We start from the raw sequence: 60,000 nt of genomic DNA, 5'->3' as shown, positions 1-60,000 counted from the left end.
GTCTGCTGCTATTGCATATACTCAGTGTTGGTCCATACTCTTACTGAAGCTTTTACATCAGCATACCCAACACAAGACTTTACTAAGAATGTATTTGATGTAACTTAAAATGATCTATTACCTTTTCTAAACTGAAAATAAAAACAGAATATGTGACTCTCCATCATTTGTTCTGGCTAAAATATGATGCAGTCTAATAACAATTGTTATTAACAACATATATTGTATATAACAACACAACTAGTTGCATTAACTGTAATTGTAAACTCAATTAAAAATAAAGGTGGTACAAATGTTTTTTTGAGTGATGTCATAGAAAAACCCATTTTAGTTCAATAAAGAACCATGTTTGTAAAAAAGATGTAAAGTACCTTTAAAATACCCACCAAAAATATTTTAATGCAAATCTTTTAATCACATCTCTATTACAAAAATGGTTCTTTATGGAACCAAAGGCAGTTCTACTATGGCATCACTCAAATAAACTTTTCCTAGCAGCTATATTTTTTAGAGTGTACTGCATTACCTGGAATTGTAAACAGAATTCTTGAACTTTTTTCCAAATGCAGAGGTGTGTGTGTGTGTGTCTGTTTGTATGAGTCAATTTATTTCAGAGGCTCTTGGAAGAATCAGTGTTATTTTCCTGCTTGAATGCACCTACTAAAGTTCATCACTACGTGTCAGGCTAGGTCAAATGTGTCCAAACAAGCATTATTTGTCTTTCTGAGTAGGTAGGAAGGCCTTCCATCACCCCAATAACTCAGCACAATAATAGCCAACATGGGCACCTGTTGGCTGATGTAGAATTGGCATTTAGTGTTCTCCTCCAAGTGTGTTGAGCTGTCTGATGACATTGTGTTAGCAGCAGGTCGAAAATATGTGGTGGCTGGTCTAGATGTGACTTGCAGAGAGTATACGTTAGCCTTTACCCTTCCAACACAGGTAGTCTCATGTGTGATAGAGGGAGATCTAACTAGTGGGTGGACTTGGCTGTGCATTTTGCACAGTCCATCATTCTCATATCCAACAGCACAAAAGACTCACAAACTTCACTGAGCACTATCTGAACACTACCTCCAAGCAACACCTCATTTTTTCTTGTCCTTGTCTTTTTTCTCACTCTCTACCTTCTCTTTCTCTGTTTTGTTCTTCTCTTTCTTCTTCTTTTCTTTGGTCTCCTTGTATTTCCACTTGGGTGGCTCCAAGTAGCCCTTGTGGATTTTGGGCTTTTTCTGTTTCTTGGGCGTGGGCTCTGTTGACTTGGTCACTCTGATCTGAGGGACACATCCTGAGGGGAATATGCTGTTCCTCCGTGAGGCTACACTGCGGGGGATAAAAGTTTTGAGGCTGGACTGAGCTGTGGACAGCACGCTACCCCTTCGCTCTGTGTCCGCACAGCAGGCTGCTGGCATACACTCGGCTGAGTGGACCGAGGGGACAGCAGAGGATATGGAACCATTACGGTGGCAAACTGAAATCTCCTCCAACTCCTGGGCCGAATGCTTCAGGATGAGCTCTGGAACAGTCAGTCGCCGCTTCCCCACTTCTGGGGGGCTACTTGGGCAGAGCGGCCGTGTTGCTGTGGCAACAAGCGGGCTGCACAGGCCGGTGGTCATTCGCACCACGTGATCCATGACCCCATTGTCTTGCGGATCCCGCGGGAAGCTAAATCCAAAAGTGTTTTTCAGACGGTGGGCCATCTTCTGCCCTGCGCTCCTATTGGCTGTTGCCTTGGCGACTCGGACTTTGAGGTCCGGCCATTCTGGTAGGTAGCTGAGGCAGAACTGTTCGGCTGTGGGGCGGAGCACGAGGCGGCGCAGACGGTACAAAGTGTCAAAACGGCCTGTTTTTAGAGCCCAGTCCCGTGCGCATTTTCCACGGTACGAATCTACTATGTTTAGGTCTGCACCTAGGAGACACACAGACAAGAAAACACAGCAAGAGTTTTTAACTGTACAGATCATTACTGTTAAAAGCCTTATAATTGTGTAACCATGTGATATTTAAAAACATCAGCTTCTTTTTCTATTATGTGAAAATTACATGATATATAGACTGATTGCAGTGTTTTTTACTAAACAGCAGATGTCCCAACACTTTTGTCAATTTAGTGTACTTGGAATAAAATTCCTGGTTACTGAACTTTAGGTTTCCATTTATAAATGTACAACATGAAATAACAAAACAATAAAAAAACTGGCCCATATTAAGTAAGAATGCTAATCTGGGATCAGTTAATGGCTTTTTAATGATTGTAAGAAAGGCAGACTGACCCAAAGGAGGTGAAGTTCTCCTACTCTACTATTTCACATCTAATCCAGCCTAATCTGATCACATATTAAAGTGGCTACTTGTTTAATATAATAAAGCACTTTCTGTGATATTTTAATGTGGTCTGTGGCTTTACTGGTTGGTACATGCAGATCTGATTACAGTGTGTGTATTTATTTTAGTCCACTAACCATGCATTACAAGGGCTGCCACTACATCACTCCTGCCCTGCATCGCAGCTTTGATGAGGGCAGTGAATCCTCTGCTGTCTCGCATCTCTATGTCCACTCCAGGGAAGTAGTTCAGGAGGTAGTTACATATGGAGACATGACCTGTGCACAGAATAATCCCAGGACAATGGCTTAGCTGAATGCTTCGTTAAAGACTTAAATACTCAAAGGTATTTAGTAAGTAGGAGAGAAACTCATGATATTTACATTAGTGTAGCACTCTATATGCACACTAATCGACGAGTTCTAACATTTAGATGGACTCAAATTCAAAGAATTTCAAATGACAGCAACTTGCCTCAGAATAAGTTTGAATGACTGACCTGCTTGTGCGGCAATCATAAGGGCAGTGTTCCCATCATTGTCTTGGTGGTTAATATCCAGGTGATGACAATTATGCAGTCCATAGACAATCGGCAGGTAGCCTTTATATGAGGCCACCATCAAACCATTCTAACCGTAAAAAAAATACATGCATTAGAAAAAATCAATAACACCTATAATATTCAGCTGGATACAAATGTTTTGCATTAGATAACCTGAACATGATGACAAGAAACATCCTAAAATGTGGTTAGCATGGTGCTAACACAACATTTGTGAAACTGGGCTCTACAAAGTAAACAGCTAAACTTCATAAAAAAGTCAACTTGAAATCCACCTCCATTCTTGACCATATAAGAAATTCACCTGGTTTTGATTGATGCTTTCCCTTATAGCTAAAATGTGCATAAAATTGACAATAATGAAACCTTTACAGTGACAACCTACTTAGTTGGCAACTAATTTAATAGTAGATTCATTGGTGACATCATCACACTTATTTTTTGGTTTGGGACGCATGCCAAAGTTCAACCATAACAGTTTTACTGTCGCTTTTTTTTTTACAGTAATAATTTCCTCAATGGACACAGAGCTGCAGGCAACACGTACAGACTGAGCAGCTGTCTGTCTGACACGTGAACTGAGCGTGTGGATAAAACCATTATGGAACCCTAAGGCAACACGGCCACACATCTGCAGCAACCTGCAGAAGTGCTTGATTGACTGAATGGGGTGTGTTAAATTTGAGTTGTAGTTAAAACCATTGATATGGGCAGTAAGTGTGTTATGCTTGTAAAAAGTGTACCAATAGAATAAATACAAAAGAACATACATTTAATGAAACAAAAAAAAAGAAGTAAGAATTGACCAGTTAAGGTGATCATATGCTCTCTCACCCAGCCATTTATGTCAACCTCCATCACTTCATCACATGTCACTCCTCTCTCTAAGATCCTCTTCAGTGCCGGGGCGTTGTTCTGACAGCAAGCTTCATAAAGGGTGTTAGCGATTTGGGTGCTGTTTTCTTCTCCCTCATAATCTGGCAGCACAGAATCGTCTGACAGAAGACTCCCACAATCTGAGTCACTTTGAAACTCACAGATCTCATCTTCCTCCTTTGGACCAGACCCCAAGTTTGCATCCTCAGAATCCTGCAACTCTGCCATGTCTAAAGTATTAAGTAATTCCACCTACATCACAGTTAGGTCCTGAGGAGCTACTAAAGACCTAGAATCAGAAAACAGTAAGTAAATTCACACAGTGTAATTCATATTGTAACTGGAAATATCAGGCACATTTGTCATTCTACCAATCTACAGAGATTAAAGACACTAATTTGCATGAAAATAAGCTTGTTTGTTGTTTAGAGTAAAATGAGAAGATCAGACGTGCCATTGGTTTAAATCAGTTTTCTCTTATTATTGTTATTTAACAAATGCAAGTAACTGAGTCAGTTGTGCCATATATTGATGACACACAGCGAGTTGGCAGATTTATGTGATAAGTGTTTGTTGGGACAAATCTGTTGGGTAAAGCTCCACGTCTTTCTCAACACCTACTAACATCCTCTATTTACATATGTTTTTACTTGTTTTATTTATTTTCTTCATATTGCTGTTTCTCTGTATGCATCTTCCTCATGCTCTTTGGTGAACTACTTAGCCTTGTTGTTGCAGGCTGTGAAATTGAGTTTCCACATTCTCTGCTGTTTACAATGATTGGGCAGAACACTAGCAACTTAATGAAATGTTGAAGAAAAAGCAAATTTGCTAACTTGTGTTGCTTCTTTTACTTTCATTAGTTGTATGTATCCAACTCAAATCGCTTAAATCAGTTGTAAGTAAATGTGTGTTTTAAGTGTATTGGACATTGAAAATGAAAAAAATTGATTCTGCAGATTGATATACATTCAAATCAACATAAAGGGCAGTGTCTTTTTAGAGCATGTCCACTGATCTAGGATGACTGGGCTGGTCTAAATGATTAGGCAGGATTACCTTTTGTCCACGTGAGAGCTGCAATGACCCAACAAGCCTTTTCAGATGTGAAACAGCTTTGAATATATTAAATGTTTTAGCCTATAGAAGCTTGTGCTTTAATTGTCAGTACTAAATCTAGTCTACTTAGGCTAAGAATACACACATGCACATGTCCAGGCTAACTATAATTATGTGTTATGCAACCAGAAAGCACTACTATAACATTTACTGACTAAAAGCTTTGCTTGTGGACTTCACTCACTGATATTAACTATCATTATCATTATCATTTATTGTCATAAACTGTCACTGTGTTCATGTAGGAGAAATTATTGGAAAAAAAAGTCACAGAACATTCATTATAGATTGTGATCAGTGTGATCTGTTATTAACATAAAGCCAGACATAAACAACCAGGGAAACAATTTACTTATTTATTTTTTTACTTATTGTTTTTAATCACTTTAAGCCACTTCTAGCCACAAGGACTCAGTGATAAATGTAACAATAATTATAAATAAAGAGCATAAAGTAGATAAATAAAAAAAATTCTAAAAAGTCTCACCTCAGTCCACACTGGCCCATAAAAACACAAGGTCCACTTGAAGAGTTTTTATATCATCACACAGAAGGAATTTTCTGACTGATCCACTTGCTTATTCTCAACGGTTACCTCCCAGTCTGCCTCCACCTCGCTGTGTGAGTGTGTATATGTGTGTGTTTTTGTAAACACACATACGCAACGCCCCGTAGCACCTTGAGCCATCAGACTGACTTAAACTTCCAGCCTCAGAGACTTTGGGACTTGGAAAGTGCATTCATGTAAACACATACAGGCGCGCGCGCACACACACACACACACACGCGCGCGTCTCATCCCTATTAGCAGGATTATATGTCAAGTGAAGTCAGGCCTGTGTAACTTCTGAGTGAGGGCAAGCCTCTAGTCACACTGACCAACAGTACAGACAATCCTTCTGCTATATATGGCACATCACACACTAATAAGAGTAATGAATTTAATTTACTTGATTTAAATGTCTAAATTATTTCCATTGCCAGAAGTAAGCAAACTACAATGCAAATTTAAGCACTATTATACTATACTAATATATATTTAAAGGATTTTCCCAACTAAAGAAATGCAGACCTTGTTTCTGACCATTAAGAAGTAAAAGGTCTTTACATTGCATTTATGTATAACTGTGGCCTATATAAAAGAAGAGGGTTACCTGTTTTTAAGACCCTTCCTGTCAGACACATTTTCCTTTGCGCAGTTTTTGAGTGAGAAGTTATAGATAACGACTGGACTCAGAGTCAGATTTGGGAGGATCCTTATTGAGTTGGATTTATTGGAAGTCCCACCTACATTTGAGTGACGTCACAGTGATGTTACATCAAAGTCTGTCCACTCAGTGGTCATTTTAAGCAGATATTTCCAGTCAGAAAAGATCAGGCTTTAATCTGCTTTTGTGAGTTACAATTAAATAAAAATAAAATAATTGTACAACACGTACAATACTGTGTATCTATATAAATCTTAATTTAAATGCAGAAGTCAGCCTGTCCAACCTCATGATCAGTAAATGCTTGAGGAAAGGTCATTACATGGAAGTGACTGTGAATCTCAAACATTGTTGTCTGGTCCTTTACATGAATATAACCAAAACACAGCTGTAAAACGGCAGGAAAACCACCCAAAACTGTGTCAACATTCACATGCACCCAGCCCACTAGCAAACCTTTCTTAAGGGTTAACACAGTGGCCACTTTAGGAAAAGCAAAAAAAAAAAAAGCTAACACTATAGTAGACCAACCGGAGAGGGGCCAACCAAAAAATGGGCAGACCAGAAAAAGTGCCGCCTGTGGGTATCTGCATCAAAAGGAAACTGGGGATACGATTAAAAAGGCTAAAGGATAACGCAAGACTGACTAGAGAAGATGAGCTAGTAGCACTCTGCGCATACAGGACACCAAGCAACGCCATCCAGCAAGACTCCAGCAGGCCAAACAATAATAATAAAAAAAAAGGATTTGGTCTTGTTACAGCGCTAAGCTTTGTTAGGATAGTCCAGGTTATGCTAAGCTAAGCTATTTTATGTGGCTACTGTGATCTACTAAATCTTTTAATTTACTGAATCCATTTTAAAGAAAAAAATAAAAGCTAAAATTGTAACTGTAATAACTGTAAAATTGTACAAAAAAAAATGCATGTAAAACTGCATCTGAGCATTAATGCATTAGCTATATGGCATCTTAAACCTATGAAAAGATACATAAGCTATTTATAGCTAACATTTCTCTAGCCCTTAAACTTTGAAATGTGTAACGTGCCACACAAGGTCAGACGCTTTTAGACATGAACTGAAAGAGAAGTTTTAAAGAAAAGCGAGTCAAAAACGCAGGCGAAAAAGAAACAGGCAACAGAGTCCAAAAAAAACAAGACACAGGCAGAAAGACAAGGTCGAAAAACCAAAAGTCATGCGCAAGAAACAGCGCTCAGTACATCATCAAAACATGGATACAATACTTCGCAACTAACTAGCTGTAAAGCCCAGGCTTATATACTACCCTAATTATCAATACAACCGTGGGTAATAATCAGAACGAGGAGGAGCGAGGAGGAGGGCTGGCTGGTTGAAGTCACATGATCACTCGTAGTATGTTCCTTTGGATTCTGGGAAATGGAGTGCGGTGTCGTGACACATCCTATCCCCATTTAGGACCCAATACAGTGAGCAACGACCCAAAGCAACTGCTTACTAGAACATATTTAATCCTGTATTTTCTTAAGCTCTAACATATTAAGAGTACAACGAGTATTGTACCAATTCACTCGGGGAGTATCAGCGCAAATCGCTAGAGGTTACACAGCCGAGCTCATTGCCCTCGACTGTATTAGCTATCATGCTACTGGTTAGCCAGCCGAGCTGCCCCCTCCTTCACAGTGTGTTCTAGTGGTAGTTGTTTTTTTTATCGCTTTATTATTTTATTTGGATCTTAATTATCTGCTGATCTTGCACAGGTCCACAGAAATAGTCATTTGAAAAAAAGTAAACAGCAACACCGTTAAGAAAAGAACACGGTATTAAAAAATATATTTCCATTTATTTAAATCGTGAATGGGCAATTAACCACGTGGACAGTTTCACCCAATGGAACAATCGAGAGAGATGACTGTTGCTAATATTTGTTAGCGAGCTAACACACGCTAAAGGAACTAGCTAGATAGCTCGAGAGCGGATAGCAAGTGCACCATAGCTAGCTTTACCTGTTGGAATCAGCTTTATGTGCCAGCGTAGCAACAACAATATTGTATCGTTGAATTTGCTAATATGTGATTCACATTAAGTGATAATAAATAAAGGTAAATAGCAACAATAGATCAATTTAAATCTGGCATATAAGTATAACAGCCGCAAGAAGAAGGGCAATTAATCACGTGCGTGATTTTAACCATTGGAACGGTCGAGGGGATGGGATGTGTCACGACACCGGAACCGCCGAGGTACATGTATTAAATGTACTAAATGTATTATACAGTTCTTTGCTAATATTGCTACTGAACCTAAAGATGTTACCGTACGATTTCCGTTCAGTACATTATGTACTAATTTAACTAAATTAACATTGTATTCTTTAAAAATAATGCTGAGGTAAACTGAGTGTACTTTAATTCTTAATAAATGCTGAATGTGATTAACTTAGACAGCAGAACTAGCTAATTATGTTCACTTGCTCTGAGAACAAAAAATAACAACAAAATAATAATAATAATAATAATAATAATAATAATTACAAGCTTTAGGTCCTGTTTTAAAGAAAAAGGTCCATGTGAAACCACAGTTAGTGACATGCACTGTGTTTATATCATATCATATCATATCATACTTAGGATGTGTATTTCAAAAACACTATGACACAAACATATCTGTTGGAGGGATATGGTTTCTTATACAGGATTATGGCTAAATTAGCTATAATAAGCAACATAACCTAGGGGTCATGTTAGCAAAACTGTATATGTATATGGTTTGTTGGCGGGTAACAGCAGTTCTCTTCCTTGAGCAAATCCATTCGCAAACTTATGCAACATGATTCAAATGTTAGTTGTCCTGGATAAGACCATCAGCCAAATGCCGTAAATGTGTAAATCCAGGGATTTTCTTTTGCGTTAGTCAGCATTTCATATTTCTCTCTGAATACATAATCTAATCTTATGAGAAATGTGATGTGTGGTTACATTCATATGCAGTAGAGTATTATTACCACCCTCTCCCAAAGACTAAATAAAATAAACGAATAAATAAATAGAAGGAAATATCTGCTACCAAAGTTTATACTCAGAGGCCTGAGAATATTACATGCTAGTAGAGTCATTAGGTCCAACATAATAATACACAGTTACGCAGTTCTCAAAAGTGGGCAGATGAGCATTAAAGAATGTGTTGTGTGTTGTGAGAAACAACAGTAAAGAAAAGGGAGGGGGCGAAGGGAGGAAAAGGAGGATAGACTCCAGCAATGGTGCAACTCCACCCCCTTTCCTCTCTACTCCACACACACTCTTGGCCTCTCTTTTGCTTTCTCTAACTGGTGGTTTGGTGTGAAAGAAACAGAAGAGGGACTTTCATCACCTGCAAAGTGTCCCTGTTTTCCCTCTTTTGATCTTTTGACCTAATGGAACATCAGGCCAGAGGTTCTGGCTGGTTTTCTGTCTGTCTGGACGCAGTATAATGGATTGGAGATTATGCTGATGTTGAGTGTGGCTTCATGACTGAGGGATTATCTCTGAAGTGTGTGTATGTGTGTTTGTGCGCGCACACACGTACACAGACCCTAAGCTGAAGTCTAAGTTGATGCAGTGTGTTACTGAGTGGGCATGGAGGAGCGTCGTGCTCTGGGGGGGTGTGGCTGTACGAACCTCTTTCAGAAAGTTTTGACCACAAGTGAGTGCTACTCCATCAGAGATCAAGGTAAGAGGAGATTTTTTCAGTTTCATTTCTGTATTTTCATATCTCACATAAGGCTATAAACTTCATGTGGTAACCAGCAGTTTAAGTATTTATTTTAGGTCAAAAGGTTTTGTTGAATAAAACTAAGTAATATATATATATATATATATATATATATATATATATATATATTTTTTTTTTTTTTTTTTTTTTTTTTTTTTTTTTTTTTGTATGAACAACTGCAATTTTGTCATCAATCCATTAAACATACACTTTGAACCGTCTCATGTTCCACAGTGCAATGTCTGCCTGTAACGTACAGTAATCTTGTGACCTACCTAACCAGCCTAAAAACAGTGATTGCAGTATATCAGTTTATATGGTGTCTTCCCTAATTACTGCATCAGGCTTAAAATATGAGTGACATGGAAGAGATACTGTATGTCAAGAGTTTGGGGACACCCAGTACCAACCTGTACTTTATTTTACTAGAATTTAAATGAATAATTACCACAACCATAATAACAACAACCAAAAAAAAAAGGAAGAAGAAAAGGAAGAAAGAGAAGAATAGAAACATATGATAATATGATCTAGCAATTTTGGTGCTTGGAGCCCTAAGTAAAAACAACTCCATTGCTCACATTTTCCTTACATGAACAGACAGGAATACTTGGAAAAATCAATGATAATGGGTGTTTTACCCTGTTCTTCAATAGTCCACAGACCACAGGACCACCACAGAGCAGGTCTTTTCTAGCACTGCAGTGGAAATGTCTTCACTCTGCAGTTATAAACCATCTCTCCAATCTTGTCTGTGTCACACTTTGCCTGTTTAAATATGCATGGGTCCATTCAAATGCATTTATTAATACTGATAATAAAGCAAAAAGCTATTCCAGCCTTCACTCTCTACATTTGCAGCATTTCTATGGTTAGTTACCAGATGAAATCATATGATTACATTTGACATCCAATTGCCCAAAAATCTGAGTGGTCTGTGTGTGTGTTGGTTTTGTAGGTTAGTGAAGGATTATGATTTTGTGTCCTTTACAGTTGGCTAATCCACGTCCTGTACAGAGAGCCGATCACTGCTCCTGTTTCTGCCCCTGTGTTTCACCCCCACCCTTCGCAATGATGTCAACTGCTGCTGTTCATGGGCTTATAAGGCAGAATCTGCTCGTGTAGCCTGCAGATATATTTATAATGTAATATTGAATACGTTTGTGGCGGGATCTGCAGAAATAGCAACATGAGGAATGTTTGTGGTGATGCTGGAAAACGTTCACGCTGAAAATCTGAATCAACCTCATCTGGGAACAGGGGCCCCCAGGAGTTGAAGAGTTGCACAACAGTGGAGTGGTTTGCAGCATGCAGGCACGTTCCTCTGATGATGAGTGTTTTCTCCCATTGCCGTTCCACAGGAAGTTTGAAACATCTCAGCCAGGCTCAAATATCCTACATTGCAGAGCAATGACCTGCAGTAAGGCATGTTCTGAACTGCAGTATATCAACTATATTAATGCCCGCTGAAGCACACGCTCGAAAAAACATCTACACACACAGATGTGCACACATTTCTGCGCACACAGCTACATCTGGTTACAAAGCACTCTGCAAAACAAAATAATTTTTCAAACGTAAGAATAAGGAGAACAGTCATCAGAAGCGAGCCTGGACACTGTTAGCATCTCAGTGGAGCGGTAGAAGCTAAAAACTGCACATCACTGGACTGGAGCTTGTATACATGTTTGCCTAAAATGTGAACATCTGGATTGTATTCCTTAAAATAAATCTGTGACTTTAATAAATGAACATGTCAGGTATGTGCTCTTAACAGTGAATATGCAAACTGCAGGCCCACATGGGGGTCCTTTCAGTAACCCAGTCTCAGTTATTTGAAGTTTATTTAATAATAAAAGGTTATAATACCTTTCCAAAAAGCATCTTGAGTGAGTATAATAGTATAAAAGGATCACTATCACTACTATTATCAAAGGATCTAAAGTTACTCTTGGCCTAAAGTAAAATGGCATACCTTAAAAGTTGGAGGTATGATTAAACAAATGTGATGTAATAAAACAGCAAAATAATTAGTAGTTGTAACTAAATGAAATAGCTAAAATGCAACTGAATGAAAGTAGATTTCCTTGAGCACAAATATACTAAAAGTATAATCGTTTAAAATAAGGTTATTTTGAATGAGCTTATTAATGTAATCTAATGACGAACATGAAAACAGAACAATGTAAACAGCAATAAAAAATAAAAAAGAATGCTTTTAAAAATACAATGAAAAATAAATACTACTAAAGAGGATAAAAATACTACTAAAAATAATTTTTGTGCTTGAAGGATGTTTAGGAAGTGGATTGGATGTAGTATTAAATGCGCAGAAGATGGAGGTGTCTTTGGCAATATCTTTGTGCAGCCTAGTTGAGCACAGTCTACTGTTGTGCTAATTTAGCTATGTGAAACTCACCAGAAGGAATAAGAGTCATACTGGTGAACCCCAGTTTCTGTCATAGCACTAAAAGCAAAACACTGTGTCCAAAACTGTGCCCTATTCACTATTCAGAGCACAACTGTGGTGTCCGAAAACAGTGCAGAATTTCCCATGCTCTATTACAATCCCACAATGCACCACAACCAGTAGTGTACAAACAATGTACCCTATCAGACATGGAATACCCATCATTTATTACATTGTTTGTGGCGCAATCTGCTGTCGCACAGCAGTGAGCTCACACACATAACGTTTGATTCACTACCTCGTTCACTACCTTATCAAATTCTGTTCCCTATAACAGTGCTCTTTATAGTGATCTGGATTTTCACATGTAGCGGATAGTGAATAGGGCACAGTTTTAAACATAGCTAATATTGATAAACAAAACAAAGCAAAAAATGTTTTTAATTATTAAAGAATGCAGCACTATTAAAATACTGATTTTATAAGTATATGTAGTTTAGTTAGTGCAGGAAAGATGACAGAGAAAGACGCTACCAAGATAAGTATAATTTCTTCTTCACTCTCTCTCACGCTCTCTCTCTCCTTTCCAGAGTCTTTCTCAGGACTTACTGATGTCACTCCAGACTCCTCCACCAGTTATGTTTCCCCCGACGACCACTCCCTCATCTCTCCCGTTTCTCACTGGCCGGCCACCCCCAGCACCCAAATCCCTTCATCTCCCCAGCGCTCTTTGAAAGCACTAAGGCAGTGGCTGAGCAACCCTTTCTGCAGGCTCAGTCTGGGACAAGGGGGCAGAGGCCAGAGGTCAGGTGCAAGAAATAACCCAGATGGACGGGCCTTCACGTTTATGCCGCTTTCACACAGCTACAGCTCAGGGAGCACAGCATCGGGGTTCAGTTGCCAGTCCCCCACAGATGGACCAGCGGTGTGTTTTGCTTTTTTAAATGTGCGTCTTTTCTTTTATTTATTTATTTATTTATTATTATTTATTTTGTCTTTATACAATTATATCACTTATCTTAGTGCAGTTGATCAGTTGAGACAGGTTCTGGTTCTTTAGTTTAGATTTGTTTGTAAAACTATAGCTTTAAGGAGACTTACATCAGAGTGTTCCACTTTGATGTAAGTGACCATTACAGTAATCATCACTTCTCTCCTGTTTGTAGGAACAGAAGAGGATTTCAGAAGTCAGTTCAACTAACAATACAAATTACCCCAGCCAAGTAACTGATGTCTCAGAGGTAATTGCTTAGAGGTTATTGAGAGATTGTGAGTTGGATATCTGGTGATGCCAGGAGAGCATGATTGACTCTTTCTGGGTGGGCAAGATGTTTTTTCCTCTCTCATTACACAACATGATACTTGATAAGTTGGATGCTTTGCATCCCAGCCTAACACATGCTAGCCTTCACCGTCCCATTGCTGGTAGTGAATAATGGGAGTGGAACTAGGCTGGGCTAAATTCAGTAGAACATTGGGAGGGAAATATTTGGCATATAGATGGGATTTGCAGGTGCTACAGTTCGTTTAGCTTTAGTGTTTGTATAATTCACCAGTGACTTTTCTAAACTTTTCTATTTTCAGAACACTCATCCCAGTCACTCGCTCCCTGGTGAAGGGGGTCCGTCTGTGACTAATGAGAAATGCGACCAATCAGTGATCCTTGAACACAATGAAGAAGAAAGAAAAAGTGCCTTGGAAAAAAGCATGTGAGATGTGACATTTATGATTTAAAGGACTCATTTGCTCTCATGAGAAATGATTTGGGTTTTAATCTCTCTCTCTCTGATAGATACGTGCTGACTGAGCTGGTAGAGACAGAGAAGTTATATGTGGAAGATCTAGGCCTTATAGTGAAGGTAAATCCTACCCTTTCTGTAAAATATGCATTGTGTAACGGCAGTTGAGTTGAGTTTGTAAAGTTATGGACCGAAACTCATCTGTTGCTGCACAATTTGCATTGGTGATCCTCTAGTCATTCATCAGTGCTCACATGACACTGCCTACAAGATGCTGTTGGTTGGATATTACTGATTGGTGGACTATTCTCAGTCAAGCATTGTTGCTGGGGTGTTTAAAAACTTCAGCAGCACTGCTGTGTCTGATCCACTCACACCAGCACAACAACACACACTAACACTCCACCAGTGGTGGTCCTGTGGGGTCCTGACCATTGGAGGACAGGGTAAAAGAAGGCTAACAATGTATACAAAGAAACAGATGTCTGTAATTATAGAGCTATAACGTGCTCCTATATAGTAAGTGGAGCTGATATGTATATGTATATTCTTCTTTATATTGCATCCATTTTTCATGATGAATGGACCAATAGAAATACTCCAAACTGATTTGGAATAGAATCATTTTATACTGACTTCCAGTTGAAAGTTAGGAAGGCTTTTTCCTTCTCCTGTAAAATTGTCATTTTGGAGACACAAGTTTTTTTTCCCTTTTTGGAACCACAGCGACCCTGACCTTCTCTCTATCTCCCTCTCCCTCTCTCAGGGCTACATGACCACTATGAATAACTTTGGAGTGCCGGAGTGTATGAAGGGGAAAGATAAAATAGTGTTTGGAAATGTTCACCAAATCTACGACTGGCATAAGGAGTAGGTATACACTCCTCACTCCTCTTGTGATGAGAATGTATATATCTGTGTGTGTGTGTGTGTGTATTTGTAGTGGATGAATAGGGAACACTGTAAGTGTGTGTATGTGTTTATTTGTGTTAACATAAACACCTGTTCCTGGGCCACATAACGTCTGTGAAGTTATGGGAACAACCGTAGTGGAGTTTAACAGTGAGAATATATGTGTGTAAGTGCCTGAGTATGTGTGTTAAAACATAAACACCTGTTCCTAATTGGTCCATGTAATTATGAGGACAGCTGTGCAAAATGGCACGTATGTGTGGAAGTGTGTTTGAGGAAAACTGCAGATTTATTTTCCGGTGGCACTGACCATGCTTATTTTACTGTCCAACCAGCTGTTTCTGATGTATCTATGTCTATGTGTGTGTGCGTTTGCACATAAAGTCCATGTTTTATTATCTTATAGCTACTTCCTTGGTGAACTGAAGAAGTGTGTGTCTAATCCAGAGCAGCTGGGAAAGCTCTTCATCAAACATGTAAGTGTATTGTTTGGCCAGAAATTCTGGTAAGTCTGTCGTTAAACCAGCAATAATGATTGGGAATGGAAATGTTCTACTTTCATCTTTGTCTTCTTCTCCTTCTTGTTCATCCTCCTCTCTCTCTCCTTTTTTTTTCTGTATGTTTTTTTCTTCTTCTTCTTCTTCTCTTTCTTCTTTTCCTCCTTTTGTCATATTAAAAAAGTTCCCAGCTAACTAGCTGTGTGGTTAGCCCAACTGGGAACCAGAAAGTTTTGTCCTCAGTTTCCACGTTGGCCCCACATATGGATGCCCACAAGGGTCAGTGATGGGACCAGTAGGGGTTAAACATGGGTCCCACCTGGTTTGTGCACTGCATACAAGGCCTAGATGGGACCCATCTGAGATTAAGGTGGGCTTTTATCCATTTGGGAAGCCCAGTAAAACTGGGCTCCTGTAAAAACGAATGTACAAACCCACTCAGAACCCATGCCCACCTGGAACCTGCCTAGCCCCACAAGAGCATGTTGACTGGGTTAGGGCATAAGGTCATTTAAACTCAGTATGACATGCTTTAGTCAAGTAAAATAGACTGTGTACCCCACATTGCCCATGTTTGAGTGCTATTTATGAGTTCTGTTCAAGTTTCTGTTTAAGGATGTTTGTAACTAACATGTTTTATGTTTATCCAGTTTTTCCTCTGTGAATATCTGCTTATTGAGACAACAATAAGTGACATGTGATAATTACATATAATTATATCACTATATATGGAACAGCAATGGACAAGATCATTGAAGAAAGCATAAAATATGAAGATCAAAAGCAAAACAATTAAAGTTTAAAGACTAAAGTATAGACAAGAGAGAACTTTATTCCCTTTTCTGTTTTCACAACCTGAATTGGATTCCCCAGTTTTCATTCAAATGTTCTCATGGCAAATAATGTACTTTACTTTCTGCATGTGTGTGTGTGTGTGTGTGTGTGTGTGTGTGTGTGTGTGTGTGTGTGTGTATGTGCGCATGCGCATTTATGTATTTTTGCAGGAGCGGCGTCTGCAAATGTATGTAGTGTACTGTCAGAACAAGCCCAAGTCAGAGTGCATTGTTTCTGAATACATAGACACCTACTTTGAGGTAACCCATGCTGCCAATAGTGTGTGTGTGAGAGAGAAAAAGAGAGAGAGAGAGAGAGAGAGAGAGAGAGAGAGAGAAAGAATGAAATAGAGACTTTGACTTTAAAAATCAACCAAAAGTCAAAATGTACCTTTTTGATCTTGTCATTTTAAATCCTGGTTGTATTAAACACTGTTTTAAAAAACTTAGTTATGTTTGCATAATCATACATTTAAATGACTTCTGCTGCCTCTAAAGACTTTTCTCATGTTTGATTACATCACCACACACCAGTGGGAGGTGCAAAATAAACCAATATTATCATGTTGCATCCCTCCTCTCTCTCACCACCCCACTTATCATCATGCAAAAATACTCAGGCACACTCTTGGACACAGTGTTTCACTTAGGATTTAATTTTCAGGTTGACTTTAAAATCTTTTAATTTAATTGTTCTCACTAAGTCTTGGTTTTATAAAGGAAATAAGGCAGCAGTTGGGCCACAGACTGCAGCTGAACGACCTGCTGATTAAACCTGTTCAGAGGATCATGAAGTACCAGCTCCTGCTGAAGGTAAGTGTAAGAGCGAGCCTTTTATTTTGACTTATGTCCAACATAATCAATAGTGTAAGTGTTTGTGTGTGTGCAGGACTTCTTGAAGCACTACATTAAAACAGGAAACCACACAGAAGACCTAGAGGTAAATGGGAGGAGGAAAAGCTAATCCATTCATGCATCTTTTGCTGGAATTGATTTGATTATTGTGCCTGAATTAATGATCTGTTCTTTATTCAGAGAGCAGTAGAGGTGATGTGCTTTGTTCCTAAGCGATGTAACGATATGATGAATGTGGCAAGACTACAAGGTTTTGAGGTGAGCAGAACATACACAGAGCACTGTTAGAACACTTCAGTCATTTTACAGTCTGGGTTATTATCCATTACTATACAGAATCCTATCTATACACATGTAATTACTATAAACTGATAGTTTTGGTATTGTATTTACAGACTTTTCTTTTATCCCAAATGTGGTCTACCAAGATGAGTCAGTTTCCAAACATTTGTTTCGGTTTCTTCTTTACTGGAGCTGTGAGGCTAGATAATAAGTAATTGAATTTAATACCACATCAATTAGCACTGTGTGTTTGTACTTTTGTCCATTTTCATAGACAACAGTATGTCAAACAGTGTCTAAAACCGGATGCCAAATTGCTTATGCAGTTGCTTATTTAAAGCATCACTTTAAATAAGAGACAGTGCTTGAAATGGAGTGCCAGTACTCCCTTACTCGGTAGTAACCCCCAGCCCCCCTCCAAAAGAAAAAGACACTGGGGTGACAGGGGTGTCTGCTGGGATTGATGTGGTGTCCAAGGAGGCTTTAAGTAGATTTAAGCATGCGGAATGCAGAAGATGCACTGATATGCAATTGATGTGAAATTTTGGGCGTTTGGCCCATTTGTTATGTCAAAGTATGCTAGATAAAGTCCTGGTACACGAAAGAGTAAAATGTAAAAGTGCTGGTACTGGGTGCTGGAGACTATCTGTTTACTTCGAGCACTGGTAAGAGACACTGATCAGTCATAACATTAACATCACCGGCCTGATATTGAGTAGGAACAGTTCTGACCCTTTAGGGCATGGACTCTTTTGAAGACATCCTGTGGTACCAAGATCATAGCAGCAGATTCTGCTAAGTCCTGTAAGTTGTGAGGATGGAGGCCTCAGGTGCACATGACCCGTCACTAGTTCACTGTGACCTGAAGTGCCTGCCATTTTGGAGATGCTCCAAATTAGTCGACTAACCATCACAGTTTGGCCCTTGTCAAAGTGGCTCAGTTTCTTTTGCTTGCTCATTTTTCCTGCTTATAACACATCGCCTTCAAGAACTGACTGTTCATGTGCTACCTAATATAACCACCCCTTAACAGATTTTACTGTAGATGAAGGTAATCAATCATTTTCAGTTCACCTGTGGGAATGTTATGGCTGATCGGTGTAGAGACACGTTTCACTGTACTGCCGAGAGACACACTGCTGTATGACGCTCCTGTAAACGACTGCAATGTGTCCTTAGGGGAAGATAACAGCTCAGGGGAAACTGCTTCAGCAGGACACTTTCACGCTCATCGAACAGGAGACTGGCGTCTTGCCCCGGCCCAAACAGAGACAGATCTTTCTTTTCGAACAGTTGGTCATCTTGAGTGAGCCAATGGACCGAAAGAAGGAATTCTCACTACCGGGATACATCTACAAAAACAGTATAAAGGTAGCGATGAGAAGTTTGATTCTTTTTAGCAAACCAGTTGAGAAGTGTTCAGTGAATAGAACAGATGCATTTTTGAGGATATGAGGGTATCCTTGCATCTCTTTAAGGTGAGCTGTTTGGGCATAGAAGACAGTTGCCCTGACGACCCATGTCGGTTGGTTCTGACGTCCCGTGATGCCAGTGGAAGCATGCAACGGTTTGTACTTCAGGCGCCATTCCCGGAAACCAGACTGTCCTGGGCCAACGATATCATCCAGATTTTGGAAACGCAGCGCAATTTCCTTATTGGTAACTGCTTACTACACATCCAGCATTACAAGACAAGTGGAATACTGTTTTACAGTGGGCACGCTTTTTCACTTCTTCTCTGATTGTCTCCCTCATAGCTCTGCAGTCTCCTATCGAGTATCAAAAACAAGAGAGTAAGTCTCTCAGTCTGGGCAGAGGCATGAGGACCTCGACTTCAATGAGCTCTGCCCTTGGAACCTACAGTTCGACCTCCATTGACAGCCAGAAGCGGCCGTGCCTGCGCTCATGCAACTCTTCCCTGCCCACCATGCTATGAATATCTCTATTTACAGTAGTACTGTAACACACTGTGCTTCGTCTTCGTTGAAATTGATTATGGAAGAAAGTTGCCCCTCTACTAAATTCTGTAATCTTCATATGACATGGTCATTCAGTTATAGGAAAAGGTCAATACAATGTTTACTTAAAAACAAAAGCCCTTTGTAACACCCTATGACAGTCATATGCAGTAGAGTACCTGTGACAATCCACAGCATAGAGGGCAATATGACTTTGGTTGATTCAATGAAGGTGGGTCTGCCGGTTTGTAGTTTTGCACAGGTCTGTGCTAATGTAACATAAGTATTGGGACACCTGCGCATTCATTGTTTCTTCCAATAGCAAGGGTATTACAAAAAGTGTTTATCCTGTTTTTGTTGGAGTAACTAGCTCTACTTTTCAGGAAAAGCTTTCTACTCGATTTTGGAGCTTTGCTGTGATGATTTGATTGCATGGACAATCACCATGCCACCTCACCCCCAACTCCTCCTAAAGGTATTGGTGCAGCACCATCTACCCAGAGAACACAGTTCCCTTGCTCCACAGCTTAATGCTGGGGAGCTTTATACCCCTTTAGCCCTCTAGCTGGCATGTTCATGCTTATCTGTTCCAGGGTCCAATTCTAAAAGAAACAGCTGTTGTTACATGTCTGTCAGCACAATAGAGGCAGCCATTTATCTAGAACTTTATATTAGTTGATATATATTAGACCAGAAGAAGTCAGAAGGATGAAAATAAATTGTTTCATTATTTTAAAATATTCAGTATAGTTCATCCCTTGCATCTATTAATGGTTGACAATTTTATTTGCAGTAGTTAGAACTAGAAATAAGCTAGTTAGAAAATAACTAGTTAGAAAATACAACTAGATTATATAGAATATCATTTATCAATTTTGTTCATCTGGCAGACTACCTGGATAGTCAGGTATATGATTGTCAGAACCTACAGAGGTGATGTATGTGCTGTTTCACCTGATTCTAATCCTAGTATTGATGTAATGCATTTTGCACCTGTGAAACCTTGACTTTTGAATGTTCAAATAAACACGTTTAAAATAATAGGCACGTCATGACCTCAGCATTCTAGTATAGTGTCCTAACAAGATTATTACAGGACTGCTGTAGTGTAAAGGTCCCCAAAAATACCATAACAAAATCTCATCACAAATGCCTTACATGCACACACACATACACACGCTTTATTTTAACCTCAGTATTTATAATGTATTATAAATAAGCTAATTGTAAACAACATTAAAAACAGCCCATAAAAAAGGAGATTTTAAGCCATTTAAATTCTTATACTCAAAACTTTATCTCATTCCATTCCACACATTTCCAGATGCTCTCTTCACATTTACAAAAAGGGGAACAAATAATAACATTGTGTGTGTTTTTTTCCTCTCTAGTGGTTCTGGGGTTTAGTGGTTTGCATACTACACGTACTTGCTTAGAAATGGTGATCAGTAAGCGATGCTTGAATTCTTGTTTATGGGCACAGGGCAGCCACCTAGTGTTGTAACTACAAAACAGCAACAGAAAGGAGGATTATTTGTGGTCCATGCAGACACAGTGAGAAAGACAGAGGTGAGGAGACAGTCAGTGCAGTGTCAAAAAAGCTGCAGTGAGCTTGAGGAAAAAAGCAGGGGAGATGGGAAGCGGCACACAGCAATTCAAACAATGTGTATGGATGACTGTCATCCTTTACCAGAGTGTCCATATAGAGCTTCTCTACCCCTCTCTTATCCCTTAAACCAAGCTCAACCCAGCTGAGGTTCCTCTCAGGCGCAGCAGGCCTCCTCTCCTAGATTCCAAAGCGAACTGAAAACTATACATTTCAACCTCAAGCCTCTAATTTATTCACATTCATTCATGCCCAGAGCCAAGTATTTTCCAGGGCTTGTAAAGGTTACCTGTTAAAACTTAAGACGTTTCAATTTTGGTACAGTACAATACAGTACAAGTGTTTTATCTTTTTTTTTTTTTAGACAGAGGGCACCACCTGGTGAAAATATTACAAGGTCAAAACTGCAAGGTCACAGTTTCCGCCACTAATAAAATTACAGATTCTTTTAAGTAAACCATACAACCTCTGTCCTCCCCCTGCAATGCAGCTCCATCTTCAGCCATGATACTAAACTAGAAGTAAAAAAAAAAAAAAAAAAACACACACACACACACACACACACACACACACACAAACACAGGAAAACATCACTTCCAAACCTTTCCTTTAACCAAGGCCAACAGACAAGGGACTAGGTTAAGTGAAATCATCTTAAATCTAGTCAGTATGTTTAATATTTCTTAATTTCATTATTAGGAGCTTGTTGTAAGAACTGAATTGAACCTACACCCAAATACTTCATGACTTATTAAGGCTAATTATATTAAAAAGTAATTGAAACTTAAACTACTATACATTCTTTATCTCATTCCATGCCACACATTTTCAGATGCTCTCTGTTCGCAAACATACAACATTTCACCTCTAGTTTCTAGTAATTCATGGAAATTGGCTTCTTTCTTTCTTAACTTTCTTAGAAATATCAACCCACAAGCAATCCCCTCACCAAACACAAAGCGACACAGGGCCTTATTATTCTTATATTAATTCAACATGACTTTCAAACAGAGAAATTTCTCATATATTAACCAGGTTTAAGGTGATTTCACTTACCCTAAGACTGCATTTTTAGCAGTGTTCTGTATGTCTGAAAGTGATTTCTGTAGAAGTCTTTCCAGTCCAATGTTTCATGTTTAATTCCCACATATGGATAAAAAAAGGTGTGACGATTGTACAGTACTGTTTCCAGCATGGACATGACAAGAAAGGTTTAGTCTAATTTAACATACATCACACTGCTCATGCTTTTGTTTTTAGATGCTGGAATGAGGTATAAGGAAAGGGCTTCATACTCTGAGGACGGTTTAGGGTAGAAAGGTCAAACTGTTATGGTCATTGGGACAGAACAGAGCTATTCCGGTTAGCAAGTCATTTTCAGAATGATACTGTTAGTTATTTAGATATGCTGTTCTACTCTGATTCTGTTGCACCTGAGACTATGACCATGCATTCTTTTAAAGGATTCAGTGCTATTCATGTCCAGACAAAACCACTTCACCATCATTTCTGATAGAGTACGACTAGTGCAGAGGTTTCCTCATTCATGAGCAAAAATGTGAAGGAGCATTTAAAGGAACCCCCCCAGACTTGATTTAGATTTTCCGTTGCTGAATTCCTATCTTGCAGAAAATGTAATAAATCTGTATTATTCACTCTTTCAGAGACAGGACTAGCCCCCTCTTCCAGATAGATGAATCTGCAGTACTCCGTTACTGACATAATGGCCTAGTTGGAGTTATTGTAGGCTATTGTTAGGTTCCCTAAGTATTCCTTTAAGGCATACATATTTTTGCCCAAGAATCCGCTGATGAGTTTGGAACTGTGGCAAGATGACACAGTCATTCTGCATAATGATAGCCCTGGACTAGACCCAGTTTAATCAAACCCAGGACAAGCAGGACATCACACTGTTACACCAGAGACGAGTCTAGAGTCTAGTTGCTATGGAAACCAGACTGCGTGCTTCAGTTCATGTGAGAAAGGGGCTGCATTCTGAAGAAGACTCCTGTCATGTTGAGTCAGATGAATCAAAACAAATAAAAACAGAGCTGAACCCAGACAGCACAGAGGCTTTTGGCAACATAGAACTAAAACATCAAACTTGAAACTTAGTTTGCTTTAAGACGTCCTCCACCCACTTTAGAGAAACTACAGTGTTTCAGAGAGAGAGAGAGAGAGAGAGAGAGATGGGGGGGGGGGTGTCTAGGAGTGGAATCTAAAGTCTAAGCTGGTTTTTATGGGTTCAGCCTGGTTCTTTTTTTCTGTCAGGTCGAGCTCAGGGTCCAATCTCTCAATTGAGTCCATTTGTATTAGTGCAAACATACAGAGAGAAGGCCCTCAAACATAAACACACACACAAACACACATACTCATACAGATCCACACTCAAGACTCCAAAAAGGAGCTTGAGTGGGCTGAGGCGGTGGTCCATTTGGCGGTCCGTCAATGCCCATAGGAGGGAGTCTCCCTTTCTGCACCTAAAAAAGCATCCATCGTCCAAACGTCAACCTCTTACGCTCATGAATGTCAAACAAATTCCCTTAAAAACATTAAGCTGAATGATCTTTAACCATGACTGGCAGAAGAGAAACCAGAGGGACTGAGCTGCTTCAGATAGGGAATGATCTGTATCTAAAGAGACTTCTCTTAAAAATAAAAAAACTGAGCAGAACAGGACATAAAAATATGATCTTGACTCTGTAGTTATTAAAAAATCAACAACAACAGCAAAAACAATCGGCAGCTGTCTCTCTCCGGTCAGTCACAATTAATGGTGTTTTTGAGCCCTCCAAAAGGAGGGGACTATTTTTGAAACATTCCCACATTAAAATGAGGGAAAGGGACTACTTAGCAGACTGTACACACACACACACACACATATGCATACAAGCACACACACCACCCCGAGTCCCCTCAAAAATCCCCTTTAGCTACTCCGGAAAAAAGAGGTCTTTTGAGAAAGGAAGACAAAAAGAGGGAACATGGGTGCAGTGGAAGAGTGTGTTCAGTTGTGTGTGAGACATTGGAAGCGGTTCTTGAAGTACAGGAGGCCGTTTTTGGTATGTGTGGCGTCAGAAGATGCCGGGGGGTAGCGGAACTTGGCGTAGGTTTTGTCGCTCTCCGACTGACCCCACGGAAGCTTGATCTTGGTGGCGTGGTTCACAATGACATCATCACACGAACCAACGTGGAGGGAACCCAGTCCATCGATGAAAAACTCTGAAAAAAAACAAGCAGACGCAAATAGAATGAGAGAGAAACAAAAGAGTTCCCTCATACTGTCACTCATACAGTGCCCATCATAAATTTAGAGACCTAATTTTGTAATGTGTACTGATGGGTAATGATGCGTAGCCTGCCATTTGCACTTTCAGACTCACCAAGGTGGGCGACGCGGGCTAACCGTGGGTCAAAGCCCACCTGTTGCACCTTGTCTGTCCGGGCCAGAAAGAAGTTAATGACTCCGTCAGTGACCACGCAGTTGGGGAAGCCTTGAATGACATGATGGAAGCCGCGTCTCATGTGTAGGCAGTCCCCATCCTCTTCTCCTGCCTCTATAGAGATGGTCTGTCTATAGGTGGCAGTGTAGCCTGTAGCCTCACGCACCGCACCACCCACCTGCAAACACACACAGACCAGAGGGATGGGCTCACACAGTTAATTCAATAATGCAATAATGTTAATTCAGTGATGCACTGATCTGATGGTGATGCTTAACTGTTCAATGCTTATAAAAAATACAAATATATATATATATTGAGATATCTTAGCCCATGCCTCATAGGAAATGACCTTCAGTTCAGTAATATTCTTGGAACATACATAAATGTAATGAAATCATAAGAATTTGATAATGCATTCAGTCGTAATCAAACTACTGTGAGATCAGAGATTTACACCCATAAAAACAGAGACTACAGAGGCAGAAGTAAGACCAGTTAAAATGTTTTTTTTTCTACTAAGTAGAATTTTGCTCTGGTAGAATAACAGGATGCTTATTTCATGTCGTTTTGCTTCAGAAGTGCTGACAGTTTATACAGGCAACAAACAAGAGTGGAAAGTGTGTGTGTGTGTTTGTCTGTGTGTGTGTTTGGGTGTATTCTAGAATGTGTAAGACCCTGTGTGCTGTAGAAGTAGTGTGGCTTTTTGTCTGAAAGGTCACATAACTAACCCAGTGCGTGTTAGCTTTAGGAATCTGGGAACAGGCGTTTCCATTTATTGTGACTTGGCTGAAAACGTTAGCTGGCTTTATCCTCCTATTGAAGTCAGACCCCGCGCACAGCAGACACACTCATCTGCACTCCAGTTGCTTGGGACTGTTCTGTCCTCTATCAGGAGTTCTTGCTCTAATTCAAAGCTCAATTCACCAGATCAGTCCAGTGTGAACGGAGGTCTCACCAGGTCAAGAGTAGTTTTCTCCAGCACATCCACTAGCTTCTCCAGTTTGGTGTTGGCAGTGAAGATAAAGTCATCGTCCACCCACAGCACGTACTTTGTGGTGACCTGCGATACGGCCAAATTACGACCTGCAAACCAACCCTGACACACAAACACAAACATACACGTTTATGCAATGCCAGGTTGAAGAGGCACACACATGGCCCATATAACTATTAATTTAATTAGACCTCCCCAAGCCTAAACCTGCTCCTAACCTTAATCTTAGTCATCAAAAAATAGTTTCTTCTCTTTCTTCTTAGACTTTACCTTTTTTCCAAGTACTATCTAGGTCCCTTTCTATCTTTAAGAAAACAAGCTGTAAGGGCAGGCTGAAATCAAAACTGACCTTTCTCCCCTGTTTGTTCACACTCGTGTAAGCCATATAAAACGTGGTTCATCATATCATTGACACCAAAACCTACAGACTTCATAACTCAAAACAGTGGGTAACTGTAAGTGATAACACAACATCAGTTTAACTTTACACAACATTACAGGGTTGTGGGTGTGATACCTGCATCCACTAAGCTGCTACTGTTGGAGCTTTGATCAAGACTCTTAACTAGCGATGGGCGATATGACCTCAAATCAATATCACAATTACCTTAACGTTATACCTCGATTACAATTAATGAATGATTATAAAAGCTGAACGAGTTGCTCAGTTGGCACTGTGTTTGAGTTCTCCTCCATGTAGCTTCCATGTCCCAGCCTGGAAGGGGTGGAGTCACATGACTGCATATGCGATAGTATGTTTTCAAGGGGACAATACATGAACACACAGTAGGTATTAACAAAATTATTTAAAAATATTAACAGAATTTTTAAAAATGGTAATTATGAACATGGGCAAGATTACATTGATTAGAGCTTCTTAATTTATTCTTGATTTATTTTCAATTAATTGCACTTCACTACTCCCTTCCTCTCTGCTCCTGGGGTGCCAGAGTATTGCTGACAATACAGATAAATGAAAACATATGTAAATGTTTTAAAAACTATGAATTTGTAAAAATAGCCTAACAGTTCAAACAGACAGAATTCTTGTTGCCCATAATAATAACAAGTACCCTAATTGTCATTATATTTATATACTTGAACAGCAAAACAAAAGTTTCTCTTTGCCCATCCCAGCTTAAAAGCCAAGCCCTTTGTGTAAGTCAGGTTAAGTCCAACAGTGGTTGCTTAGCAAACCCAGATATCAAACCCCAAACTCTGTAATCAATAACCCAGTGCTCTAACCACTGAACCACCACTGCCCACCACATCAAACCATGACAAAGTATCAATTTGCTTCTGAAATATTTTTGTCTATGCAATCATAGACCAACAAAAAAGATAATTAATCAAAATTCATGTTCACTTTAACTAGAGTCTGATCAGACCTATTTATGACTAGCACAGGTTTCCAAAAACAATACTATTCCTACTGGCTAACATCCTACATACTTTACATTTATGTACTTTCAGTCCTGCATACATCTTTATATGCACAATTAGGCCTGTCACAATAATGACATTACCAACTTATCTTACGATGTATGGACATGACCGCAATCATTTTTTGCTGACCTCGATATTGCCTATGAATGAGACAGTATGCTGACTCTGCTTAAAAACACTGATTATATTTTATTCATGTTGTATTTACACTACATGTCCAAATGTTTGTGGACACCGCTTCTAATGAATGCATTTAGCTACTTCGTCTGAAGCAGATAAACATGGACCTATTGGCACCATGCCTAGTGTCAGGTTAGAGGGGTATAAAGCACCCAAAGCACTGAGCTGTGGAGCAGTGGAAATGTGTTCTGTGAAATGATGATGCTCCATTACTTTTGACATTTAGGGAGTTGGGGATGAGGTGGACTGGTGATCATCCAACATCCTGACCTTCTTGTTGCCAAATGCATTCAAATCTTCACGGCAAGGCTACAAAATCTGAATGAGCAGGTGCCCCAATACTTTTATAGTGTATTTAGGAAATTTAAACATTTGTTATATTTAAATTCCAATGTCTGAATATTCTTAACAATTAAAGGTTATTTGCTCTTTTGAAGAATGGCATAAAATCTGTCTTAAAATGACAATATTGCTTATCACAATTATTTCTAGGACAATATATTGTCCAAAAAAATATCATGACAGGCCTAGGTACATTTAAATCTAAAAACTTACACCAGCAATAACATGCAAACTACAGTAACTATAATGAACTTTGTTGGTGATGAATCTCTACCTTTCCAAATGGCATGATGTAGTGCTCTATATACGGGCCGGACACCATTTTCGGATTTTCACTGTCATCTGCTATTACTATGGTAACTGTCGGGTAGTATCGCCGTATGCTGTCAATCAGGTCCTGGAGCTTGTTATATCGCAGAAAGGTTTTAGTGGCTATGGTGACAAGAGCACTGATGTTGTATTCTAAGAGAGAACACAGGAACAGTTACTGTAAGAGGAGGGCGTTAAATCACATCTCGCCCTTAAAACCTTCAACATACACCCTAAACAAATGTGAAGCACACAACCAACAGGACTGGTAATCTGTGTTTCGTTAAAACTGCAATGGTGTTTGACAAAGCATACCGAATAATTTTTGTTGGGTGTTGCTGCAGCTTTGATGTTGCAATGAAGCGTTATGTTGTGTGAAGTGTGTTTATCTCTTCACTAGTCCTGTTAGTTCCCTCATGTTGTGTTGCGTATTTCTATGCCAGCATTTTCTTATGGCATGTTCTGCTGCTTAAATGTGTCTTGTGTCATGTCAGTGAACCTTTATCTGCATCTGAGCCAGTGTTGTAGAGTTTAGGGGTCACTCCATGACGAATTTTGATGGTGAAAAGAGCCTGATGTCCTTCAGTCTCTAACTGCACTGAAACACAAATACACAAACGCTCACGTCAAACACAGGTCAAACGTACTTCAGTTGCTTTTCAGTGAACTGTGTGACTGGATTGACGTATTATGTCTGCTTGTGTGTTGCTCATGCTGGGATTTAACGATATGTTTAAAATGTGCAGTATGCATGTGTGGCTGTCTCTATGTGTGTGTGTGTGTGTGTGTGTGTGTGTGTGTGTGTGTGTGTGTGTGTTCATATGCACCAGCTCTGTGGGTGTACCGGCATTATCAGTACAAATAGTTTGTTCACTGAAGTAAGGTGTTTAGGGTACTTTTCCAGTGGGAGGCGGGAACATGGTGCAACGGAAAATTTGGGTAAAAGACTAGCTTGGCTCAGAGCCTTGCTGTAAACGTCACACAGCAACAACAGACAGTTCATTGAACAGCAGTTACAAGTGTTTGTTAGGTTTTGGGTCATTTTTGCTCTGTAATGCACACATGCCAGAATCACAGCTTGTTCAGTCCTTCACATGAGTAACTGACAAATAGCAACAGCTATCAGTTCAAGGTCAGGTAGGTGGTCAGGCTGGATGGTCAGGTATGTCAGTCAGGCTGGATTATTTAATAAATTATAAGGTAAACACACTATAAACAGTCATTTCAAAAAAGCTGCTACCAACAAAATAATCAATCAGTCTCATCAATATCTGATTATAGAATCTGTTCACTAACAATACAGTGATTTTACTAGTGCTTGCCAGTGTTAATTAACAGCATGTCCTACCTAAATTGCGGGGCTGTATTATCTGTATAAATACAAAAAGTTGGCTCTATATTGATCAAACAACTATACATGGTTTAAAACCATGTATCCATCCTACATCACTTCAGCACAGCAGAGCATTTACACTGTGTGAACATTCCAGGATTATTAGCCCAATAGAAAAGACCCAACATTACACAAAACTGTGTTACCCTAATTTAAATTAAATATTAAGAAGGGTTTTGTCTCAAAAACATCCTGACATTGTGTTAGAAAGACTTTTGTAAGGCTTTTATAAGAGAGGCTATAACACGGTTTACCAATTCCCCCACATATGTGTGAGTACCTGTGTCTGCAGTGCTGGGGTGGAACAACGTGTTAGTATAAGTGATGAACTGAAGCTGGCGGTTCAGGTTGGCTAAGAGGCAGCTGCTTAGGCTCATGTGCATCTCACCATCACCTCTGACCCTTACACCCTCCACCTCTGCTGCCACATTGAAGGTGCCCAGAGATGCTGAGAAATTTAGCTACAGAGAGAGACATGCAAAGCAAGAGAGAGTGGCAGAGAGAGAGAGAGAGAGAGAAACAGAGATGAGAATCTGAAAAAAGTACGAGGATGAATGAAAGAAACAGAAAATGGCTTCTATCGCTGTTTACACACCGCAAATTACATCCCCTGACATCCAAACCGGCAGTATAGAATATAACACAACTTACAGTGTAAACGTCTCTGGGCAGATCTTTTAAGGCCAAGCCTGGAACAGAGCATTGGACAGTGGATTATTATCAGTATGATCAGCGTAGTACCCATTTAAACCCATTGATGTTGTGCAGCTGTTGCTCATTACACAGTAACTGTAGTCTTGTATAATCAGATACTGTTCTCCTCCTGCAGATCCTTCAGGCATTCTGGCATTCTTTATCTAGGAGCCGTGCAAGTCATGAAATCTAATCACTGTTCAAACTAATTAGACAACTACAACTTCTAGACAACTTCTGGTGAACTGGTGCCAAAAAAAAGAATTTTTAGAAGTTTCCTCAAATGTCTTTTGTTATTTTGTTGAAAGTAATACCAATTAAACTAGCCGAGCTCATTGATGATGCTCTCCATCACTGTGGATTACTGTATAAACTACAGTGGGTGGATGGAATACTCACCTGGTATAAGGATCGTCTTGAGTGGCCGCACCTCCACACCCTGTGTTGGGTATTGCAGGGGGCTATTTGCTTCAGCTACAATCAGCAGATCAGCAGGGGATTGTGACCTACACACACACAAACAAACACAGTTGACTGCAATTTCTCCTCCTGGGATCAGTAAAGTATTTCTGACTCTGATTTGTAAATGTGCCATGGTTGGTGTAAGCACACTTTGTACAGGATGTATTCTTTCTGTGAAGATTTCCAGCTGGTTCTAGCGACTGTTCTGGCTTTGGTATAGTATAGCAGTGGTGGCTCAGCGGTTAGATAACAGGGTTGTGGGTTCGATTCCCGGGCTCGGCAAGTTGCCACTGTTGGGTCCTTGAGCAAGGCCCTTTACCCTCTCTGCTCCCTGGGCGCTGGAGTTGGCTGCCCACCGCTCTGGGTGTGTGTGTGTGTACTCACTGCCCCTAACACGTGTGTGAGTGTGTGTTCACTACCAGATGGGTTAAATGCGGAGGACACATTTCGCTGTACAGTGTACAGTGACAAATACGTGCACCTTTACCTTTACCTTTTTACATGGGGTAATACCACTGCCCTCCACATGGAAGGTGGGTTTGAAATTCCCACCCATCCAAACAGGCAACATGCTATGCAGTAACAGTCTTTGGACAGGACATCTTAACACTACACTCAATTTCAAGCAAACTACAGAATCTGCCAAATGCTGTAAATGATGTGTAAAAAGCTATTTTAAAAGACTAGGAACCTTTACACCTTTACACTAAACTGGTGTTTTCATTTACAGCTTACGTTATCAAATGACAACCTTGGCTTATAACTTTCTGAGTTGAAGATAAGTTCACTGATATACTTCACTAGAAAATGTGCAATGTAGAGTGCATGTGCCACAAAAGAAACAAATTCTGTAATAGAGATGTGAATGCGAGGAACCTTTTAATTTCTAAAAAACATTAATTTCTTAAAACCTTGTGTTGTGTTCTTCACACATCTTTTTGATTTTCTTTTAATAATAATAATAATAATAATAATAATTAATAATAATATTATTCTATGGCATCACTCAAAGAAACCTTTGTAGCAGTTTTATTTTTAAGAGTGTGCAAGTGATGCAAGTGAAAGTTAATCAGCAGTGTCACTCTGCTGTGATTAATAAACTTGTATCAAAGACCAAATACCAACTGTCCAACTACAGCTTAGCAACTCCAAGCAGACACGGTCATCCAATGTTCTAGATTTATTGTTTCTGAGTTATAAAAAAAAAAAGATGATCACCTCCCCACACCTCACCCTAAACTCCCCCACTCTTCCCAAAAGTACTGACCACCATCATTCCAGCGAACACAGCGAACATGAGTTTTCACACATATAATATTCTGCTAACATCTGCTTTAAATAGCTCTTTGAGAAATGCTATATAATAACCACCTTTGATTCCCTAACAAACAATCTTTGTAATAGGTAAAGCAGCTTTAAAAGGTTTGTTACACACACACACACACACACACACACACATATCTCTATTACAAACCTCGTTCTTTATGGTATAGTATATTAGTATAGTACTTATGTACAAAGCAGTTAACTGATAAATGGTCGTGTGTAGTTACAAGACCGGTTTACACTGTGAACTGCCAACATGATGTACATCTGTTGCATGTACTAGTAGACTGGATGAAAATATAAATCATGGATTTAAAATGGTGACTGTACAGGAAATCATAGGAAGACAGAAAGATACATGTTTTTCATTGCACAGCAGTGATATGCAGATGGGCTATTGTGCTCTTCACTGGGGTACCACGACACAGACCTCATTTGAAAGCCTTGGTACTCTTTGGCGCGCCGTCTCTTCATCTCTTCTAGCTGGGAGGGCTGGAAGGCTGTGTGCAGGGTGCGAGCAGACACTCGTGGGAACAGCAGTTGAGCAAACGGCAAATTCACACCTCCTCTCTCACCCTCACACACACAACTATTACGAGCCAGAAGCCTGTGAGAGAAGAGGGTGATTACACATACTGTGGGGAAAAAAACAGAGCTTCCAATTTAGATTATTAAAATATCTGTCAGTTGCACATGAACACAAGCCTTTAGATCAACACAACTCCTGCTAAAAGAAGCAACCTGAAAAACACCACTTGTGTTGACAGGAATATTATTCACATGCAGCCCACTGATAAATTTGAAGCATGTAAATTAAATGTATCAATTTTCAGTATAGGTCTGAATCACATTATACATCTATAACATACGTTATTTGTACTAAATACAAAGTTACTTATCGGCAACTGGTAAAGACCATATTTAGTAATATATTATATTTATTAAGATATTAATTCATTCAAATATCCCATTGTACTAAATACTGACCCAGCGACACTCTCCCTCACGCGGTAGGGGACGGTGCTAGCACTGGGATCTGGCTCTGGGAGTCTCTCCTCCAATAGTCGTTCTACTCCAGGCCCTGGTCTCTGCCGGACATCCACTGTGCTGTAGGCCCGAGTGGGCCATGTGTGCAGCACTGCCAAAACCAGTACCACAGACGCTACCAGTGCTAACAACACCGTCTTACGCAGAGAACGCATCCTACAAACTAAGACAAACATACAACATTAAACATTCATACACAGAAATACAAGCTTTGTCTCTGTGGGGAAACAAAACACTGTTTCAAACAAAAAACCTTTTCTTCATTTCAGTGAATGCCAGTGTAAACAGATTGCATTCAAAGGCATTTTTTTTTAATTATGTGAAAGAGGCACAGACTACAAAAAAAGTCAACCACAGGTCAGTATTTTTCAACTGATCAGTCTTCCACTCAAGAATTTGTGGAATAAATGGAATTTGCCGCCATTTAGTTTTGCAATAATATAACAAAATCACACTCGGAGAAATTAATTGTACAGGCCAGGGGCGTCATTAGACCCAGTAACACGCACCAGTAGAATATTGCTGTGCCCCACTAAAATCACTGCGGTGAAAAGTACATTTTTGCTAAGCAGAACTACAGAACATGCCATGCTAGTTTGCTACAGGCACTACATTTCCCACAATGCCTTATTGCCCTTCTAAAAGTTTGAACAGCTAACGCTTTCAGTCAGAGCCAGTTTACTGAGTTTTTTGCAGAGTAAGGGACATTCTTAATAACTAAAAGAAACTCAGCCACGCAACAGACAATGTAACGCTAGCTCATAGCTATAGGTTTTGATTGAGGCCATTAATAACAGTATGACCCACCAAAAAATACCACTAAAGTAAAAGCATTAATTAACAAGCAAAGTCAGTTACATTAGCATAGGCCTTTATTCATGCTAGCTGGTAATAGGAGCATTGATAACACAAGCTTGCAAAGTGACCGATGTGTTTTAGCTTTATGAGTCAGCTCCTGCATGTAGCAAAGAGAAAGGGCACGATGCTGCAATAATTAAAATGTGTCAATATGAGAACAGGGAAAACTAACTGTTGGGATTAGACACTGGAGATGGAAAGACAGTTTAAAGGAGAAAATAAGATGGAAAATGGACGGAGCTACATACTGCAACCAACAAGAAGGAGTGCTAAAGGCACTATTTTTAAACTTTACTAGAACTCCCACTTCTGCACACCTCTTAACTGTCTATTAACAAAAGCAACTCACTCTATCCAGTCAGTACGAAAGGTGTAGGATGCCATTGTTGCTCCCAAAGATCCATGGCAGTGATGGGTTGAATGTAGACATGGTTGACAGGAGTGAGCGGCGGTGGTGGAGGATTATCCCCATCTGTTGATAAAAACAGAAACACTACTTATGATGTCACTGTTTAGCTAAATGTGTTGTACAAAATATAGTTTTTAATAACAGTAATTATTATAATTATTATTATTCTGTTTAATTTTGGAGGCAGCCATGGCCTAAAGGTTAAAGAAGTAGGTTTTGGGACTGGAAGGTCAATTAGGAGAGTATCCATGTGTTCACACCAGCAGGTGACAGAGCGACAAAAGACCAGTCATCTCCTATGGCTGTACGTGATTTGTGACAAGCCTCAAATCAAGTCGAGATTCTCTCTGATTTATATAAATAAATTTTAACGCAGTGAAGCGACATTCTAAACGAATGGTTTCAAATAGTTATTTGGACCAAACATGGACACAGTAGGTTGAGGTCTTATTTTGATCCTATTTTTATAGTGTGGTGAGAAACAGGGAAGAGCAGCTCATTATCACTTCTTCTTTTTCCATTTGCATCATATGTCTTCTTCTCACAGTGAGAAATACACATATCAAAGTCATACGTAAATTGTATTTGTTTCGGCTATTACTATTACCTTTTACACATTCCATTATACACCCACACGCAACAACAGGGGAAAAATTATGTTCTGAGCTGGGCTTTAGAAGATGAAACAGAAGCAGAGAGACACCTATCAGAGAGACCTTTTTCCATAAGTTACATGCTGTATCTTTGAGAAGATTAGTTCATGTTCTCAATGTACAATATCTGCAGTCAGGGTAACAGAACGATTTGGGAATAAATATTAGAACACAGATATTAAAAATAGCTGTCCAAGCTTTTATTATGCTAAGAGCTATCCTATGAGCCTAATACACAGTCACAATTCACATGAAAATCTGATGGCCTGAAAAGCAGTATATATATGTGCTTGATGGTCTATTATATATAAATTAAAAGTATAAATACATACAATACAATACAGTTTTACCACACTGACATCTGAGATGCCAATTCACAAAACAAATATGAAGACACAAAATATAATCATGTAAAATATATATATAAACAGTTCTAACAGGTCCTGTTAGAACATGCTCTATTGTTTTTGTTCTATATACAGCCACAGTCAGAAGCCCTACAGATGTGTCCTGGGGACTTACAAGAGTTCTTAAATGAAACCTAAAGGGAATTCTACTCACAAATATGGCCCATATTTAATGATTGCTCTTGAGCTGCTGTTTACTGATGTTCCTTGTGGTTCCTTGGGATTGTAGCTCCCTTCTTTACTTATGAGCTCTCACACCTTAAATGAGATTTCCAATGTACCTCTCCATGCCAACATGAGGTCCGGTCACCATGGTGTGTGTGTGGTGGGGGAGTTTTTAAGTCCACATAGGGTGAAAATATCATAATACATATAACCACTGATTAATTCAGAGGCAATGAAAGTTCCAGAAAAACGCCTCTTTCTGTTTATGATTCCTGCTAGTGTGACAGCACTCATTGAATTGACCAACACATAGTACAATGGAAAAGTCAAAAGAGCTCAGGGCAAATCTGAGAAGGATGATCGTAGATGTTGATGAAGCCAGGAATGTCTCTTGGAGCCATTTCTAAACAACTTCAGATTGCAAGACTGTCACTTCAAACAAATAAAGCATTATATAAACACAGGTCAAACTGGGTCACCATGTCATCATCCATGCCATGTCCTGTAAAAAAAATAGTTTACTTTTTAATAACTGTACATTAAAACTTTGTTAAATTGAAGCTAATTTAGCCCTAATGAAATATGATAAACACCTCAGTGTACACTGGAGATTAATGACATTTTTTTATTTAATAATTTAATTACATTTTTTCAAGGTACGTAACAAACAAGGTGCAGCAATCTAAAGGACAAACCTGGAACTCAAACAGAACGTGACAACCCAAATGGCGAACACAACAAACCTGGGACTGGGAGGAGCAAGGAGTGAAAGGGAATGTGAAAGGGGAGTGAAAGGGGCTTGAGGTTTTCAAACGAAAACCTCAGCTTGGGAATAGAAAAGGGGAGAACTCAAAACAGCCACAAGCCGAGCTTGGGCAATACCAAGGGGAAACTAGAACTGAGTACTAGAGCAACGCTCTACGTGAATCCAGGGATAACTGGAAAACCTGAACGAGATACTGGGCAAGCCTAAACTGAGTGCGAACTGCCTGTGGAACTGCCTCGTGAGCTAGAGCCGCTGGGGAGTATGAACTGGACGTGACGTAATGGAACTGCCTCGAGAACCAGACTTGAAGACAGCTGGACAAAATCAAGATGCCAGCTACCAGGACCACGCCACAAACACCTAGAGGTTCAATTCACGACAACTACAGGCTGGAGCGAGGCTCCTTTAATGCTCCCAGTCCCAGGTGCAACACATGAACACAAAATGAACACAGACAAGACGGAAGTGTGGGTGGCGACCCGGGATTGACCCAGGAGGGCGCAATAACGAGGGCCTGACAAGTAGGCCTACATAAAATGCTTTTGTTTTTAGTTTTGGAAAAACTGTCTAGTCTAAGGACATTTTACATTGTATGCTGTAGCTAATTTAATGGAGGATGTTTTTTTGTGAAATAAGTAACAAATATTTAACTGATATATCTCATTGTAAATGAATATGTGAGCAGAGTGAAGCAGACAAGCTGAACAGAGCAGAGACTCATAATGAGAGAACAGAATAAGGCGCTGTACAAGATTTAGACTTGACCAATCAAATATCGATATAAACGATATAGCCTCACTCCATATTTCGCAAGAAAGAAGCCCCTGCTCCAAAACGGACACCTTCAAGCTGTTTGCAGTTGAGCACAATGATAAAGTCTTCTGAATGAAGGTTTTATGGTCAGATAAGACAAAGACTGAGTTGTTTGGCCACAGTGTCCAGATGTATATTTGGAGGAGGCTCCAAGAACACTGTACCAAGTGTTAAGTATGCTCTAAGGCTGTTCTGCTGACAGTAATCCTACAGCATAACTTCACATTATATAGACATTACATCCACTTGGGACGATATACTCGCACCCCATCTCTATTCTTGAATTACGGCTGAAGCGAAACTAGCATGAAAACACTACCGTTGGGAGAACCATGCTCCTTTATTTGGTTCTAAACCAGAACTGAGGAGGAGGCTAATGAAAGAACACACTACAGAAAAGCAAGTCATAGCTCATTCAGACTTGGCCAGGGCCTAAAAGAGGTTTTCAATCTCAATGTGACAACCCTGCTTAAATAAAGCTAAAATCACCACACTATAAAACAGTTACACATCAGAGGTCACATTGACCTCTGACATCAGTTCAGAGTACTACTGGAAATGCACACACACAAACAAAGTCATTTGGCTGCAGCGTGTAAAAGGAATCGAGAGAGAGATGGTCAGGCAGGTCAGTCAGACCTAGTATCACACCAGCAGTAAGAGTACTGCATGAAGCACCATCATACCACAGAGCACAGTTGCACTGTTTCACAGCTCACAGGAGCAGAGCTTTATTCTTATTGACTTTATTTTACACTTGGCATTAGTTCATTGGCATCTGCTCCCGAGAGTCCTATTCTATAGTCAGTACTTCTCTACAGGAACTAATTAATGAGCATTACTTTATGCTATTAGGTGACGGATGTTACAAAAAGATGAAATTGAAATAGAGGAACCTCAGCAGTGTAACTGCAGTTTTCGCTTCCGCCATGTCAAACTGGAAAAAAATCCCACACCCCGTAGTCATTCCATACCAAAATTATGACATGATGTTCTTCGATCGAATAAGCCATGGCATGTACAAACCGGATTCCAAAAAAGTTGGGACACTAAACAAATTGTGAATAAAAACTGAATGCAATGATGTGGAGATGGCAAATGTCAATATTTTATTCGTAATAGAACATAGATGACAGATCAAAAGTTTAATCTGAGTAAATGTAACATTTTAAAGGAGAAATATGTTGATTCAAAATTTCATGGCGTCAACAAATCCCAAAAAAGTTGGGACAAGGCCATTTTTACCACTGTGTGGCATCCCCCCTTCTTCTTACAACACTCAACAGACGTCTGGGTACAGAGGAGACCAGTTTCTCAAGTTTAGAAATAGGATTGCTCTCCCATTCATGTCTAATACAGGCCTCTAACTGTTCAATCGTCTTGGGCCTTCTTTGTCGCACCTTCCTCTTTATGATGCGCCAAATGTTCTCTATAGGTAAAAGATCTGGACTGCAGGCTGGCCATTTCAGTACCCGGATCCTTCTCCTACGTAGCCATGATGTTGTGATTGCTGCAGAATGTGGTCTGGCATTATCTTGTTGAAAAATGCAGGGTCTTCCCTGAAAGAGATGACGTCTAGATGGGAGCATATGTTGTTCTAGAACCTGAACATAGTTCTCTGCATTAATGGTGCTATTCCAGACATGCAAGCTGCCCATGCCACAAGCACTCATGCAACCCCATACCATCAGTGATGCAGGCTTCTGAACGGAGCGTTGATAACTTGGGTTATCCTTGTCCTCTCTGGTCCGGATGACATGGCGTCCCAGTGTTCCATAAAGAACTTCAAATCGTGACTCATCTGACCACAGAACAGTCTTCCATTTTGCCACACTCCATTTTAAAAGACCCCTGGCCCAGTGCAAACGTCTGAGCTTGTGGAGCTTGCTTAGAAATGGCTTCCTCTTTGCACTGTAGAGTTTCAGCTGGCAACAGCGGATGGCACGGTGGATTGTGTTCACTGACAATGATTTCTGGAAGTATTCCTGAGCCCATTCTGTTATTTCCTTGACAGTGGCATTCCTGTTTGAGGTGCAGTGACAATTAAGGGCCCGGAGATCATGAGCATCCAGTAGAGTTTTATGGCCTTGACCCTTACGCACAGCGATTGTTCCAGATTCTCTGAATCTTTTGATGATGTTAAGCACGGTTGATGATGAGAACTTAAAAGTCTTTGCTATTTTACGCTGGGTAACACCATTCTGGTATTGCTGCACTATCTTTCTGCGCAACAATGGTGGAATTGGTGATCCTCTTACCATCTTGGCTTCAGAGAGACACTGACACTCTGAGAAGCTCTTTTTATACCCAATCATGTTGTCAATTGACCTAATTAGTGTTAATTGGTCTTCCAGCTGTTCGTTATATGCTCAATTTCCTTTTTCCAGCCACTTATTGCTACTTTTCCCAACTTTTTTGGGATTTGTTGACGCCATGAAATTTTGAATCAACATATTTCTCCTTTAAAATGTTACATTTACTCAGATTAAACTTTTGATCTGTCATCTATGTTCTATTACGAATAAAATATTGACATTTGCCATCTCCACATCATTGCATTCAGTTTTTATTCACAATTTGTTTAGTGTCCCAACTTTTTTGGAATCCGGTTTGTATTTGATGATTTTTTTGCTGTGTGTTTCTAATAAATATACGACTTTTAGCTTATTTAAAGAGAAGAAAGGTTAAGAGACAAGTAATACTAGACCATGCTAGAAACTGCTTAAGTAATATTATTTTCTCTTGATTATTAGCTCTCTCTTTGTAGAGTTTTAGTCAGTGCCCTTATGCTGTGTTAATTTAATAACTGCCTAATCCTCCTTTCTCCTGATAACATTGCTATTGTCCCCTTACCCTCACCCCTTCCCCCCTTTTACACTGGCCCCCTCCTCTTCACATCAGTGTACTTAAACCCTGACAGTTTATGCATTCTTAGTGTCAGATAAAGGGTTAGTTATTTTAAAAGTAAAACATTAAAAGTGAGCATTAAGACTACATGTGTTTGTCCCCGAAAATGCTACAGCTATAGCTATCAGCTAGTAAATATTTAAACAGTGGCGTGCAAACAGTATTCTACACTACATTTCTTTAGTGTTTGGTGTTCCTTTCACTGGAAATTGGTTGAATAATTTCTTAAACCTTAAATGAACAGCATTCAAAAAACACAACCTGACCTGTTCAGTGGGTGGCGCTTGCATTTCCATTATGTTATATCACTATTCTAAATTATTAATTGAATCATAAATAATTCTGTAATTCATTTAGTTTTCTTTGAATAGATTTCCAGAGTAAAATTAGCAAAATAGCAGCTCACATGTGCATGATGTACATGTCTGATAAAAATAGGGCTGTCTAAATAAGGCTGTTTGTTTTATGTCGTTACAAACAGATGAGGACTTGGAAGCTTTCAGGCACGCTAGATCATTTGATACACTGCTTATGTACTGTACTGTACATTACCCATGACTTTAATTTTGTTTAAACCAAATCGTTTGGTGCAGAATCAAATCTCTACTACACTGTGCCAGGCAAAAGGATGTGATTAATGTGATTAAAAATCCAAATCACATTTTTGTGTAAGTTTATTAGAATACAAACATATCAGAAGACACTCACTGTGTTACTGAAGTGAATTTAAAAAGCATGAACTGATTCTCAAAGAAAAGAGAGTGGAAAGGAATGAGGGTTTGCTTTGCTGTGAGACTTAATCGTAACAGGTCAACCTGACTTTCTCTTAAATAGAATGCATGGCTGTCCATTTTTGCTGATCTTCCTCCTCCACCTCCCCCGGGGTCTTTCCATGATTACACATGATTGTCAACATCAGCAGAGCCAATCTTTAAAACCACACCACTATTGGGTGGGTCGAGAATGACCTCAGTTAATGAAGTTAACTTGCCTCTATTAGACTACAAACATATCAGAAGACACTTAATATGTTACTGCAGTGAATTGAAAACACAAGCATACGCTATATCTGACAGAAAGGAGAGTGGGGGAGAATGAGGATCTGCTTTGCTGTGAGACTTACAGAAAACTGTAACAGGTCAACCTGACACGCTCTCTCTGTAATCCAATGCTTTTAATGCAGTTGTTTGTTCTGGGTCTTAATAAAATCTATATTATTTTAATGTGAAAAGTGAAAATGTATCATTCCCAGCAAGCTGATATCAGAAAGATGCCGGACTCTAACATCGAATTAAATGGAAAATAAAAATCGGGGAAAATTGATGTCAAAACCCATCGCTGTACAGACACTGAACTTTGGTTGGAAATCAAAGTCTCATAAGTTGACATTAAGCCCCAATGTTAGACAGACATTGGATTTTGGTTACTTAACACCACAATTTAAACAGCATATCAAAGTCTAACAACGATAAAATTATTAATGTAGAATTATGATGTTTCACAGACGTTGGGTATTGGTCTCCATACACTGTTAAATGTATAAATATAAGGAACTTTCGGACATTCTTAAATTTGAAACTGTGGATGAACCTCCTAAGGTGCTTTGAGGAACCTTTAAGGAACCTTTTTCTGCTAAAAACCTTTTCATGAAGGTTTCCTCAAAGCACCTTAAGAGGTTCCTCCACAGTTTCAAATTGAAGAACCTCCAAAAGTTCCTCAAGGAACTATTTTTAACAGTGTACCTCAGAACTGAATTGGCATAGGACTTTTGGTAAGATGTTGGTTTTTGGTTGCTTAACATCACAACTTAAAACCAACACAATATCAACATCAACTGTCGTCATTATTCCTTGTCAAAGTGGAGTTGGCAGTGAACGTTGTCCTAAAATGGAATTTTGGTCACCCGATGTCAGACTCTAGACAGATGTACTGATGCTGGTAGACAGCTGGACTACTTTAGTGCTTTTAATGTACTGTAGACCTTTATAGTGATTATACAGTAGGTTACCTGTAACAAGCGAGGATGTACACTGAATGAACACTGAGTTTAGTTGACATGACAGAAAACAACAAATGATAATAAAACTAAGTCCTTATATTAAATAATAAATAATAGTAATCATAACAGTTTTTTGAACTGAGTCATGTATCAGATGCTCAACATATCCTCATACATGCACGCACACACATATACACACCCTTTGTGCTTGTGCTTTGTGTTTTTGTGGTAACTCACCTCATCACTCATCATTATTTCAATATCTGCCCATTATCTTGTTGTATCTTTTCACATGGTCTTTAACTCTGAGCCTAAACTAACTGAAAAACATCAGACCGGATATTGGGCTGTTTAGTCGCGACACAGCATGAACAATTTTGCTACTTCAACATATGGTGTTGATGCACTCCTGGATAAAAGCCATGACATTAGAAGCAGAAAGATCACAAATGTGCCTCTAAACATGGTCAATACGAATGGATCAATAGGGAAAGAGCCATTATGAAGGGTCAGAGTAGTGCAGCCACAGCAATTAGTTCTCAGGGGCTGTACTGTACCTTCTGTTTAGGTGGGAGTACTACATCAGATATACTACACTGACCAAGAAAACCCCACTGAACTCCACCATGGTTTACAACCAGACAGCACAATACAGCATTCTTCATAGTTTTAAGATTACAAATGATTTCAGTAAGTTCAGTTTTAATAATACCTATACCTACCTAAAAATATCTAACTAACCCCTTGGCAACTTCAGAAACGCTTGAGATAAATCTGGACACGTCTTCTAATTGGGGATGTGTCTTTATAAAGTTACAACACGGATTCATGGAGCACCTACTCTAAGCCACTCAACATGGAACAACTCCATGTGTCTGGAGGCAGAAAAGCCATAAGCCATAAGCCTCCATCACCACCCCATCTCTGCCCCTCTCAAATGCATTACTCATTTACAGAGAATGCTTATTCCGTTTTTTTCATTGCTGGGAAAGTTGCGATCAAGGAAAGAGAGCAACAAGAAACTCACACATATGGCTATCCTCACTCCCCAGGGGAGGCAAGTCTCCGCTGTATCCAGTCAAGGTATGCACTCACACTATCGAAGGGCGTGGTCTGCTGTATGCGTGGTCTATATAACAATATATATATATATATAAATAAGGGATGGTTTTAAGGAGTTGAGAGAGAGGGAGAGGGAGAGAAAGAGAGAGGGGGAGGTACGCCCGAGCCCGAGCGTTTTACCTTAACGTGCACATGATCACAGTCGTCATTTAAATTTGCAGTTAATCCATTATAACATTATAAACATGCGTTATGCTTCTACATCGCCAGTAATCATAGCCAATGTGTGTGTTTTTTGGGGTTTTTTTGCATTACAGGCCGTAAGCAGCAGGTAACCATTCCGTTACTTGTAGGGTATCGTTTAAGCACCACAGACCCTGTGGAAATGTAGCAGTGTGAAGGCCTGGGCGTAAATAAACGCTCACTTTATGCAACTCATGTGATCCAGTAAAACTACGGATGTGCAGCGGGCTTTTATAGCGATTCCCCATTAGCAAAAACACGCTCTGGACGGACCGCTTACAAACTGGACCCAGTCCATATCCACAGCAGACCTACACGAGCTCTAAGAGCCATGCGAGCAATGCCAGGCCGCCCTGAACGCAACGAAACAGACATTTAAATAAATAACGTGCCAGGCCTATCGCTCGTGCTGCATTAGCGCCCACAATCCCAGCATGGATCATAAATGAGTATTTCTCACCTTTTCCCAAATCAGACATATGTCTGTCATTGTGCACGCCGTAACGGTCTCACCTCTAATTACATCCAGCATTCGCCAGACATCAGAGCAGCGCGAGTCGAATCAGATCAGTTCTGCGAGCAGAAATCAGCTGCCAATAAATAAACCTTACCTTTCCAACGCAGGAGCCAAGACGGATGTCCTTTGAATCATTTGCTCTGGATTCCCTGAATTAAATCACTGCCAGCGGCTGATGGGGACAGAAAATCCGGTGGCATGACATCCACCCCTGAAAAAAACGGGAAGAACGGAGCGAGATGGATGTAGACGATGAAGCTGCTCCTTCAGTGGAGGCTAATTCCGACGGAGAGGGACTGCGCCGCTGCAGCGCCGCTAATAGACATCCCAGCCGCCGCGTTGTTTCTCCCCTACCCGTATTCCGGCAAGCCACGCCTCCTGGCTAGGAGCTCACACAGACTGTTCAGCATGGCAAAACGTTTTACCAGAGGGTTTACCAGAGGTTAAACTCACGCCAAGTGTACTAGTATTTTAAATATATATTTTTTAAATAATGTATGTTAATTCACTGCTAAAATTAAATTTGAGTATAGTTCAGTTCTTACTAGTAAACAGATTCATCCTTTAAAAAATGAATATTTGTAAAATGTTTACAACTAAGCCATTTTTACTAGTGTCACTAGTCTGTACATGCATACATAAAAAAAATAACTTTTCCTTATCAAAATGTTTACTAAATGTAATTCTTAATATTAATCTGATCGAGTGTACGATAGTCAATGCATTGAAGAAGAAGCTAGACACAGAATCAGAATCAGAATCAGAATCTCTTTATTTCACCAAGTATGTTACACATACAAGGAATTTGTCTTGGTGAGAGCAACACGTATGACAAGTAACAAAAAACACAGAACACAGTCTTAAACTAAAGGAAAATGACACTAAACAATAAATAGGGTAGGGGATAAATTAAAAAAGTAAAAAGTACTAAAGGTAATAAAGAGCTGATATTTACAGAAGTAAAGAGCTGATATTTACAGAAAAGAACATCTGTACAGTGTGCAAATAGACATAGTGCAAATAGGCAGAGTGCAAAATAGCTTTTCAGTCCGGTTTGGTACAGTTCAGTTGTATGTTTTGAGGTTTACAGTGGGAGGTGTTCACTGTGGTTGAGGAGCGCTACAGCTCTGGGGAAGAAGCTGTTAGCATGACGTGTTGTGCTGGTTTTGATGGACCGCAGTCTTCTACCAGAGGGGAGTATCTGGAAGAGGAGGTGTCCAGGATGTGAGGGGTCAGATGTAATCTTGCCAGCCCACTTCCTTACCCTGCTGGTGTAGATCACAGTGGGAGATGTTGAGGGTCTAATGAATCCTTGTTCTAGTGCTTCCTGTATGTATGTGTCCATAGCAAATGGTATAATCTAGGTTTGGGAAATGTGGAGTTGTCTACAAGTTTTATTGCACTCTCTCTATTTGCATCATGTTCTCTGTGTGGAGGTAGTTTGGTGGCCTCTTTCAAGTCTACATACTCGGCTAGGATCTGAACTGTGAGATTGGCATTCAGGCTTTCTCCAGATGTGGAGCAGACAGATAAGGAATGTTGTGTAAGAAAGGTTTAGAAACAATAATTAGACCATTGGTGAATGGTGTGATTAGACCATGAAATGGAAGTTTTGTATAGTGCACTGGTTTGTAAATCTAGTGGCTGCGTCACTTTTGAGATGGTCCCCAGGCCTACCGGTCCTCCATCGAGTGCTGCCACATTCAAGGAGGCCTTGAGTTCCTCAGCAGAAATCTGTACCTGCTGTACCTCTTTAGGTGGTACAGAGTTTAGCATATTGGTAAATGAGTTGTACACTATATCCAATAAGCTGAGATAGACCTATTTCGTATGCAGCCATATGGCATTATTAGAATTCATAATAGGAGCAAGGCCGATAGTAATTCAATTGTTATAGTTTTTTTTTCTGGACCAGACAGACGGCCTCCACTAGGATCTATATGTGCTGGCTCTGTACTTTTGACACACATTCAATCCCTGCTATAAATTCCCTCAAAGAGCCAACTGCAATGTTTCTTTTGTCATGAACTGCACCAGAATCCCATCCTCGGGTAATGATAAAGAACTCTTGGAGCTGATGGAGGTGGAGCAGGAAAAACATGAAACTGAGCAGTGCAGGTGGTGTACAGGATTGAGCTGAAAATCAGTGCACAAGGGAAACAATCAGAATCAGTGTGCTGGTAGTCATGAACTGTAGCTATGCCTTTTTCATACTTTACTTTTTTTATTTTGTTATACTTGCTCTTTTAGTATAACCATATAACCATAGTACTGTGACCCAGCTCAGAAAACATGTAAACCAAAGATAATAAGATAAAACATTTACAGATATGGATATTACATTCATATTTATATTCATATTTACATTCAACAATGGAGTGATTTCCTGTGCAGGAGTCATTCCTGCCTTGCATTCAATGATTCTGGGATATGTTCTGGACCCACTGTGACCCTGAATAGGACTGGTGATAAAGTAACTCACTGAACTCACAGTGACATCTACACCTCGCCCCAAATCACCTGATCCAACTCATCAGTTAATCATCAAGCCCTTTGTGAATTGGATTAGATGTTTGGGGGCAGGGAATACTGTAATTGCAACAGTTACAGGGCAGCGGGCCCCCAAAAGCAGGGTAAAGAAACTCTGCTGTGCTTTAGATCAGTGCTTTTCAGTTCTCAGAACGGGGACTATTGCCCTACAATGCTCCCAGCACAGGAGCATAAGTTACCTATATTCCCGGGGCCTCTTATTCTAAAGGTTCTGGGATAACACCACAACATGCAAGGCACTGGAACTCCGGGACATGGACTAACATATACGCTCCTTAGTCTACAGCATATAGGTTGCAGTCACAGCCACTCAATGCCTGGTTAATATTTGGACGCAGCGACTCATCAAACAGGATGGTGTAATCTGTTGTCAATTTCACAAACATTAATGTTATTTTTCACTCTCAGCTGTACTGTAACGTCAGATGCAGTTATATCTAACGTTTTACAGCGACACTCACAGGTACAATGATGTAAGAACACATAAGGGAACCACATTAGCAGTCCAATAAATGCCCTTGTCGTGGCTACTGGAGTAACCTGTTTAACTGTGTATCCAATCAGAACACGCTCCTAAGTTGACTGACGTTATCTCTGTCCAATCGTGTAGCGCAGTTCTTCGACGTTGTCCAATCCGTGTCTTGTTTCGCATGACTCCCATCGTCTTACAACAAATAACAAGTGACCTGACAACGCCAGTTTGGGATGTGAGAGAAACATGGCTGCTTCCTTAGTTAGGTGGTTGAGGGGACTGTATGTTTTGTTTTTGATATGTCTCCTCTCCGCCTCTGCTTTTCTAAATTTAGAGGAATTAAATGAAATGAAATATGGGATCCAGATTCTGCCCGACCCAGTTATCATGGGCCAGGTAAGCTGAGGAAGTTATCGTTAGCCTGGTTCGGTTCATAACGTTATTTTGAGAAGACAGCAGCAAGCTTAGCGGATAGCGACCGTTTCATAGCACCAAAGCACGACCAGCTAACGTTACCTTACAAATCTGAACAGTCAGTAATTGCTAATGCTTATCAGAGGCTAGCGGTTTTACCTCTGTTAGCCACCTAGCTTAATTATCCTGGGCTAAACGTAACGGGCAGCTAACCCCTTTATCTATATAACGCTCAGTTCGTGGAACAGTGTAGCTAGCCTGTCTTGACAGCTGCTAGCTAGTTGCTCGCTCTCTTGTCACATTGATGTAAGGCAGGGTTTCGTTTGGTTTAGACGAGATTGCTGCTCGTTTTTGTATGGCATGAATGAGAAGCTACGTTCATCTTCTGTGGTTTCCGTTGTCAGTATCTTCCTCTTTCCTCCGCTGCCGTTGTGTATACATGGTCCAGGATTAACTGTTCATTCGTAATAGGCACCAAATACAGTTCAGATTGAATGGCTGAATGTTAAATCCAAACATTTTTAATCATCAGACTGTGGAAAGCTTGGCTTTTAAAATTTATTTTACTTTTGCCCTTTCTCTTTGTTTATCTCTTTATCCCTCTCATTTTTCTTCTGTCAGGTCGAGGATGTGATGTTGGTCTCCAATAAGTACAAGCAGCTTTATGAGTGTCGCTTACCTGCCCAGGCAGTGCGCTTCCACCAGGATCCGGTACCAGAGGCTGACTCTCAGGGCTACAGTGGACCGGGGGTTCCTGAGCTCCTGAAGCCTATGCAGACTGCACCGTGCCTTGTCAAGGTTGCCTCTTTAACTCTGATGTGCATAACCCAATAAAAACTATTGTCTAATGATGAAGATTGTCTGCTAGAGTGATGACAGCGCTGACACACTGATGTCTGAAAAAGAGAATCATTTACATTATTTTTATATTTTCCCCCATTCAGACCAAAGACTGGTGGACTTATGAGTTCTGTTATGGCCAGCATATTCGACAGTACCATTTGGAAGGTAAGCATTTAACCTATAGTGTACTTCACACATACATGTATACACACATGTATGTAAATGTGGTTTATAGAGTCAAACTGGAGTTAAGTCTGCACACCCCTTTCACCCTCTCTTTTGTGAAGTTACAGACTAATTCTACAATAGAGTTTCATTTGTTGTCACAAACGTCTGCACAGAATGCAGTAAAAGCAGGATTTTAGACATTTGTGTTAATTTAATTAAGGCAAAATGTAAAATATCATGTACAAAAGTGTGCACACTCTTTGATATGACACTCAACAGTGAGCACCCCAGCACTCCCTATCCAACCTGTTGGCGCTTGCAAGGATACGCCAAGAGGAACTAGCAAAAATGTTCAGTGTGCCAAGCTTGTAGAGTCTTTCCCAAGATGCCTTAAAGTTGTAACTGCTGCCAAAGGTGCATCAACCAAGTTTTAGACTAAAGGGTGTGTACAGATATGTGACCCCTAAATAATTAGTTTTGTGAAATGAAATTGCATATTTTCTATGCAAACTCAGTCTGTTGTAGAAAAAGTCTGTAAAATAATGTATGTATGTATGTATTGGTTGTGTATGTAAATATATAATGATGTAATTATCAAAGTTATTATTATATTCAGGTAGATTTTTTTTTATGACATCTGTGTATTGTTGTTGTTCACTGCAGGACAATGATTTGTGTTCAATTGCAGTTTCAGTATGTACAATCCTTTTTAGCATTTTTAATATTTATTTATTCGTTGCAGATTCAGAGATTAAGGGTGATGTCCTTTTTCTGGGTTATTTTGAGTCGGAGTTTGACTGGACCAATGAAACGGCAAAGGTGAAGCACAGTGCTGATGTATAGTTTAATTACTGTTTCTACCCTAGAGTAGTATTTACCATACTTCAACCTTTCTCCATCCTTTAGGCCACTAAGCAACACAAGCTAAAGAGGTACCATAGTCAAACTTATGTCAACGGTTCCAAGTGTGACCTGAATGGCACTCCTCGGGAGTCAGAAGTCAGGGTGAGAACAGTCATATGTGCACACACAGGCATGCTTTTTACAAAACAGTTGAGAAATAATTTGGATAAATGGTTGCTCATGTTAACAAATGATAAAGATGTCTGGCTTAGCATGCATTAAGAGTCAAATTGCGATGGAATTTGATGACCTGAAATGTGTCTTTTGCCTCTCCAGTTTGTTTGTGAGGAGAGTTCAAGTGATTATATTGTTCGTGTGGATGAGCCTCAGTCCTGTCGCTATGTTCTCACCATACACACCTCTCGCACGTGCCAGCACCCGCTCCTGCGCCCACCGTCCTCGGCAAAGCCCCAGGGAATTGTGTGTCAGCCTGCTCTCAGTGCTCAGCAGTACATGGACTATGTCAAAGCTCAAGTCTGTGAGTGCAGTTTTGAGTGTGACCTCAGATGATGTGTGTCTAGAGAGATGAAAGCCTCTCTTGTGCTTTCTCTAATAATTAAAATATTATTTTTAGAAATTCTGTCTGAGAATTCATTGTCTCCTCCCCATGCTGACACACTCTTTCCCACTCTCTCTCTCTCTCTCTCTCTCGTTCACTTTCTTTTTCTCTGTTGGTGTGTGCTTATGTCGGGCTTTGCTGCCTGTCCTCAGCCGACACTAAACGTAAAGTGGAGCAAATCTCAGAGGAGCTAAGGACCCTGGATCAAATTCTATCCAAGGATGAAAGCAGTGAAGCACCAGCAGCAAAAGACAAAATGGCTGAAGAGTCTGTAACATCCATTGATGAGACTGAGGACAAAGGTCGGTGTGCCATATCTGTGATCTCATGTTTAAGTGTTCCTTTTTTTATTCTTGAGTTTCTTTATCTCCAATATGTGTGTGTTTATGAGCAGGTGTAGAGGAAGACCCTGAGTCAGCAAGTGAGGAGCCAGATGATAAAGATTTCTGGGAGGGTGTCACCAAACCAGAGAGTACAGATCCACAGACACCTGAGGCACAGGTACATTTGAACCCAGCATGCCTTGTCTGCTTATGAGGCTCCTCAGTGCACACAGCTGGTGCGGCTGTCTAAGCGTTGGCCTTATCATTCGGATGTTGTCGGTTTGATCAGTAGTGATTCTGGTGCTGGAAGCCCCAGAGAGCATAAATGGCTTCACTCTGTGAGTTCTGTGCTGACTGTGCTGGCCGTGCTGATGTAAGTTGCGTTGAGTGAGTTCTCCAGTGATGTTGCAGCTTGAAACGAGGCAGTGGCTGGCTATTTTTGAAACCAGACACCCATGTGAAAAACGGCAACAGCTGGGATGGAATTTTTGAAATCATTAATAAAGAATAATTATTCTTTAAATAATTAATAAGCAAAGCTGGTTAAGAGCCATTATTGTTTTATTTTTATACAATAAAAATAAGCAGCATGGTGTTAAATGACAGAAATCCTGAGCGTTTTTAGACAAACTGGGTTACATGCATGCTGAAAACTGAATGGTGGCAGGATAAAAGACCCGTGTTCTAGGCTGATTTCTGAAAAAGACATGGCTGATTAGACGGCGTATGTTGTAGTTATAAAGGATGGGCCATATTAAGACATTTGTCGTTAAACATTCTGTGAGCTGATGTGCTGATGGACTTTTAATTATGTTTCTGCAGGAGTCTGATGATGCCCAGGAAAACCAGCCTCAGGACAATGATGGTAAGAGTTTTATTTCCCAGGTTGCAGCATATACTGATATCAAACACACTTTTACATGTGATAAGACTTGGAATATGTTAACTTAAAAATATGTTAATCTCAATGTTGTTCACTAGAAAATAGCATTGAATGATCTTGTTACTCCATGTAAGTAAACCTAAATAGCATAAGATTAAATTTTTTCTGTTTCTGCAGTATTTGGGGAGGAAAAGTTTAATTTTAAAATAATCACAGACCCTGCTGACCTGATGAAGTTTGTTCAGCACCTCAGGGAAAGCAACAGAAAAGTAAGCAATGCAAGTAGTCACTCTTCACACATGTTTTTTCAAACTGGCATATGGAATAAAAAAAAAAACACAAAACAAAAAAAAACAAAAACATTTTTTGTTACAAAAAAAAAAACCATTTCCTTTTCTGCTGTTTGTGTACACATCTTCAGAGTAAGAAGAAGCATCACAAAAATGAGAAAAGCCAGCCTTCGTCACAGAAGGGTGAAACCGAAGAGGGGAAGAAGGATGAAAAAGATGATGTGAAAGAGGAAGAAGATGAAGATGAACAACTTCTTAAGGAGTTTGAAGAAGAAATGGCTGATCTCACCGTGTCTCCTTCTAAGATAGAGGAGATTAAAGAAGAGATGGAGAAAGAGTTTGATAACATTATAGAAGAGGTAATGGTCCCTAGTTACCTTCACCATTTCACATTTTAGCCAGCTAACAAAACACAACAGATCAAACCAAGAAACTTCTTTAATCACAATTGTTTTTAATTTACATTTAAGGCATTTGGCAGACGCACTTATCCAGAGCGGCCTACAAAAGTGCTTCACTGTTTACTCAGAATTGAACACATTTAAATGTCTTACTTATTATCTGTGTTCTATGTCACTAAAACCTAGCATCCTAAATGTATTGACTAGATCACTCTGAAATGTCCCCAAAAAATGTTGCTGATGTTCTGTACTTGCAGAACCTGCAATGCATACCTGATTGTTTTGTTTGTATTTCATCAATGTAACTTGAATTACTAACAGAATTATTGCTTGAGAAAATACACTCTGTCCTTGGGGGGGCATCTAATTGGTTCCTTTCAACATGCAAATAGCAGTTGACACCCAGAACTAAATGATTTTAATGTCAAGGTGCCTTAAAGTGGTAGGTCATTGACTTGGTATTGTCTTCTCCTCTATGTATCCTTCAACGCTTCCATAGCAGTGACTGTTTCCATTAAATCTACTTGTTATCTATGCTGTTTTTTTTCCTCAGCTGCTGATCTTAATAATGTTTTGGCAAGAGTCTTATCTTGCCACTTTGCTCCAATATCTGCTCCCTTTTCATAGTGCTCTGTAATCCTTAATCACAACTTTGTTGGATGGCATCTGTAGTTCTTAAAACTTTGTGTGTGTTTCAGGCTCAGCAGGAATTAGAAACTGAGGGTCTTAAGGGGGAGTTTGATCGCTCTCAGGCAACCCAGACTCTGGAGAACACTTTGGGCAAACTGCTGAATCGTCTTGAGGATAAAGCAGGTCTGGATGCTGAATCGGAAGATACAGAGACCCACACAAACGCTCAAAAAAACACACATGATACCCCTGAGAAAGAAGCAGACCCTGCTGGTGTCAGCCCCAGTCTTGTCCCCAAAACCCCAGGTAAACTGAATGATTGGTGAGCCAGAAGAGTGTGATGGGGCATTTCAGTTCTGGCCCTGGAAGTCTTGTGTCCCACACAGTTCAATGTCCCACCATCTTCTGAACATATGAATTTTCTGGTGAATCATGTGCAGAGAAAAGTGCTGGACACTGAAATGTGCTGGACCAGCCGTCCACGATCAGAATTCAATACCCCGGTGTTTGTGTATAAATGATCGTGCATATTGAATGTATGGGCAGGTGACAAGTGGAGGAATGTCTAGATGGCAAATTATAATACCACTATTATGCCACATTATGTTCATAATCTTAATTTTCATTCTGTGTTTTCATAGAATCTGCATATGTTTACATATGTGGATGAGTTTACATCATGTTCATGATCAGTCAGTATTCACGGTTTCTCACCATGTTTTTCTTTCCTTGAGGAAAGTGTATATGAACCACTAACACCTCATCTCTAAATAAGTAAGGATATCGCCACTGAGAGGCATTAAATCATATACTGAAAAACAGGGAGGGTACTTTTTTCCGCCATTGCTAGGGTAACACCCCTCCCTCCCTCCCCCTTTCTGTGTCTTGTCACCTCAGCACGGGAGCTTGGCAATGGGGAGCAGGTAAAAATCAGGGTGACTAAATATAAGGTGGGTGGAGACGTGGCTACGGGAGCGGTTGCCGGGGGCGATGGTCGTGAGGGAGGTGTGCAGGTGCAAGAGCTGGGCGAAAGTGACCCCCAGTGGCAGCAGATTCAGGAAGTGGTCAAAGAGCAGCTAGAGAGAGCTGGCATCAAGGCCGAAGGTAGGCCTGAATGCACATGCACACTTTAAATGCTGTCCACCTGTGTGTGTGTTCATACAGTTTAGCTCAACTCTCTTTTTGGCTTGGCTTTTTCCTGACTAACCCTGGCCTTTCCTGTTCTGAGTGACCACTATGCTGTATGTTTTTTGGTCACTTCTCCTGTTTTCTGTTCTTCACTCTTGCTGCATTCAATGAAATGGTTTTTAGAAAGACTTGCATTGTGAGTTTAAAGCCCTACATCCTTTTGGGGTTGGGTCAACAGTAGGTTTAGATTAGCTGAAGTCATTGCTTTGACCTTTTATCATTGGAAAACTGTACATAATTATGTAAGTTGGCAAGAAAGTATGGGACTGCACATGGGTTAGGGTCTGTAAAGTGTTGTAGTGCTTACCCAATAATGTAATAACACCCAGAAGGGTAATATAATTGTACACTTAAATGGAGTAATAATTGAATATACCATTTTTGCCAATAATGTAATATCTTATTCTTGGTAATACATGTTACATTATATTTTAACTTGGTTAATTGTTAAGTAGAGTTAAGTGCAAAGTTTTGGTATTTGTTTTGTTATTCTGTTATTACATTATTGGGAAATAATTCCAAAATTATTTTTTTGTTGTGTAGTAAAAACTAGATGCTTTTAGTTTAAGGCTTAAATGTGGGAGAATTTATTAACTACAGCTGATTCAGATTTTGTTTTCCCAGATAGTTAAAGATAATGGAAAATTGGGTCCTGTTCTGAGATTGACTTCAGTCGTCTCCATATTCATTAGGGTGTAGTAGGTTAACCTTTAGCTGTTTATAGAACAAGAGTAGTATGTTATTTAGGCTGTTTAGTCAGCACACCTGTAATCAAATCATCTGTAGACAGTTCATTCACTCTGTCACGCTATCATCTTTCTGTCTTTCATTAACCACCACTTGCATGCATCATCATCTTTCCTTTCTGTTCTGTGTTGCAGTCAATCATGCAGTCAGTGTATGCCTGATGTTAATGTAGGAGGAGCAGTATGGTGTGTAAATTGGGAAAAATGAATACTTGATCTGCTTGTGTTGTAAATTCGGGTACAGTTAGATAATGTGTGAGATGTGATGGCAATAAATAACTGTACTGTATGTTAATCTGTTCCAGGCAAGATCGAAGTAAAGATTTTAACACGTAAAACGGCAGAGGAAGCTGGAGACCAGTGGCTAAGTGAGGAGGATACCAAATCTTTTAGAGAACTACTCATCAACCTACTGGTATGATCTCTCATCTCATCATAATGATAACAATGTAGAACAGACCAGTGTCAGTAAATGCACAATGAGTGTCTTATTGGCTTGCATATGACTGATGGGACTGAAATTTGAAATGGTTGAATGTATTGTCGACATACATAGGTTGGGTTGGAGACATAGTAGGGCATTAATCATGTATGAACCAATACACATAGTGAACAATAAGTTCCATGCATTCTACAGAGCTTTGCTTGTGCACATGTTTATCCAACCAGGCATTTGTTTAAAATGAAAAACTTTTTAAATGTTCAGATTTTGAAAAGAGAAAGAGAAAAAGGGTCACTAGCCTGATTAAATTGTGATTTGGAAGTATGTAGGCCTTCCAGAAGTCCCAGAGTGACATTCTAACTAGTGTTGCATGTAAAAATGTCCTTTTCCATTCTTATAAGAATTGAGGCGTCCAGGCATTTAATAATTTTCACTAATAATACCAAGTCAAAATATAATGATTTAATGTTTTGTTGTTTGTTTTGTTTTATTTTACAGTTTAATTAATGTATGTTGGCTGTATTCATCCATTTGCATTGTGGCATTAAGAACACTGACTAGGGCAGGATTTCATACAGGCTAGGACATTCATATTGGTTATGGTTCAATTTCTACTAATTACTACTATTTTTGATGACAAAAAGGTTCACTTGTGATTACGCTTTTTGACCACTAGATGCAACATGTACCCACATTGTCACATAAGGAAATGCACAAAACTGTGTGCACTCATGGTTTATGTTAAATGAGTACTGGATGTACTGGATCAAATTCAACATCTTGTTGCTGGTCTCAATTAAGTTGTTTTATGTTCTACTCCTGTAGTAAATTTAACCTGTGGTTAGTTTTGCTGTTAGCAGTATGTTCACAGTAAGAGAAAACAGTGTTGAGATTCTGATGTGCCCTTTTAAAAATTGGCAAAATCCTGTCTGTGTAAATATGGGCACTAGCAGTCTACATTATCGCTGCCTACATTTTCTGGTATTACTTGTTTTTCCACCTGGTTCAGATGTCAGTAGCTTTTTTTTTTTTTTTTTTAGTCTCAGTTCCTGATCTGCTGTTGCCACAATGGACAAACATTTTGTCTGTATTTAGATTTGTTTTCTTTTTTCTTGAATGCCAAAGAACAGTGATATTACATATCACGTTGTGATCCTGTGATTATATAGTATTATAGTATTATATTTATATCTATTTTATTTATTTTTGCTGTGGTAAATAGGCCTTCTGAATAGTTGTTAATGGTTGACTTGATGTGTTTTTTTTTTTTTTTTTCTTGTTCTTCATGAAAATTGTTTGTGTAGACTGGAGGCACGGAGGAAGTTTACAAGGAACAAAAGAGGCAGCAGGAGTTGGAAACCAACTATAGATTTGTTTGGGGAGAGAAACAGGACGAGAGTCAGTCTACAGGAACCAACGATTCAGATGAACTGGACTTCTGAACCTCATTTCTCTTTCATTTCCCTTCTTCGGGCCTCAGAGAGGTATAGGAGATGAACTGTATATTGGAATACAAAAGAACTTTGGACTCTCGCAGCTGTACAGCCCTTTGCTCGGACTGCAGTTTTTTTTTGTTTGTTTTTTCATGTTGTGAGAATTTGGGCATAAGTGGCTTAATCATTACAACTCTGAATGAAAGTCACGTGAAACCTGAGAGAGGAATTTAAGCGTTTATTACAAGCCTCTGATACTCTAGTAGGATGACTTTCCATAGTCAAAAGCACCTGTGAACAATACTTCCTGGAGGATATACACAAACATACTGAATGTTTGACACAAATGTCACTGTTATGTAACAGTAATCCTTCTCTGCTGTTTCTTGCTGATGCTGCCTACTTCCTAAACCCATGCAATGCTAATTACATTTGAATGTGCGAGTGTCTGTGTGGCTTAGATGTGATGATATAATGGATTCTGGACTGTTAGTATTAGTAACATCTGTTCCAAGTGTGGCAGTGCTGTACAGATGGATGTTCTAATTCATATTGAAGGGCTGTCCTGCTTTGGCTACCGTTCCCTGTGTTTAAGAATCTTTTAAAGGTTTTCGTTGTGGTCATTAGATCACAGCGGAATAAGGAATTATGTTGTTGACTCCAATTCTGATGCTGAATTTTACTGTAAGAGAACGGAATCATGAGCGAGATTATAACATGAGTTTATTGCACTTTAAATAAATTAATAAATAACATTCCCTACACCACCTCCACCAGCCTGGGCTTTTCACCCAAGCAGGTTGGATCAATGGATTTATGACAAATTCTGATAAGCTGTATAAGCTGCGTGCCTCAGCAGAAATTGGGCTGTCCAGTTTTGGGGAACCTGTGCCCACTGCAGCCTCAGCTTTCTGTTTTAGGCTGACAGAAGCGGAACCCGAGGTTGTCTACTGCTGTTGTAGCACATCAGCCTCAAGGTTTGCCCTGTTGTGTTTTCAGAGATGCTTCTCTGCTCACCACAATTGTAACCACAAAAGTGGTTATCTGCATTACTATAGCCCCTCTGTTGGCTTGAACCAGACTGCCCATTCTCCATTGACCTCTGACATCAACAATATGTTTCCATTCACAAATCTTCCACTGACTAGATGTGTTTTTCTTTATCGTATAATTTATCGTATATAACCTATAGAGACTGTTTAGCTAAAATCCCAGAAGACCAGCAGCGGTACAAACTTTCAAACTAGCCTGTATAGTTTTCCTAATAAAGTGCTCAGTGAATGTATGCTGCTGACTTGTGCCATCACAAGTACAGATATAGTACATGACTAAGGGCAAGGTGAACTTTTAATAACATATCAGAATTTAGTGCCTAACCTCCATCCCAGTTTTAGACTGCTTAAATATAGGCACAGCACTATGATCACTCATTTTCAGCGCATTTGAGCGTTGTTCAGGCATTGCTGTGGAATTGGGCTTGGTGAGCGTAATGATGGGCTTAATGATTCTGTTCAGCGTAAAGATGTAGCAATTACTGCTGCACATTCAGACAAATCTGATGTCATATTTTTGAGCTTTTCAATAAGCATTTCTCTTGTACAATCTCCAGACAGTCTGAAAAACTGATCTGTAGGACTTACTTCACCTGGCTATGGATGGTTTTTTCCTTGCACATAAATTTACACCACGTGTCTAAACAGACTTGTAGCCACGTGACCTCCACAATGGATATGACTGCCATGAATGTGAGATATTTATTTTGTATTTTCTATGTGTCTTGTCTTCTGCACAGTCCTAGCAGATAAGGGCTCCCTTTGTGTAAACTTTGTGAATAGCTCTTTGGTAGTTTGTACACATGTGTGATTTTGCTGGCGCACCTCTGTTGCTTGCCCTCAGTGGCATCATTTGAGTAAAGCTAGATTTAAGCACACTTATTCTCTCCGTGTGGAGTTGGAGGGATTTGCCTGGGTAAGTTTGGTTTAGAGGGAATTCCACCAAAATTGCTGTGTAATTCAGTCTTTGAGGTTCAGAGTGAAATGGTTCGTTGTAGTGAAATTGGCCTAGCCATATTTCTTTACAGTGGGGGTGATGGGAATCAGGGGTTACCATGTCTACAGTACAAATGTGGTCATTATGGTTGTGCATTACAAAGCAACTCCATAGCAACTACCTAGCAATACCATGGCAACACTTACCAACACTGTAGCAACCACCCAGGATACCTTAGCAACAACTTGGCAACGCCTTTGCAAACACCTGCGATACCTTGGAACAACACCATGGAAGCCACACAGCCTAGCAACTGTATGAAAGTGGGAACCACTTAAGCTGCCCTTTTCCATATTTATCCAATAAACGGATTGGATTGTTTTGTCATCTGTCTGTATGTACCTCTCAGCAAATTAATATTTGAAAAAAAAAAAAAAAAAAAAAGCCAAAATTTCATCATAAAACTACCATGATGCGATATGTTGGGTGTCAGACAGCATATTTGTATCCGTTTCAAAGTTTTAAAATTTTGCAAACTTTCTGTGAAGTAACGTTTAGAAGCATTAAAAGCTCTGGACGTCTGGTTTATGTCTAAATCACTATGAACAGCTCCAACTCTTGAGTTTCTCTAGAATGGTGCCTTTCACATCAAAGTAAACTTAATGACTTATGTTAATGACATAATCCTGCTGAAAGACTTGGTGGAATTCCTCTTTGGGGTGACAAGCCTTCAGATGAGTACTTGATTTGTTGTGAAGCTAAAAAAAGATTTAATTAGGGGCTCCTCTTAGCCGTGGGCTGAGCTTTAAATCCAGGAACCAGTCGTCAGTGATGTGAAAACGCGTCATCCACTGCTTTGTGGTTTGTTAACAAAAGCAGATGAAAGGATTTGTCTTCAAGAATAAATATAAGTAATGTTGCCTCTGACAAAAAGAATCAGAGAGTGTGGCTTAAGATATTGAAATTATGTAAATTATGGTTCAGCCCCATTCTTCCTTGAGTTTGTATCAGGATTGTTGACTTGCTATATATGTTGACTAAAAAGCATTAGTTTTTACTCAGAAAGAGAAAGAAATTTAGAACTGAAGACATCAACAAGAACATATATCATGTTTTATATTGTAATAATAATAAAAGTAAAATTTAAAAAGTTTGTTCTGAAGTAGTCTTTTCTTAATGGGTGCTTGAGAAAAAACAACTATTTGAGCAGATGAGCTGGTTTCTGGATTTAATAGTAAGTGTAAGGATGCAAGTAATGTAAAAAGTAAGTAAAATGTAGGTAATAGTCTTAAAAGAAAGTTTTAAGGGTTCTTTAGTAACATCAATTGTTTATATAAAGCCATAACAGCTCAAAGCCATTTGTATGTTTACATTTTTCATTTTTTGCTTTTGCTTTAAAACTAAGGGTTCCACTATTGTTGCAACCACTATTGTCAAAGAACCCTTGCTCAGACTGCACATAAACTAACATGAACTAAATACAAATAAAATCCATAGTAAAAGGACTGGGAAGACATTTTGTAGACATTTTCCTGGATTTCAAATGACTAGTATCTGTAAGGTCTTTTATCATGTAGAAATGTTTTCTTAAGAAACCTGTATTTTTTGGCTGTTGTTTGGTCTTAGTGAGGCCTGGGGTGTGCTTGTGCTTGGTGTGCAGTGCCTAGAGAGTGATAGTTCCTTGAGAGGGTTGTGGTAATTGAGATAAGGACTAGCTTATGCTTCTACTCACCTCCAAAGTATCCTACCACTAACCAACCAGATGTAGCAGTAGTGGAACGGAGTGAATGTCACATTAAGGGAACCCATGTGCACATCATCTGTACTGACATTAACCAGGGACAGACTGATTACTTATGCTTGGGAGCCAATCCAAGCCTTTGTATGAGTAGTTTTGCTCTAAAATAACAAATCAGCAACTGTATGTGTAGTCTTTCTCATTTACATATAGTGGCTTGCAATAGTATTTATACCTCTTGAACTTTTTTCACATTTTGTCACCTTCAACCACAAACTTTGTTTGTTTTTAAATTGAGATTTTAGGTGATAGACCAACACAAAGTATCATATAATTGTAAAGTGGAACAAAAATGATACATGGTTTTCAAATTTATAATCAAATAATTATCTATTTTTGAAAAGAAAGATTAAAAAGTAATCTAAAAAAGTTTTCAACCCCCATATCAATACTATGTAGAGCCACCTATTTACAGCTGCAATTACAGCTGCAAGTCTTTTGTATGTCTCTATCGACTTTGCACATCTAAAAATGTTATGTCACAGATGCTCAATGGGATTTAGGTCAGGACTAAACCATTCCACTGTAGCTCTGACTGCATGTTTACGGCCATTGTCTTGTTGGAAGGTGAATCTCCTTCCCAGTCTCTTCCAAGTCTTTTGCAGCCTCCAACAGGTTTT

At 39.6% G+C, this 60,000-nt stretch overlaps 4 protein-coding genes across 5 annotated transcripts; 2 read left to right on the top strand and 2 right to left on the bottom strand.

Annotated features, from left to right (window-relative positions):
- Positions 1-1,006: 1,006 nt before the first annotated feature.
- On the bottom strand, positions 1,007-3,991 carry ankrd33ab (ankyrin repeat domain 33Ab). Its single transcript, XM_072683065.1, has 4 exons — positions 3,722-3,991; positions 2,825-2,954; positions 2,463-2,603; positions 1,007-1,909 (listed from the first exon to the last, which is right to left on the bottom strand). The coding sequence occupies exons 1-4, from the start codon at positions 3,989-3,991 to the stop codon at positions 1,089-1,091; spliced, it is 1,362 nt and encodes a 453-aa protein (XP_072539166.1). The 3' UTR covers positions 1,007-1,088.
- Positions 3,992-9,683: 5,692 nt separating this feature from the next.
- arhgef25b (Rho guanine nucleotide exchange factor (GEF) 25b) lies at positions 9,684-20,346 on the top strand. Its single transcript, XM_072683336.1, has 14 exons — positions 9,684-9,777; positions 12,820-13,154; positions 13,396-13,470; positions 13,814-13,938; positions 14,022-14,088; positions 14,735-14,838; positions 15,287-15,356; positions 16,382-16,471; positions 16,931-17,023; positions 17,100-17,150; positions 17,246-17,323; positions 18,527-18,718; positions 18,826-19,006; positions 19,105-20,346. Exons 1-14 carry the CDS (start codon positions 9,684-9,686, stop codon positions 19,281-19,283), a joined length of 1,734 nt encoding a protein of 577 aa, XP_072539437.1. The 3' UTR covers positions 19,284-20,346.
- On the bottom strand, positions 17,218-43,678 carry b4galnt1b (beta-1,4-N-acetyl-galactosaminyl transferase 1b). The gene is made up of 12 exons (XM_072684440.1): positions 43,443-43,678; positions 33,757-33,879; positions 32,490-32,712; positions 31,933-32,109; positions 30,114-30,220; positions 29,673-29,710; positions 29,302-29,482; positions 28,128-28,226; positions 27,594-27,781; positions 25,313-25,453; positions 24,295-24,532; positions 17,218-24,133 (listed from the first exon to the last, which is right to left on the bottom strand). The coding sequence occupies exons 3-12, from the start codon at positions 32,702-32,704 to the stop codon at positions 23,919-23,921; spliced, it is 1,599 nt and encodes a 532-aa protein (XP_072540541.1). The 5' UTR covers positions 32,705-32,712; positions 33,757-33,879; positions 43,443-43,678; the 3' UTR covers positions 17,218-23,918.
- A 2,906-nt stretch (positions 43,679-46,584) lies between these two features.
- On the top strand, positions 46,585-58,735 carry os9 (OS9 endoplasmic reticulum lectin). Of its 2 annotated transcripts, XM_072684426.1 has the most exons (15): positions 46,586-46,766; positions 47,406-47,582; positions 47,729-47,792; positions 48,538-48,614; positions 48,702-48,800; positions 48,975-49,176; positions 49,410-49,559; positions 49,652-49,758; positions 50,403-50,445; positions 50,641-50,732; positions 50,885-51,112; positions 51,853-52,090; positions 52,682-52,888; positions 54,024-54,133; positions 55,465-58,735. In XM_072684426.1, the coding sequence occupies exons 1-15, from the start codon at positions 46,617-46,619 to the stop codon at positions 55,600-55,602; spliced, it is 2,082 nt and encodes a 693-aa protein (XP_072540527.1). In that variant the 5' UTR covers positions 46,586-46,616; the 3' UTR covers positions 55,603-58,735. The 2 variants fall into 2 exon arrangements, with proteins under 2 accessions (XP_072540528.1, XP_072540527.1); XM_072684427.1 differs by lacking the exon at positions 52,682-52,888 and having other exon boundaries at positions 46,585-46,766.
- The last annotated feature ends 1,265 nt before the right edge of the window (positions 58,736-60,000 follow it).

This window comes from Salminus brasiliensis, chromosome 7 (genome assembly GCF_030463535.1).
Source record: "Salminus brasiliensis chromosome 7, fSalBra1.hap2, whole genome shotgun sequence".
In the NCBI taxonomy this organism is placed as follows: Eukaryota; Metazoa; Chordata; class Actinopteri; order Characiformes; family Bryconidae; genus Salminus; species Salminus brasiliensis.
Note: the sequence above shows the minus strand (reverse complement) of the source record. Positions and strands in the feature narration are given on the sequence as shown.

Bases quoted from the DNA above. Each gene is read 5' to 3' on its own strand.
- ankrd33ab (XM_072683065.1), bottom strand. From the start codon at position 3,991: ATGGCAGAGTTGCAGGATTCTGAGGATGCAAACTTGGGGTCTGGTCCA. The intron at 2,604-2,824 runs GTCAGTCATTCA...TTCTGTGCACAG, and splicing joins TATGATTGCCGCACAAGCAG to GTCATGTCTCCATATGTAAC. The intron at 1,910-2,462 runs GTTAGTGGACTA...TGTGTCTCCTAG, and splicing joins GGCAGCCCTTGTAATGCATG to GTGCAGACCTAAACATAGTA.
- arhgef25b (XM_072683336.1), top strand. From the start codon at position 9,684: ATGGAGGAGCGTCGTGCTCTGGGGGGGTGTGGCTGTACGAACCTCTTT. The intron at 16,472-16,930 runs GTAACCCATGCT...GGTTTTATAAAG, and splicing joins ACATAGACACCTACTTTGAG to GAAATAAGGCAGCAGTTGGG. The intron at 19,007-19,104 runs GTAACTGCTTAC...TCTCCCTCATAG, and splicing joins GCAGCGCAATTTCCTTATTG to CTCTGCAGTCTCCTATCGAG.
- b4galnt1b (XM_072684440.1), bottom strand. From the start codon at position 32,704: ATGCGTTCTCTGCGTAAGACGGTGTTGTTAGCACTGGTAGCGTCTGTG. The intron at 28,227-29,301 runs GTACTCACACAT...TTTGTGTTTCAG, and splicing joins CCCCAGCACTGCAGACACAG to TGCAGTTAGAGACTGAAGGA. The intron at 27,782-28,127 runs GTTCACTGACAT...GTTCTCTCTTAG, and splicing joins TGGCTCAGATGCAGATAAAG to AATACAACATCAGTGCTCTT.
- os9 (XM_072684426.1), top strand. From the start codon at position 46,617: ATGGCTGCTTCCTTAGTTAGGTGGTTGAGGGGACTGTATGTTTTGTTT. The intron at 46,767-47,405 runs GTAAGCTGAGGA...TTCTTCTGTCAG, and splicing joins ACCCAGTTATCATGGGCCAG to GTCGAGGATGTGATGTTGGT. The intron at 49,177-49,409 runs GTGAGTGCAGTT...GCCTGTCCTCAG, and splicing joins CTATGTCAAAGCTCAAGTCT to CCGACACTAAACGTAAAGTG.